Here is a 72,089-nt window from a genome sequence, read left to right on the forward strand (position 1 = left end):
AGAGGTTTTACTGGCCTGGTATGGATACTTTAATCAGTCAGAACGTAGCCTGTTGTCCTAGATGCATTCGGCGCAAGACACATGCAGAGTCAGCTCCATTGGTCAGTATCCAGACATATGCTCCTATGGAAATGGTGTGTTAAGATTTTTTCAGTCTCTAGAGATCTAAAGGTGGATATGAGAATTATCCTCGTTATCACTGACCATTTCAGCAGATATGCCCAAACATTTCCTACCACCAACCAGACAGCTCGTACTACCGCTCGTGTCCGGTTTGAAAATTCTTCGTCCACTACGGAAAGGATACATAGTGATAAAGGAGCCAATTTTATGTCCAGCCTAATTCAAGAGATTTGTTAACTAGCAGGCATAGAGCAATCTTGGACTACTCCTTATCATGCAATGGGCAATGGAATGGTCGATAGGTTTAACCAAACCTTAATAAAAATGTTGGGAACATTAGAAGAAGATAAGAAAAGCAACTGGAAATACTATGTAAGTCCAATGGTCCATGCATATAAGTCTACTATTCACAATAGTACTGGGTACTCACCATACTTCTTGATGTTTGGACGCCACCCAAGGTTAGCAGTGGATGCGCTTCTAGGTCTCAACACAGACGATATTGATGCGAAGTACAAGAATGAGTACGCTCGAAAACTCCGTGAACGGTTAGCTTCTTCATACCACAAAGCTAAAGAGATTGCTAACAGGACTGTGGAAGTGACTAAGCGTCAATATAACATGAAGGCAAGAGCTGCTAAAATTCAACCTGGAGATCTTGTCCTGGTGCGAAATGTTGCCCTAAAGGGTAAGCAGAAAATAGCTGATCGCTGGGAAGATACGCCGTATGTAGTTATAAGACGACCTAATCGGGATGATCCGAGAGCTAAACGCATACGTCGCCTTCATCGCAATCTGTTATTGCCCTTTGGATTGGACCAGTAATGGCGGTGTTCCGCAGTCTAAAGACACGCACCAACAGAGTGAACTGTTAGACATACCACGATATGTCATTCCGCAGCGGAGAGCCGGAAGTACAGTACAGTTTCACTTGACGACGAAAAATCGTGTGTTGACGAAGTTCCCGTTTTACGCCGTTCCACTAGGAAACGAAATCCGCCTAAATGGAGAACATCTTGTGATTTCGTGTATCGAGAACCTTGTGAAATTTAACAAACTGTATTAAAAAAAAGTTGACCGTTAGTGAAATCGGAGAGTGTGTGGGTTATTGTTTAATTGCGTTATAAAATAATAGAATATCGTTATTATGTATCACTTGTGTTTGTGTTTTTCATCTTTAATATGCATGTCTTTAATAATTTGAATATTACTTTAAGCAGCTTATTATATTCAAAATGTGATGAATGTTTAAAATATATAGATGTTTCACTATATATGCGTTTGTTATTTAGTAGTCCTGATAAAGCCGGTTATGACATGCTCTAAGTTTAAAGTTTGAGCATTGTTGCTTCAAATATAAAAACCCTATTTATTTACAAGTTTTTCTAGGGGTTGATATTAATTTAAATGTCGAGACGCCATTTATACACCGGGGGGATACTGTCATAGGGTGATTATATTGTCATAGGGTGATTACATCGATTTTATATTTTAAAAGTTCTCTCTTAGAAATCTTCTAAGTCTTCCAAGCCACTATCTTTAAATCAGTATTGTCAATTGGTATTAGTATTGTAGTTGTAGTATTGGTAGTGTTTAACCACTATTGTTATAGTTCATGCTAACACCGTTTATGCGCTGGGGCACAGGATTTTTAATCCATTGCGCCACTTTTCAAACAAGATAGCGACACTCAGATGGATAGACGCCATTTCTATGTGCTCAGCATTTAGCAGTTATATTTACATATATCTGCAGGTATTTCATATTATTATTATTATTATTATTATTATTATTATTATTATTATTATTATAATAATAATAATAATAATAATAATAATAATAATAACAATAATAATAATAATAATAATTATTATTATTGTTATTGTTATTATTATTAGTTTTAATATATTGTAATAATATTGTGTTGTTAAACATGTCGATGCGGTTGTATTGTTTGCATTGTTATATGTTTGCTATATCGAAGTAATTTATCATCTAATTCTTAACATTAATCCATTTATATTAATATTATAATTTAATGCTATTGTTGTAGATTAATGTATATGTATGTCTGCACGGGGAATTACATATAGAAACATCAACCGTTGTTGGTATTATTCTCCACCCACTACGGCTGGCGAGGCCGGCAACATATTTAAGAGATGCACAGCCCGCTGTCATGCACAATGAAATGTCACCAAAATGCAAGGTTTATCGACCCCGAATGCATAAGTCACAATGATCAATACGTTATTAAACGAGATGCACCCCTCTCACAGTTAACATACAAGTTAGACACTTAGTGATTGAGATACCGGAGCATCACAACTCGCTGACATGTGTGCATGCATATTGGTAAATTAAGGAAAGTTTCCGTCAAGACGTTCTGAGATGTTTAAGCCTGTTTTAAAATACCAGTTTCAATGTTGTTTTATCTGGGAAGATTGCTTAGACACATTTTTATGACGTTCTCAACATGTTGTTATGCAAACTGATTTTCTTCCAAGTTATCATATATCATATTGCTATAAATTAAACCCAACCAGCTTACCTACTACAAAAAAGCAATATCTACTGGAATAATCGTTAACAGACCAGAGAAAATATTTGCGAACAAATAGCATTAAAAGTATTTTAGAGGTAGACAAATAACAACATTCGGATTTAATTTATCGTCGAAGCTCATTTACATAACACAGTCACGTGATCGTGCACCATGGTGACCAGAAGTTATGTGCGTGAACAGCGTCGTGTTTAAAGTTGTAATAATCAGAAAAGTCTGCAATTAATGGCAATATGGTGATAATCAACTCTTTAATCGGGGCGGGGGGAGGGGGGGGGGGTTGCCAGTTGTTTAAAATAAAACATAACATGTTCGAAAATTGTATGTATGTGTCTACAAGCTAATATCGACAATGGTTGTGTACTGGTCCGCAGTCATATGACTATTTGAAGGTACACATGTACTTAAATCCAACGTCACCAACAGGACCGCTTGGTAAGATGAGCAAAAGATATAGACATATGAGGAATATTGTATTGTATGAACGAGTTACTATAATCTTAAATTAAAATAAAGACGAAAGCTAATCCCATTTCATCACACAGAAAAAATCACGAAAAATTGCATGGAAAGCCACCCTTAAAATTTAAAAATTTGTAATAAGACCACATATGGTTTGCAGCTTATGAAAATAATACTTTAGATGGGTTTTGGAATATTGCCCATAACAGTTGTACTACCTTAACGTACCTGTCTGTTTTTTGTCAATGTTTCCCCTTTAAAATGTGTATTAAAGCATTGTGTTTTCAACACTTTCAAAAATCTGAATACGAATTCTAGTTTCAAAATAATATTACAAAATATTTGATGTTAATTTTAACACAACAATCAACAAGTTGATTTATGTGAAGTTTTTGATCGGATCACTGCTTTTTAAGATGGCCAAAAACCAAGATGTGACAGATTTAGGCACTTCCCCATTGGATGGGTTAAGCAGTGGTTTTCTTTGAGAGAGAGAGAGAGAGAGAGAGAGAGAGAGAGAGAGAGAGAGAGAGAAGAGAGAGAGAGAGAGAAGAGAGAGGAGAGAGAGAGAGAGCAGGAGAGAGAGAGAGGGAGACGAGGGAGGAGAGGGAGGGAGAGGGAGGGGAGAGGGAGAGGGAGAGGGGAGCGGGAGGGAGGGAGGGAGTGAGAGGGAGAGAAGAGGAAGAGAGGGAGGGAGGAGGGAGAGAGAGAGAGCAGAGAGAGAGAGCAGAGGAATGAGCGAGGGAGGGAGGGAGGGAGGGAGGGGGTGGGGGGGGAGGAAGAGGGAGAGAGGGAGTGAGGGAGGGAGCGAGGGAGGGAAGGGTTAGGGAGGAAGGGAGGGAGGGCTGGGAGGGAGGGAGCGAGGGGGAGAGAGGGCAGAGAGGGTAGGGAGGGAGGGAGGAGGGCGGGAGGGAGGGAGGGAGGGCGGGAGGGAGGGAGGGGAGGGAGAGAGGGGAGAGAGAGAGAGGGAGGGCGGGAGGGAGGGAGGGAGGGATGGAGGGAGGGAGGGAGGGAGGGAGGGAGGGAGGGAGGGAGGGAGGGAGGGAGGGAGGGAGGGAGGGAGGGAGGGAAGGGAGGGAGGGAGGGAGGGGGGAGGGAGGGAGGGAGGGAGGGAGGAGGGAGGGAGGGAGGGAGGGAGGGAGGGGAGGGAGCGAGTGAGGTAGAGGAGGAGAGAGGGAGGGAGGGAGGGAGAGGGTGAGGGGGGGGGGGTGAGGGAGAGAGGGAGAGAGAGAGATCTTTAAAAATAAGATGTTCATTATATAGCATGATTTTAATTATTTAATGTATTCATTTTATTGCATGTTTATACATTTGATAAATAAATCCATATCAAACTGCCGATGCACTTTTATACACGTATAAATGACCCACATAGTGCAACAATTCGCCTGAGGACATATCCGATTACTGAAACTCCATATAACCCTCTGACTACGTATGTTGTAATAAGGAGCCATTATGTCTGCTTATGAGAACAACAAGTCTTGTCTGACTTTGCAGTGGACAGGTCAGTCATTATGTCTGCTAATGAGAACAGCAAGTCTTGTCTGACTTTGCAGTGGACAGGTCAGTCATCATGTTTGTAGCGATAGGTCAGTCCTTAGGTCCACTAATCAAATGAGAACAAGTTTTGTCTGACTTTGCAGCGGACAGGTTAGTCGTTATGTCCGCTCATGAGAACAATTAGTCTTGGCTGACTTTGTGGCGACAGGTCAGTCCTTTTGTCCGCTTATGTAATGAGATCAATAAGTCTTGCCTGACTTTGCAGCGGACACGTCAGGTCACAGACTGTGTAAATGCGCAAGCTGGTCTGGAGTTACTCTGACCGTAAGCAGCATATACCCATTTTCTCTCTGTGAAAAGGGGTTTAATGCATGTGCGTAAAGTTTCGTCCTAGATTAGCCTGTGCAGTCCGCATTTTGTGTAGATCCGGAGTATTATCCAGAAAATCAAACAAATAAATGTAAAAAATATTCACGAAAGTCGGGGCAAATATTGAGTAAAAGCTTATTTTTTACCGAAATATTTTCAATTAGAGGGGGACGCCGCTGCACTCGGAGGTTACCCACTTGCCCGGTATGGTGACCAACAACCAAGCCCGCACGTGCCGGTAAATGGTAAATTTAATAATAGCTCGTACAGGGTGTCTTTATAAGCTTCATTGTTGAAAAGTGTTTTAATTAAATTATAACACTTCATATTTGAGAAAACAAAATCAATATATTAAGTGTGAATACGCCACTTAAATTTATCAAAATAACATGTTGTTTAAGTAAAATTGATTGAATGTTCACTGGATATACCGGTGACGCATTAATGTCTACATTATATATCAAACTGTGAAACACGATTCAACATCATGTCTCATTAAGTCCGCCTTAAAAGAAACCTCAAATTAAAAAAGAAAGATTGAAATTTGCATTTTGCGTTTTATTTTGTAATAAAGATCGGATTGTATGCGTTCATTTCAATAATCGAGAGATAACCCGAGTCGGCACGACCGATCATGATCATGCCTATTTATAAATAATGTACGGTATGGTTGTAGGACACAGCACACTTGTTTGAACAAGGCTGCATTCTGGACATAAAATGCGAATTAAAGGACTAATACCTGTTGTGTTCAGGGACTGGTTGTAGGACACAGCACACTTGTTTGAACTCATCAGCTTGCCGATTACCTTACCCTCAGATGTGGACGCATAATTAGCCCATTAACTGAACCACGAATTGTGTTTTTAGTTTGTCTTGTGGGACACCCAGTCGGCTGGACAGAATGCTTTTGCATCTACTTGTACTGGGTGGGTACGGCGTGTGTTTTAGGGTTTTGTTAACAGCTCAAGTATACCAGGCACAACCGTCGGATATATGAGTCGCATTCTGAGAAAACTGGGCATAATGCATGTGCGTAAAGTGTCGTCCCAGATTAGCCTGTGCAGTCCGCACAGGCTTATCAGGGATGACACTTTCCGCTTGTATGACATTTTTCGTTAAAATAAAGTCTCGTCTTCGCAAAACTCCAATTTAGGCGGAAAGTGTCGTCCCTGATTAGCCTGTGCGAATTGCAAAGGCTAAACTGTGACGAAACTTAACGCACATGCATTATGCCCAGTTTTCTCAGAAAACGACTTATATAAGCATGAAAGGGTCGAATACCGCACACGTCAGTTTTACACCAATGTGCGCTTTTGATGGCTTGACATACTCTTTTAAAACTACATTTGAAATTATCATTGCACGTAAAGACCAGGACGTCCCATTCATAGTTGCACATCGCCCTATACGTGGTATGGTGGCTGGTTTTGCCACATCGTTCTAATGTGTTGGCGTGTTTAAAGGTCGCCTACGCAAAAACACGCCAGTACCATAAAAGGACGACAAATACCAAACTGGTCTGCTTGGCGCCCCCTTTTTAGTCCCTTAAGTGTTATATTTGTCGATCTTTTGTGTTTGCGTATTTGGGTTCAAAGTTCGCCAATTCGTCAAAAAGCCAGAACGAAAACTATACCCGCTAGAACGACGAAAAAGTGACACATGCCATATCTGTTTGTAGTATTTACGATCTCTATACTATTATGGCGGGTACAATTTTCGCTTTTTGAAGTGGCGTGTGGCGATGTTCTTTAAATAACACGCCAGACCGGTATGACATAAATCAGCTACCGTATGTGGCAGTGCAACGACTGTCACATTTTTGTTTGCTTAAAGTAACAAACTAAGGAAGGTGTATTCAATCATGATAGCAAACACCAAACGAGCCTTAAAGCTGATGTCACTATGCTTCAAACCTTAAAATTTAGTATGCTTACAGAATCTCGGCGTTGTTTAAATCATAATTGTAGCGCAAAGACTAATTGTGCCTTGTTGTGAGAAAACTGGTCTTAATGCATGTACGTAAAGTGTTGTCCCAGATTAGCCTGTGCATTCCGCACAGGCTAATCGGGGACGACACTTTCCGCTTTTATGGTATTTTTAGTTTCAAGGAAATACCTCCTTACCGAAAATCAATTTTAGCCAATAACGTCACCATCTATGTATAGAATGACGGATGAGTCCGGAGATAGCCGATGTAGCACGATTGCAAATCTGGTAGTATTTACTTGTGATGGCAGAATTTGTATTCGAGCAAAGAACGACAACTCTGTGTGGAGACTGATTGTAAGACAGGATTAGGTGAATAACATGGCGATTACTCAAACAATGTGACAGAATTATGTGAGATACATATCTTACTCCTGTTAACACTCGCCTTTTATAGTTGATTATTATGTAAATGCTCTTACCTCTAATCAAACTCTCCTATTATATGGCATGATTATGTGAGGTACATATCTTAATTCTGTTAACACTCGCCATTTATATAGTTGATTATTATGTTAATGCTCTTACCTCTAAAACACTCTCCTATTAAAAGAAAGGATTGTGTTACTTTTCTGACTTAATTATCAGTACTGCCCGATTATATGATATGATTTATTGAATTCTATTTATTCTATTAAACTGTCATATTAAATGACATAATCTTGTGTATTTTCTTTCTTTTATCCGCACTCTGCTATTTTATGACATGATAATGTGCATTATCTAACTACTTTTCAAAATCATCTGTTATATGACATGATAATGTGAAGACCTTTACTTCTGTTCACACTTTCCTATTAGAGTTGCGACTATGATAACAATGTGTCTGACTTTTTTATCGATGCTAATAATATTATATCTCCTTTTTTATGTACAATATTTAATTACATATATGATAACTGTAGATATATTGATGCATGGTCTAAAGGAGTTATTATTCCAATATATAAGAAAGGTGATACAACTGTTCCTGCTAACTATAGAGGTATAACTTTAGTAAATGTTATGGGTAAAATATTTTCGTTAATATTAAGAAATCGCATTAATAGCTGGTGTGAACAAGAACATGTTTTTAACAATAGTCAATATGGTTTTAGAGATAAACGCTCTACATCTGATGCCATTTTCTTATTGCACTCGATCATACAGAAAGTTTTAGCTAAAAAGTCAAAACTATGGTGTGTTTTTATTGACTACCAGAGGGCCTTCGATTCTGTAAATAGGGATGCATTATGGACTAAATTGCTTCAATCTGGAATAAGCTGTAAAATGACAAATATGATAAAATGTATATATTTAGACGTCCAAGCATGTGTAAAAATATCAAGTTCTATGAAAATGTCTGACTTTTTCAATGTAACATTAGGCTTGAAACAAGGAGAGCCGTTATCGCCTCTACTTTTTATTCTGTTCGTGAATGATATTGTTGAAAATTGGAACTTTGATGCATTAACTGAAAAGGATTTTGAACTTTTGTCTATGTATATGATCTTATTTGCGGATGATATTGTTTTGTTTACCACAGATCCAAATAGTCTTCAGTCACAAATAGATGCTGTACATCATTATTCTGTTAAATGGGGTTTAAAAATTAATATTAGTAAAACCAAAATATGTGTTTTTGAAAAAAAGAAGCAAAATGTATATCCTGACTTTTATATAGATAATGAAAAAATCGAAATTGTTGACAATTTTGTTTATCTTGGAATTAAATTTACATATACTGGTAATATGCAAAATGCAGTTAGAGCACTATATGAACAAGCCCTTAGAGCTTATAATAACCTTTTGAATGTCTTTGATAAGGTTAGTTTTGATATTAGTACAAAGTTATCTCTGTTTGACTCTATGATTGTGCCTATATTAACATATGGTTGTGAAGTATGGGGTGTTTATAATTATAAAGAGGTAGACAAATTGCATATACGTTTTTGTAAGTATTTACTGGGTGTTAAGAAGCAAACTCCTACATATGCAGTGTATGGTGAACTTGGTCGAGTACCTCTATCTGTTATTTGTAAAGAAAGAGCTGTTAAATTTTGGTTGAAAATAATGAAAAATAACGAATTACCTATATATCACATCTATAATGATCTATGCGATAATGTCAATACGCCTTGTTGGGCAAGTAGAATAAACTCCATTGTCGATCATCTAGGCTATGCACATATCAGATTATTTTTCGATCATAACGTGTATTATTATAGTTTGTTGAAATCAAGAATAAGAGATCAATTTGTTCAGGAATGGCATGATAGTATTAATGCAATGTCAAAACTTGATAGTTATTGCAAATATAAAACCGAATTTTGTTTTGAAAAATACTTAGATGTTATAACTAATGACAAGTTACGAAAATTATTGACAAGTATACGATTATGTTCCCATAGTCTAGAGATAGAAGTAGGAAGATATTATAACATAGAAAGAGATAATAGATTGTGCAAATTATGTAATCAAAATGCTGTAGAATCAGAATATCATTTCATTTTATGTTGCTCAAAGTATAGATGTATAAGATCAAAATATATTGGAAATTGTTCATGGCCTACTGTTCAAAAATTCATTTTATTAATGTCAACAAATAGTAAAAAATGTATGTATAATCTTGCAAAATATATTAAAGAATCTCTATGTTTAAGACAAAGGCTCTTGAAAACCTAACTATTCTCTGATCGTTATGTAAAACTCTGTTGTGTTCTTTGTTATATGTATATGGAATTAGTTTATATAGAAATTGTATTTGTATATATGTATATGATTGTCTTTGCCATAAGTTTTTATATTTGTAAATGGCCAAAGGCAAATCTTTTGCCGATTGCTAATAAACTGAAACTGAAACTGATTATATAACATGAACACATGAATTATCTTACTTCTGTTCACACTTTCCTATAATATAACATGATAATGTGAATTATCTTAGATCTGTTCACGCTTTCCTATTATATAACATGATAATAAGCATTATCTTAGTTCTGTTCACGCTTTCCTATTATATAACATGATAATGTGAATTATTTAACTTCTATTCACACTATCCTATTACATAATATGAAAATGTGAATTATCTTTCTTTGTTCACATTTTCCTATTAAACAGCATGATAATATGAATTATCTAGCTCTATTAAAGCTCTACTATTATATGACATGATAATGTGAATTATCTTACTCTATTAAAGCTCTCCTATTATATGACATGATAATGTGAATTATCTAGCTCTATTAAAGCTCTCCTATAATATGACATGATAACGTGAATTATCTTACTCTATTAAAGCTCTCCTATTATATGACATGATAATGTTAATTATCTAGCTCTATTAAAGCTCTCCTATAATATGACATGATAATGTGAATTATCTTACTCTATTAAAGCTTTCCTATTATTTGACATGATAATGTGAACTATCTAGCTCTATTAAAGCTCTCCTATTATATAACATGATAATGTGAATTATCTTACTCTATTAAAGCTCTCCTAAAATATGACATGATAACGTGAATTATCTTACTCTATTAAAGCTCTCCTATTATATGACATGATAATGTGAATTATCTTGCTCTATTAAAGCTCTCCTATAATATGAAATGATAATGTGAATTATCTAGCTCTATTAAAGCTCTCCTATAATATGACATGATAACGTGAATTATCTTACTCTATTAAAGCTCTCCTATAATATGACATGATAACGTGAATTATCTTACTCTATTAAAGCTCTCCTATAATATGACATGATAACGTGAATTATCTAGCTCTATTAAAGCTCTCCTATAATATGACATGATAACGTGAATTATCTTACTCTATTAAAGCTCTCCTATTATATGACATGATAATGTGAATTATCTAGCTCTATTAAAGCTCTCCTATAATATGACATGATAATGTGAACTATCTAGCTCTATTAAAGCTCTCCTATTATATGACATGATAACGTGAATTATCTTACTCTATTAAAGCTTTCCTATTATATGACATGATAATGTGAATTATCTTACTCTATTAAAGCTCTCCTATTATATGACATGATAATGTGAATTATCTTACTCTATTAAAGCTCTCCTATAATATGACATATTGCTGCACAACCACGTTTGCGGACGTGATCAGTTCTTTAACCTAATTTCAACCCATATAAAACCTCCTCATTGCACATACTGCATTGCTTTTATAAGTTTATTATACATATAAGTTTTAAACACATTTCTTATATTAAGCGAATATTACTTGGTCCCCGATGAATTATTACTACCTCCAATTGATTTCCTACACTTAAAGACTGATGACTGCGGAAATAAATAAAAATATCACAACCACACGCACGAAGTATCTGATATTTGTCAATTGATAATTTATTTTAAGTATAATATCTTGGTTTAGAACACAATTGTATAGCAAGTAATTTCTAGACTCTGAGAAGTTATAATTGTGAAACTATTAACCCATTTATGCCCAGTGGACTTTCCCATCCTTTTAAATTGGATCAAGTTATTTCCAAAATTAGGGGTGTCAAGTATATTTATTTCTATATTTAGAATATTCCATAAAGAAATTCATTTAAGCAAACAGCACAGACCCAGATGAGACGCCGCATTATGCGGCGTCTCATCTGGGTCTACGCTGTTTGCAATGTCCTTTTTTCAGGACGCTAGGCATAAATGGGTTAATTTAATGATTATTGGTTAATGGTTCTGAGAAAATTGGGCAAAATGCATGTGCGTAAAGTGTCATCCCAGATAAGCCTGCGTGGACTGACACTTTCCGCTTTAATTGTATTTTTAATTTACAGGAAGTCCCTTTTTGCGGACTGCACAGGCTAATCTGGGACGACACTTTACGCACATGCATTATGACCAGTTTACTAAGATCAAGACACATTTAATCAGACATTTTCTTAGGTTTTCGACTCTGGAATGTCAACGCGGCATTTCCTTTGAAAACAAAATAGCAAAACTTATGTTTCTGATTATGGTGGTTTGTTTCCTTAAATTATTGGTCTTAATTTTGCAGAATGGTCTTACGGTTCCTGATTTTCTTTCAGGTTGCATTGACGGCTGGACCCTGTGGAACACGCATTGCTATGGTTTCATATCGGACAGGCGTCTCATATTGGAGGAGGCGGACTCGTATTGCTGGGTGAGCACGTGACCACATGTGCATGAGAGCGCATCAGCAAAAGAATAGCAATAGATGATTGACCACATTCGCATCGCCATCACAATAAATTATTTAAATTTTATCATTCACCGCGTCCAATCACAGCGTATCATTAAGTGGTCAAAACATTCAATCAAACTGAATCATTAAGCGTCATCCGCTTCCAATCACACTGTATCATTCAGCCTTTTTCGCTTCCAGCTACACTGTATCATTCAGCCTTTTCCGCTTCCAATCACACTGTATCATTCAGCCTTTTCCGCTTCCGGCTACATTGTATCATTCAGCCTTTTCCGCGTCCAATCGCACTGTATCATGCAGCCTTTTCCGCTCCCAATCACACTGTATAATTCAGCCTGTTCCGCTTCCAATCCCACTGTATTATTCAGCCTTTTCCGCTTCCAATCACACTGTATCATTCAGCCTTTTCCGCTTCCAGCTACACTGTATCATTCAGCCTTTTCCGCTTCCAATCACACTGTATCATTCAGCCTTTTCCGCTTCCAGCTACACTGTATCATTCAGTCTTTTCCGCTTCAAGCTACACTGTATCATTCAGCCTTTTCCGCTTCCAATCACACTGTATCATTCAGCGTTTTCCGCTTCCAGCTACACTGTATTATTCAGCCTGTTCCGCTTCCGATCATAACACTAAACCAGTCATCGGTCTTCGCTTATCATTACACTCAATCATTTATTGGTCTCCGCTTATCTTTTTTATACCACATTTATATAGCGCGCTTTTCATACTCGAGATGTGCGTTCAAAGGCGCTTTACATTTATTCCCTGATCACTGGGTCATAAGTCGTCCGTTAACATCTTGGTGCAGTATGCAGCCACGGCACATTGGCTTATTTCCCTCACAGGTACCCATTTATACACCTGGGTGGAGAGGAGCAGATGTGGGATAAATTTCTTGCTCAAGAAAATTCCAGTTGTCAGGGCAAGATTCGAACCCGGGACCTCTCGATCCCTAAGCCAGCGTCCTACCATTAGACTACTGCTCCCACGATATCAGAACACTTAACCAGTCATCGGTCTCCGCCAATCATAACGCTCGAATTATTCAACTCACTTTCCTGCTCAGCCACATTCAATCATTCAACTGTCTTTGTGTTATAGTTATTTTATTGTTATACCTGTTTCCAACCCCCGTTTTGCAAGCCATCTGAACGATAGCACCTTGCAATTTCCAGACCCACGGGTCGCGGCTGTTGACCGTTAACAACCTTGCAGAGCATAAGATGGTCGCCTCCTGGCTCAACGACAACGACGTCGTCTTGTAAGTGGAAGACCTACATTCAGCTTATCGTTATTTGCGATGGTTTGTGTGGGGCTATAAGAGGAACTTCGCCTGATATATTCACTGTATGATGTTGGCTGTTGATGTTAATGGGCACTCCAGACCGGTAAGGTATCCGTATATAACATGTAATATACGGATGTTAACAAGCGTACCGGACCTTACACCGGATACGTATCCTGATAGTTAATATAGATGTTAACGTGTATTCCGGACTGAATATCGGCTAGGTATCTGGATACTTAATAGGTATGTTATCGGCATTCCGGACCAAAATGCGGCAAAGTATCCGGATAGTGGCAATCCGGACCGAATAAATTTTTTTATCCGAATTATTACATTTGAACTGATCGATATGACAATACATTTCAATGTTTTTCAGATCCTAGTATATAGCGATTGTTAATAGACGAAAATATGTATTTAATAATATGTTTATCCCAATAACGTCGTTATGATACAGTTTTATTTGGGCTGTTTTTGATATTGATTTTCATGTCCCCCACCACTATAGTGGGGGGGGGCATATTGTTTTTGCCCTGTCTGTTGGTTTGTTCCTTTGTTTGTTTGTTTGTGCAAACTTTAACATCTGCCATAGCTTTTGCAATATTGAAGATAGCAACTTCATATTTGGCATGCATGTGTATCCCATGGGGCTGCACATTTTGAGTGGTGAAAGGTCAAGGTCAAGGTCATCATTCAAGGTCAAATGTCAAATATATGGGTCAAAATCGCTCATTTAATGTACACTTTTGCATTACTGAAGATAGCAACTTGATATTTGGCATGCATGTGTATCTCATGGAGCTGCACATTTTGAGAGGTGAAGGTCAATGTCAAGGTCATCCTTCAAGGTCAAAGGTCAAATATATGGGGACATAGTGTTTCACAAACACATCGCTTGTTTAAAATGGTTTTATAATAGAATGTAACTGACTTATGAGCTATCGAATGTCTAAAACTGAGCAAGTCTTTGCAAAAGTGAGTCATGTGTTCATGTTTTTTGTAGACAATCTACCTGGTTTATCGGTGGTTACTATACCATCGACAACGTGAATTGGGATACCGGTGACGTCATAACTGATGCAATCACGCCTGAGCTCTGGAACATTGCTCCGAACTTGATTTCAGGCCTGTACAGCAGAATTGCGTACGCGTACGGTATGATAAAGGCAATGTTCGTTTAAATGAAGTCTCTTCTTAGCAAAAATCCAATTCAGGCGGAAAGGGTCGTCCCTGATTAGCCTGTGGGGACTGCACAGGCTAATCTGGGAAGATACTGTACGCACATGCATTATGCCAAGTTTTCTCAGAACACGACTCAATTTATAACAACGCCATATATTTTGATTCTCTTTTAATTAATATAAAGCTTCGTACAAGTAATTCATTAAAGGGGCCTTTTCACAGATTTTGGAATGTTTTGAAGTTTGTCATTAAATGCGTTATATTGATAAATGTAAACATTAAAATTTAAAAGCTCCAGTAAAAAAATCAAAAATAAAATTAAAAAAAAGTAAAAAAAGTAGCCCGCAGCAGGGCTCGAACCAGTGACCCCCGGAATCCTGAAGTAAAAACGCATTAGCCAACTGAGCTTTCCTGCCAAGCATACTTAGATTCGTATTTATACGTCATATAAGTAATCTTCGTAGTTTCACAAATTTTAACGACAACAACAGAACTCTCCAAATTATTAAATCGTTTCGCGTTGCAACGCTTTAAATTTTTAGGTTTTTACATCGTCAAAAGATGCATATAATGGCTATATTAGACCATGGCAAATGTTCAGTAATACTGTTTCCTCACAAATATCATAACTAAACCGAAAATTTGCGAATCTGAAACAACTTTTTTCAATTTTGTCAATTTACCAAACCGTGAAAATATCCCTTTAAAATATACCTTAAGTAATTAAAAATTCAATCATTCAAAACAGATGTTGAAAATTTATAAATAATGTCGCCTGCTATTTAAAGGGAATAAGCATACGGCATACGGATGGACGCTAGTTTCCGGAAGTCGACACGCGAATTTCATTTGCGAGATGTCGCAAAATGATGTCCAGTTTACAGACGTCATGAACAGAGATTACGGTATGGAGACCTTGGCTATACCCCCCTCCCCCTAAACAAAAATTACGTGGAGAGTTTGAAATTGGGTTACCTTGGTTACCTTGCTGGAGATTAGGTTGATCTGTAGCATGCCTTGTAGCATGTGGTCGATTAACAATATGTATATGTCGTGCATTAATCATTCTTCAAGACAATCTAAATTATTTTTATTACTTCGGAATTTTCACAGTGTGTGGAACGACAGAATTACATAAAGTTCGTAAAATTGATGAATATAATAATATGATCGCGCTGTAGAATTTTTTTTTTTTTTCAGAAGTCATAGCTGAACTCGTTGTCAAATTATTTTTTTCGACTGGCGGGAATTACTAAGATCGCTAAAACTCTCTATATATAGGAATGTTTATCGCCTATATTCAACATTTTAGTGATAATATAGGCATGTTGCACTGTTGAATTGAGCTGAAAAGAACTAACAGGTCAAACGAGTAAGTTAAAATGTGGTTACTGATCAATTATCTGCAACTCATCTTGCTACCAGTTGTTTATAAAAATATATTTTATATTCGATATTCTTACGTGGCCCACCCAGTCCTGTAAGCCGAAATGATCCGTAAAACAAAATTGTGTCTTTGTGTCGTATGAACGAATATGCACTAAAACTAAAATTAGGTTCAAATCGTACATGTACATATATGATCAGTTGTCAAACGAAAGTACGGTTGATATTCAAATGCATTATTTTTCTCTTTCCGGTATATTGTTTTAGTATGTTGATGCTGCATTAACAAATATAAGTGTATATGAAGTGAAAACACCAAAAATAAACAACGGTTGCGATAGACACCTATCAACTGTTAGATGCCCATACTATCACTTTAAATGTGTTGTATACGTGTAGATCGTACGCGAAAACCTTAGTGCATGCTCGATTTGTTTTTGTTCAGTCGTGGGTTGTTTTTGAGTCGCGTTTATAGAGATCGCGTGAAATCACCTGATACAAGTTTCGTACATAATGCAGTTTGTTTCCGTAAAAAGTTTCAACAAAGTAGCATTTGTGTTGCTGATCAAAAATTTGTAAAAACATGGCAATTATTTAATTCATCATGACTCGATAAGTTCTTATAAAATACAAACATTATTTGATCCTTCATATTTGTTTCTAAGTTACATAAAATCGTTTATTTATTACTATTTTCCATGCTTCACCGTCTGTTGACATTTTGTTGAAAATAATCTCTCTGCAATGTCAGTTTAAAGAGTGCTTATAGCATGCCAATATTAAGATTGCAACAGCCAATCAGAATAGATGAATCAAGAAGGACCGAACATTCAAGATGACGGTCTGCCACTATCAACACAATCAATTAGTTTCGTGTTTACAGACAATAAATATTTGAAAAAAAAGCAACCATCATAAAGACGAAAGGTTAATTATTATTTTTATAATAATTTATGGTCAATTTATTAATGGAAATTTATTTTGTTACATCTCAATGAAAATTAACTTCGACTCAAAAGGGGCATAGCATATTTTAACTGTTCTAACCACAGATTACGGTCACGGCGGGCTGAATAGACAGGAGATACCCAGGGGTCCCTTCATGACGCTGGAGCCTCGTAACGTGGCGATGATCGGAGAGGGCACGGAGACCTCCATCGCACTGGAGTGTTCCGCTAGCGGCAACCCGCCACCCGGATATACCTGGTACCGAGGAAACACTACCATCACAACTGAGCAAAGCAAAAGGCAAGGTCATCATCATCATCATCATCATTATTATCATCATCTTTATTATCATCATCATTATCATCATTATCATCATCATCTTCATCATCATCATCATCATCATCATCATCATCATCATCATCATCATCATCATCATCATCATCATCATCATCATCATCGTCATCGTCATCGTCATCGTCATCATCATCATCATCATCATCATCATCATCATCATCATCATCATCATCATCATCATCATCATCATCATCATCATCATCATCATCATCATCATCACCAGAAGCGGAAACGGAAGCAGCCGCAACGTCATCTTTATCGTTGTCTTTAACGTCGTTATCGCCATCATCGTCATCATCTTAATGGTTCTACATACATTACCACCTTAAGCAAACTCCAAGTACTTGTCTTTAATTTCGTTAAGTTCCTAATTACACTTCAGCCAATGTCCTTGTGAGTGAAGGTTGTATGTTGAACAGGTACACGGTGAGCGGCGGGCGGTTGATCATTCAGGGCCCCCGTGACAGCGAAGACGCCGGCATGTACCATTGCAAGGCCGCCAACTCGCTGGGCACCGTCCTGAGCAGGGCCGCAGTCGTGCAGTTTGGATGTATGTGAGGACCCCGCTATACACAGTACCGATACGATTTTGAGAGATTTTCATCTTCTTTCTTATACCAGTTCATTATTAACTCATTTATGCATAGCGTCTAGAAAAAATGCCTTGGCAAACAGCGTCGACCCAGATGAGACGCCGCATGATGCGGCGTCTCATCTGGGTCTGCGCTGTTTGCATAAAGGAACTTCTGTAAGAAATATTCTAAATATAGAAATAAATATACTAGACATCCATAATTTTGAAAATAAATTGATCCAATTTAGGAGGATGGGAGAGTCCACTAGGCATAAATGGGTTAAACGCTCGGTTTTATACTTTTATATATGGGCTCATTAATTCGTGTGATCTGAATACCAGCTGTCTGGTTTAATGTAAATGGCATACTGTTTACTCTAATGTCAATGCTGTCTTTGTTCCGCAATAGATCTGCACGCGTTCTCGCCAGTGAAACCAGACGACCAGGTGGGCACGGTGTTCGAGGGAGTCCGCATAAGTTGCTTCACACCAGCGTACAATCCAGGTGCGAACAGAAACTGCGTCGGTTGATTCGGTCGAGGAAAAACAACAGCACTATAATCTATAATACATTATGACCTTAACGCTTTCACGAAGTCATTCACTTTGATAGTAAGAATACATTACAGAAATAACTAGTACATTTCCGTTATTAATACTGTTTTGTACCAGCGATGAAATAATGTTAATTCAAAGTTGTACGTGTTTTATTGTAGAGGTGCGGTACGGCTGGTTTAAGAACCACAACACACACAACTACATCTTCCCGAACCACCCTGTCCACTTCATATCGCAATCCGGCTATCTGTACTTCTCCGAGGTGCAGCCCACCGACGACCGCACCTACTACTGCGTCGTGACGCTCGTTGCCCCTCACGACTACGACGCCGATACGACTATGTCGCCCAGCAGAGTCGGTCTGGGGACCAAACTTATACTCAGACCCGGAAGTGAGTGGATAAAAGATGTTATCGACATGTTTAATATATTTGTCGGATGATTGCATCGAAGGCAGGCAAACATTCAAGCTTTTAAGTTTTATTTTCGATGCTTACTTGTCCTATATGTTTTCGTATTAAGGTTTGTTTTACTTTGCTCCTTTGTTTGTCAGAGACGTCAAACAACTATGGCCCCATCATTTATACGCACACGTTCCCGACCCCGGCGTTGAGGGGAAGCCTGGTGCGCCTCGAATGCGTCGCTTATGGATCGTACGTAGCTGCCTTATTCGTAAAATGTTTTGAGTTCAATCAATTTTATTAAAAGTATAACACCGGTAATAAAATTATAGCACTAATTGGTCTTGTATATACCATTAAAACAATTAGCAATTATAGAAGGATTTGTTTGGTGTGTATTTTATATAAAAATCTCATTTATTTCAATACATATGTGTATAATGTTATAATATATAATGTGTGCAATAACCATCACCCCGCTGTCTGCAGCCTTCCGTTGACGTACAGCTGGAGTCGCGCTGATGGTCAGCCGTTCGTCAAGGGGACGCAACTCAGTGACATTAACCGCGTGCTCACGATATCCAACGCGCCGCTCGAGGCGGATGGAGACTACATCTGTAAAGTAGTCCGTCAGGGCAAAGTCAGTAAGACGGCCACCATCTCGCTGCTACTTGAGAGTAAGTACAGCTACCGGGTTACCTTTTGTTATAACATCGTTATCGGACCTTGACGTATTAATCCACCGATTCTTAGACTTCATTCTAAAAATAAGCAATATTCTTTAAACTTTAATGTTCTAAAGGTGATCAACGCGTGAAACTCAGAACTATTTCACATTATATAATACTGTATTTAAATTGTTATGTATTCTCTTGAAATGGTTAAGACTTCAATCGAAAATAAAGATTACCTCATTTGTTCGTATGAATGTGTATTTAATATTTTGAGAATAACAGTGCGAAATGACGTATTTATTCCTTTATGCAGAAATTTAGCTGCAAAGTGAAAAACCAATATAATGGTCAATTGTTTAAAATTGTCGTTGTGGAAAATACGCAAAAACAGATATTAACCAAAAAATGCAAATACCATTAACTGATTATTTGTAAACGCCCTAATGCAAATATGAATCATGTGTTGAATCCTACTATTTACTTTGTGTGTGATCTGTTTCCCAGCGAAGCCCTACTTTTCTGACCCGATCAACAACATGTTTGTGGACGCCGGGCAGACGGTGGTCTGGCGCTGTAAGGCGGTCGCCCGACCTCGAGCGAGTTATTCATGGTACAAGGATGGCGTGCTACTGACACATGTGCCCGGTAAGTGCAGGAGACGTGATACAACTAATTTGTTTACCCCATTACCATTGATAATAGGGGCTATATAGGAATCACTTTGTCGGTCGGTCTGTTGGTCGGTCTGTCTGTCCCGAAAATTTCATCCGATCTTAACCAAACTTGGTCAGAAGTTTTATCTAGATGATGTCTAGGTAAAGTTTGAATATGGGTCATGCCAGGTCAAAAACTAGGTCACGGTGTCATTAAGTGTTTTAAACCGAAATGTTGTCCGGACCATAACTATGTCATTGATCGTTAGATTTTAAAATGACTTGGTATATGTGTTTAACATCATGTGACGGTGTGTCAAGCGCAAGAAGTACGTCGATATCTTCAAGGTCAAGGTCACACTTGGAGCTTAGGTCATTGCCATAAATGAGCTTGTCCGGGCAATAACTATGTCGTTCATTGTGAGATTTTAAAATCATTCGGCACATTTGTTCCACATCATTGGACGGTGTGTCATGCGGATGAATTACGTCGATATCTGCAACGTCAAGGTCACACTTTGAGTTCAAAGGTCAAAAATGGCCATATATGATCTTGTTCCGGCCATAACTATGTCATTCATTGTGATATTTTAAAATAACGCGGTACATTTGTTCACAATCATTGGACAGTGTGCCATGCGAAAGAATTACGTCGAATTCTCCAAGGTCAAGGTTCACTTGGAGTTCAAAAGTAAAATATTTCAATAAACGAGCTTGTCCGGGCCATAACTATGTTATTCATTGTGAGATTTTAAAATGTACATTAATTTTGTTCACAGTCATTGGACGGCGTGTCATCCGAAAGAATTCAAGAGTTCAAAGGTCAAAATGGCCATAAATGATAATGGCATAACTAAAAATAGCCATACATCAGCTTCTCTTGTTTTGTGAAGACCGCATGATAAATATTCTGTGTCAATGCAGCATGTGGGGTATACGTCACGTCTGTAATAAAGCTCTAGTTTAAGTCTGAAATCAAACAGATTTATAGGTTATTGAAAGCAAAACAGATTATCTATGACATGCATCTTCTTAATGAGATAATAATTATTATCACAACACTGATCTTGGGATTTGCCGATAGGTCTTCTGACGACGTCAATTATATAACGGACTGTTTGTGTACGTTTTTGTACACAAATGGTGTTTACAATTAAATGAACTTAAGTTAACTCTCCCCCACTCGGAAGCAAAGATAACATGATTTTGTTCTGACCAGTATCTAAGGGTTGGCAATGAAGCCTTTAAAACTTGAATCCAGTAAGAAAAGTGCTTAATTAAATGTAACTTTCTAAGAGACTTCAAATGGTCATAATACGTATCTAAGTGGTAGAAGGTTCAAAGGTGTTAAATTTAACTTTGTATTTGAATGTCCGTACAGGTAAGCTGGAGGTTAGCGGGAACCAGCTGACTATCAGCAATGTGGCGGCAGGTGACAGCGGCATGTATCAGTGCGCCGCCACCAACAGACACGGCACGTCCTTCAGCTCCGGCGAACTTCGGATTCTAGGTGCGGGTCTTAACTGTTGTCCAGTGGGTCCGCCGTCGTGTGACGTACATGTATTTAAATGTCACCTGTGCCATCGCACAGTTATTATCGCGAGCTTAGCTTAGAAAGTGTCGTTCCTGATTAGCCTGTGCGGACTGCACAGGCTAATATGGGAAGACACAATACGCACATGTATTAAACCCCCGTTTCACAGAGGGCGGCTCATTAAATTTTTCTTTGATTCAGTTGCTATCGTGTCACGTAAAACTGATCCACTGGATGTTCTTTGATGCAGTTGCTATCGTGTCACGTAAAACGGATCCACTGGATGTTCTTTGATGCAGTTGCTATCGTGACACGTAAAACTGATCCACTGGATGTTCTTTGATGCAGTTGCTATCGTTTCACGTAAAACTGATCCACTAGATGTTCTTTGATGCAGTTGTTATCGTGTCACGTAAAACTGATCCACTGGATGTTCTTTGACAGCATTTGGGCCTAACTTCGAGCAGTTCCCTATGAAGCACTCCCAGATGGCGTCCCTAGGAGGGAAAACATCAATTCCGTGCAGAGTGCAAGGGGCACCACTACCAACCGTACGTTTAGAAGCGAACTGATTTTTTCAGATGTATGTGAAAACAACAACAACTTCGGTTTCATTGTAAAACTGTTTTGAAATAACACAATGAAATCATGTTGTAACATAGTGATGCGATTACTATGTCGAGATGCCACAGAAATGTACGCTACACAATGCTTTTATGTTCAATTGCAGGTAGAGTGGATGAAGGACGACCGACTCCTGGGCCTCAAGCCGGGAGACGTTGGCGGGCGACTCAAGATGACGCTGACGTTTGAGCTTATCATCACCGAACTCTCCGCCGCAGACGCCGGTTTGTACATCTGCATGGCTAGGAACGAATATGGCGAGGCACACAACTCCACCTTCATCACTGTCGTGGGTATATAAACAATATTCGCATTTGTTTTATTTGTAAAATACGAAAAACTAGTATTGTCCTGATTTTATTTACGAACACACGCATATTAATGCAAACCGCGATTATGACATCAACCCAGCAAGCATAATATTAAAGAACCAATATCGGTCCAATATCTGCTCCTTTATAAGCGGGGCACCCAGAAATGATATCTATCGATATTAGTCTGCTGTATTTTTACGATATCTATAAAATATGGGCCGCGCTCTGTGAAAAGCGGGTTAAATGCATGTGCATAAGTAGCCGTCCCAGATTAGCTTGTGTATTTCAAAACAAACTAATGATAAAAAGCTTACAGTAAACTTTACCAACACATTAACAAGTATGTTATGTCAGGCACCTCCACAGTTTTTGTAAAGTCCGCACAGGCTAATCAGGAACGACACTTTCCGCTTTAACTTGCTTTATTTAATGCTTTCCGGTGGTTTATAGAGAAATATCAGTGAATTAAAACTGATAATTTCACTGTTTCAAACAGTGAAAATTATCAGTGAGAATTATCGATAATTTTCATTGTTTACTGTGAAATGACGTCATTTTTTGGACGAAATGATGTCATTATCCCAGCAAAATTATTTAGTTCAGTTTAACTCTTGAACAATGTATATAAACTGTGAAAATGCATTAAATAAACAGAAAATTTGTTGGATTCGGTGGATTATTGATTTTAATTCCCTCGTGATCATAAAAAATATATATTATTCGTGAAAATATTATTTTCTATAATCACTCGTGAATTAAAATCAATAATCCACCGGATCCAACAAATATCATCTATTTAAACGAAAAATATCATCAACGCGGAAAGTGTCGTTCCTGATTAGCCTGTACGGACTTTACAAAAACTGTGGAGATGCCTGACATCATAAACTTGTTAATATGTTGGTAAAGTTTAAGCTTTTTATCATCAATTTGTTTTGAGGTACACTTGACAGAAACTTGCAAGTTCACAGCCGGTTAATATGTCTTTAGACACAGCGATTGTAGTTTTTGATTTACGCGCCATGCCAGTCAAATAATGTATGTTTTTGTTCTTAACGGGGCCGTTACTGCGGTTGTGTCGTAAACATGCAAACACAACTATAACCCATTTATGCCTAGCGTCCAGAAAAAAGGCATTGGCAAACAGCGTAGACCCAGATGAGACGCCGCATGATGCGGCGTCTCGTCAGGGTCTGCGCTGTTTGCTTATAAGAATTTCTGTAAGAAATATTCTAAATATAGAAACAAATATACTAGACATTCCTAGATTTGGAAATAAATTGCTCCAATTTAGAAGGATGGGAGAGTCCACTAGGAAAATGGCTTAAAGGTGCGCAGTATTACATTTTGGTGCATACGTTTTTACATGTATAGATGCAAGTAATTTCTAAACGCGTGTCATGTATGAGAATTTTCCAGATTTATGACACTTTCATATAATTTCATATGCAGAAATACGTCCGATATCAAGACGATAAATTGAAATACGCCGAAATTCAGATACATGTACATGTGTTGTTTATGGCAAATATATCGGCCCTTTATGCTAAATTCTATATCGGACTTCGTCATCAGCTCGGGGTTGGCATGATATTTAAAACCTATACGAGTCGTGTTCTGAGAAAACTGGGCATAATGCATGTGCGTAAAGTGTCGTCCCAGATTAGCCTATGCAGTCCGCACAGGCTAATCAGGGACGACGCTTTCCGCTTTTATGACATTTTTTTGTTGAAATGAAGTCTATTTTTAGCGGAAATCCAATTTAAGCGGAGAGTGTCGTCCCTGATTAGCCTTTGCGAACTGCACAGGCTTATCTGAGACGACACTTTTACGCACATGCATTATGCCCGGTTTTCTCAGAACACGACTCATATGGAATCCTTGCTGGCTGGGAAACGCATTTATTCATAAAAGTAAAGGGGTCAATAGGATTATGAACGATGATCGATATACTCACTTGAAATTAATATATTTCGTACCCACTTCTGTAGTCAATTTAATCAAAAAGATTTAAAGTGACCTTTTCACAGAATTTAGTTTGTTTTAAAGTTTGTGATTAAATGCTTTACATTAATAAATGTAAACATCGAAACTAAATAATTCTAGTATCAAAAAATAAAGAAAGAAAAAAAAGTAATCCACTCCCAGGCGTGAACCACTGACCCTTGGAATAAAAGTCTTGCGCTTCAGCCACTCTGCCATCCGTGCTGGCATAGTAACGGACGTACACTATACTTTATATAAGCAATCCTCGTAATGTTACAAAATATAACGATGACAACAGAACTTTCCAAATTATGCAATCAGTTCGCGTTTTTAACGCTTTATAATTTTTATGTATTTTAACTCGTCAAAAGATGCATATAATGGATATTTTAGAGCATGGTAAATGTTCAGTATAATTGTTTCTTGCCAAAAAAACTACATCGAAAATTGCAAATCTGATACTTTTTTTCAATTTTGTCAATTTATAGAATAAATGTAAACGGACAGTTTTGACGCATTGTTTTTTTCGTGAGTATTGAATACATGTTTTCCTAGTTCGAAATATATTGCTGTTATTTCTTACAAAACAGAGCCTTTGTATACTTACGTAGTTAATAAGGTATGACAATCAGGTCCATTACGTAGTTAATAAGGTATGACAATCAGGTCCATTACGTAGTAAATAAGGTATGATATTCAGGTCCATTACGTAGTTAATAAGGTATGACAATCAGGTCCATTACGTAGTTAATAAGGTATGACAGTCAGGTCCATTACGTAGTTAATAAGGTATGACAATCAGGTCCATTACGTAGTTAATAAGGTATGACAATCAGGTCCATTACGTAATTAATAAGGTATGACAATCAGGTCCATTACGTAGTTAATAAGGTATGACAATCAGGTCCATTACGTAGTTAATAAGGTATGACAATCAGGTCTATTACGTAGTTAATAAGGTATTACATTCAGGTCTATTACGTAGTTAATAAGGTATGCCAATCAGGTCTATTATGTAGTTAATAAGGTATGACAATCAGGTCTATTACGTAGTTAATAAGGTATGACAATCAGGTCTATTACGTAGTTAATAAGGTATGACAATCAGGTCCATTACGTAGTTAATAAGGTATGATATTCAGGTCCAATACGTAGTTAATAAGGTATGTTAATCAGGTCCATTACGTAGTTAATAAGGTATGACAATCAGGTCCATTACGTAGTTAATAAGGTATGACAATCAGGACCATTCACGTTATACTTACGTAATTAATAAGGTATGACAATCATACGTAGTTAATAAGGTATGACAATCAGGTCCATTACGTAGTTAATAAGGTATGACAATCAGGTCTATTACGTAGTTAATAAAGTATGACAATCAGGTCCATTACGTAGTTAATAAGGTATGGCAATCAGGTCCATTACATGGTTAATAAGGTATGACAATCAGGTCCATTGCGCAGTTAATAAGGTGTGACAATCAAGTCCATTGCATAGTTAATAAGGTATGTCAATCAGGTCCATTACGTAGTTAATAAGGTATGACAATCAGGTCTATTACGTATTAAATAAGGTATGACAATCAGATGTATTACGTAGTTACTAAGGTATGACAATCAGGTCCAATAATAAGATATGACAACCAGGTCCATTACGTTGTTACAAAAGTATGACAATCAGGTCCATTACGTAGTTAATAAGGTTTGACAATCAGGTCTATTACGTAGTTAATAAGGTATGACAACCAGGTCTATTACGTAGTTAATAAGGTATGACAATCAGGTTCATTACGTAGTTAATAAGGTATGACAATCAGGTCTATTACGTAGTTAATAAGGTATGACAATCAGGTCCATTACGTTGTTAATAAGGTATGATAATCAGGTCTTTTACGTAGTTAAAAAGGTATTACAATCAGGTCTATTACGTAGTTAATAAGGTATGACAATCAGGTCCATTACGTAGTGAGTTAATAAGGTATGACAATCGGGTCCATTACGTAGTTAATAAGGTATGACAGTCAGGTCCATTACGTAGTTAATAAGGTATGACAATCAGGTCCATTACGTAGTAAATAAGGTATGACAATCAGGTCCAATACGTAGTTAATAAGGTATGACTATCAGGTCCTTTACGTCGTTAATAAGGTATGACAATCAGGTCCATTACGTAGTAAATAAGGTATGACAATCAGGTTCAATACGTAGTTAATAAGGTATGACTATCAGGTCCATTACGTAGTTAATAAGGTATGACAATCAGGTCCATTACGTAGTTAATAAGGTATGACAATCAGGTCCATTACGTAGTAAATAAGGTATGACAATCAGGTCCAATACGTAGTTAATAAGGTATGACTATCAGGTCCATTACGTAGTTAATAAGGTATGACAATCAGGTCCATTACGTAGTTAATAAGGTATGACAATCAGGTCCATTACGTAGTAAATAAGGTATGACAATCAGGTCCAATACGTAGTTAATAAGGTATGACAATCAGGTCCATTACGTAGTTAATAAGGTATGACAATCAGGTCCATTACGTAGTAAATAAGGTATGACAATCAGGTCCATTACGTAGTTAATAAGGTATGACAATCAGGTCCATTAATTAGTTAATAAGGTATGACAATCAGGTCCATTAATTAGTTAATAAGGTATGACAATCAGGTCCATTCACGTAACACTTAAATTGTAAATGTAATAGAAGGCTGTATTTGGGAAGCATATGGCCATGTGCGTGGTTCAACTATGAGTTGCCAGTCACATTGTTTTTCAATGTAATTGTAATAAAAAGCAAAATCTTGTCAGCTCCGCTTTATGATTTCTTCTGTTGATCTTGCACATTAATGATTCCCTTCCATGAAACATCACATTCAGATTCGGAAGACTGCTTAAGATTGCTGTAACAAACATGCAGGCGCGAGTGGATATTTTTGTAATAAACCTTTTCATGTGGAAACATTTTGCAAATTCCTTATAACTGTTTTCAATCAAGTGTGAGATGTCTTATTTTTTTATGTATCAATGAAGCAGTATTTCAGGTTCAATTTTAAAAAACTAAAATCAAAAGCCTTCGAACAACAATTTAAAGATAAATAATAATAAGTGTTTTTTTCCAAAACTTACGCATTCGGTTCATTTCATTATACTGTACACATCTTAAAATGCCCAATTCGTATTTCCTCAGACGGCGTGGTGATAGAGCGCGGTCCCGAGCCGACGGAAGTAGCCGTCAACGAGACGCAGTTCCTCTCGTGCTACGTCGATGTCGCAAGGAGCGATATTGACGTCAAGTACCGGTGGAAGTTCAATGGACATTACATCGACTTTAAACGGCACCATCATTTTATATCGGTACGTTAAACATCAACTGGCACAATCCTGAATTAGATTCATATTTATAAGGTTATTTAGTTGGTAATATATACGTATCATCAAATATATGCTTTAACAAGTCCCTTTCGGTTCAACCGGAGAGGACTAAATTACCTTCGTGTGTCCTACGCCCGCGTCTCCGTCTGTCCGATTTGCTGTTGCTTTACTAAAAACATACTTCAGATAAGTTGACGAAACTTGGTATGTGCATGAAGGATCATATTGGAAAAAATGCGCGTTATTTTTAGTTTCTTAATCAGACAAAAAAGTGTATCGCATGGTTAATACGGAAATAATGCAAAATAAAAATGTACTCAAGCTATGACAATCAAACTTGGTATGTGGATCAAGGGCTAAATGGGGAATACGTACATAACATCAGTGTTCTCGTCAGACTAAAAGTGTGGTTGCTACATTTACAGATGCTATGATTACAGACAAAATTGAAAACTGAAATCTGGATCCTGCGATAACTCAAAAATATTGGATGCTAAGTTGCTGAAACTTCGATTTTCGTAAAAGGGCTACATATTATTTCAGTGTTTTTGTTAGACGATAAATGCGGTTGTTCTGTGGTGACATGTTTTATTGGTCCATATATAATTGACAACTAAATTCTGGATATCGATAACTTACCAAGTATGTAAGCCTGGTTGACAAAACTCGGTGTGTGGATAAAGGTCCATACGTTTAATATGCATATTACATCATGTGTGTAGGTCTGTGGATAAAGGACCATTTGAGGGAATATGCTCGTTTTTCAAATCTTGGCCAGAAACAAAATGTTGCTATGGGCAAAATGAATCCGGACGTCAGGACAACTCAGCAAGTTCTAATGATAGGTTGATGAAACTCTATGGGTGGATAGAAGGCAAACTATTTCAGTTTATTTGTGTCATACCAAAAAAAATTGTTTGCCGTGTTTTTTACAGAAAGAATTGAAGACTAAAGTCTGCCTTCTGCCATAACTACAGAGTATTAAAGTAGATTTATGAGACTTATGAAGATCGTGTTCTTACTCGGACAACATAGACCCGATAGGGGACTGCTGCTTTGTCACTAAAAGCCTTGTTTAATCAATGGTATTTCGTATTTGTGTGCTTGTATAGTGACATGCATGTTCATTACGGAGTTATGTAGATACAAAGACTTGCAAATTTGAAGTTCAATAAAATGTTGGCAATCGTTCTACTGCGTCTACTGTAAAAACATGTGTAATAAAAGTTATTAACTTATCCAAACCAAATATTTACCAATCACTGATCGAGTTACATGCTGTTCCACAGGGTATGAAGGAAGGCGCCTCCGGCCTCTACATCCGGGAGGCCCAGTACGCTCATGAAGGCGAGTACACGTGCGAGGCACAGACGCCCCTCCAAGTGGACACTCGCACAGCCAAGGTCACCGTAAGAGGTCAGTTGTCAACACAACATGTAGGTCAGTGTCCACACAACATTTAGGTCAGTGTCCACACAACATGTAGCGAGTTGCGATGTATGAAAAGAGAAATTTTCAAATTAGAATCCTGTGAAATCGAGTTTTTGATATACATACGATTAGCTGCGAAAGTTTGTTCAACACATATTCTGTACGAACATATACTGTTTTTACTTAAAAAGTCTTAATTGTACCGAACTTTGTCTGCATAATATTATAAGCGAGAAAATATTGTTTGAAGACATTTCAAACTTTCGGAAACGATCTAACGGTAATTTGTATCAACGTCTGTGTCACATACTAGTATACAGATGTATCAACACAGGTCCGCCGGGCGCTCCAGCAGGTGTGTACGTTGACGGCGAAACGGCGACGTCATTCAGTGCGCGCGTCATCTGGACTATGACATCATCAATGGAACACGGTGCTCCCATCCTGTCTTATGATATCGAGGCAGAAACTTCTTACGATCCTGGAAACTGGACAATAGTTGCAAGAGGTGACCATACTTTGATGTAAACATAAAGAAAATCATTAAAAAGCCGATGATTGGTTAAGTCTTACTTAAATTAATCCATTGATACATTGAATTGATTTTTTTTTAATATTATGGTTTATGTTTTCCGTAGGTTTAGAGAGAAATATCAGTTAATTGAAACCGATAATTCACTGTTTCAAAAAAGATGAAAATTAACAGTGAACATTATCGATAATTTTCACTGTTTTACTGAGAAATTACGTTGTTTTTTATGTCATGGCGTCATTATTTTTGCGTAATTCTCCAGGTCAAATACAACAATAATCATTTGTGAGCATAAACTTAAAAGAACATTCATTGGGTTCGTTAGAATATTGACTTTAATTCACCCGTGGTCATCGAAAAAAAAAAGAACCCATGTATTTTGATCACTCGTGAATTAAAATTATTCCACCAAATCCAACAAATATCCTGAATGCATTAGAAGATGTTTAATAAACGCTTGTATAATTTCTCCAATTCTATCATTTATATGAAAGTGCTACATTAACTCGCAGCTTCTTAAACAAAAAGAGAAGATCTACATTAATTTTTTCATTCCCCAAAATATGTACCTGTATGCTTCGCAGACGTTTCGGAGAGCACTGCAGTCGCGACGGCTAAAAACAACGGAAATCGCAGCGATCAGCGATCTACCTACGTCACGGGGTTGGTTCCGAACACGAACTACCGGTTCAAGGTGCGCGCCGTGAACGCCTATGGTCGTGGATCAGAGAGTAGCAGACCTTCCGGTTCGTTATTCATACAATATACTGTGAATAAAAGATGTTATTATATTCAAGACAAAATAACATGACTTGAATGTTTCTTAAACAATTTGAGCTATTAGTAAATTAATAGCCATATTTGTAAATAAAACATACAGATGTCTGCAAACAATTTGGTTAAGAGATATTTTTGTGTATAACTTTAAATTTAAATAAGGTGATTAATATTAATAAACTTTTTTTATTGTGTTTAACGACAAACAAAACAACAACAACAAAAAAAAAAGGTTTAGCAAGTTTTCGCATCAATCCTTGGCTTAGAGCGGTTAAAAAATCCAGTGTTATACATTAGCATTAAGTTGATACATACTTCTAACATATAACTTATGCATACAGATACTGAACTACTTTCTTGTACGTACATGTTCTCCTCCTATTTCAGCGTACATCCATACGCCTTCAGCGCCCCCGTACCGCGCCCCGCACAGCGTGGGAGGAGGGGACGGCAAAGTGGGGACACTCAACATGTCATGGACGGTAAGTAGGCACACTCAACATGTCATGGACGGTAAGTAGGCACACTCAACATGACATGGACGGTAATTGGTTACACTCAACATTTCATGGACGGTAAGTAGGCACACTAAACATGTCATGGACGGTAAGTGGGCACACTCAACATGTCATGGACGGTAAGTAGGCACACTCAATATGTCATGGACGGTAAGTAGGCATACTCAACATGTCATGGACGGTACGTGGGCACACTCAACATGTCATGGACGGTAAGAAGGCGCACTCAACATGTCATGGACGGTAAGTGGGCACACTCAACATTTCATGGACGGTAAGTAGGCACACTCAACATGTCATGGAGCGTAAGTGGGCACACTCAACATGTCATGGACGGTAAGTAGACACACTCAACATATCATGGACGGTCAGTAGGCACAATCAACATGTCATGGACATTAAGTAGGCACACTCAACATGTCATGGACTGAAAGAGCTCACACTCAACACGTCATGGACGGTAAGTAGGCACACTCAACATGTCATGGACGGTAAGTGGGCACACTCAACATTTCATGGACGGTAAGTAGGCACACTCAACATGTCATGGACGGTAAGTGGGCACACTCAACATGTCATGGACGGTAAGTAGGCACACTCAACATGTCATGGACGGTAAGTGCGGACACTGAACTTGTCATGGACGGTAAGTAGTCACACTCAACATATCATGGACGGAAATTGGGCACACTCAACATGTCATGGACGGTAAGTAGGCACACTAAAAATGTCATGGACGGCGGAAAGAGGGCACAGTCAACATGTCATGGACGGTAAGTTGTCACACTCAACATGTCATGGACGGAAATTGGGCACACTCAACATGTCATGGACGGTAAGTAGGCACACTCAACATGTCATGGACGGAAATTGGGCACACTCAACATGTCATGGACGGTAAGGAGTCACACTCAACATGTCATGGACGGTAAGTGGGCACACTCAACATGTCATAGACGGTAAGTGGGGACACTGAACATGTCATGGACGGTAAGTGGGAACACTCAACATGTCATGGACTGTAAGTAGGCGCACTCAACACGTCATGGACGGTAAGTGGGCATACTGAACATGTCATGGACGGTAAGTAGGCACACTCAACATGTCATGGACGGTAAGTGGGGACACTGAACATGTCATGGACGGTAAGTGGGCACATTCAACATGTCATGGACGGAAAGAGGGTACACTCAACATGTCATGGACGGTAAGTGGGCACACTCAACATGTCCTGGACGGAAAGAGGGCACACTCGACATGTCATGGACGGTAAGTGGGCACACTCAACATGTCATGGACTGTAAGTGGGCACACTTTACATGTCATGGACGGTAAGTAGGCACATTCAACATGTCATGGACGGTAATTAGGCACACTCAACATGTCATGGACGGTAAGTAGGCATACTCAACGTGTCATGGACGGCAAGTAGTCACACTCAACATGTCATGGACGGTAAGTGGGCACACTCAACATGTCATTTGACGGTAAGTAGGCATCCTCAAGATCTCATGGACTGTAAGTAGGCACACTCAACATCTCATGGACGGTAAGTAGGCACACTAATCATGTCATGGACGGTAAGTGGGCACACTCAACATGTCATGGACGGTAAGTGGGCACACTCAACATGTCATGGACGGTAAGTAGGCACACTCAACATGTCATGGACGGTAAGTGGGCACACTCAACATGTCATGGACGGTTAGTGGGCACACTCAACATGTCATGGACGGTAAGCAGGCACACTCAACATGTCATGGACGGTAAGCAGGCACACTCAACATATCATGGACGGTAAGTAGGGACATTGAACATGTCATGGACGGTTAGTAGGCACACTCAACATATCATGGACGGTAAGTAGGCACACTCAACATGTCATGGACGGTAAGTAGGCACACTCAACATGTCATGGATGGTAAGCAGGGACACTCAACATGTCATGGACGGTAAGTAGACACACTCAACATATCATGGACGGTAAGTAGGCACACTCAACATGTCATGGACGGTAAGTAGGCACACTCAACATGTCATGGACGGTAAGTAGGCACACTCAACATGTCATGGTCGGAAAGAGGGCACACTCAACATGTCATGGACGGTAAGTGGGCACACTCAACATGTCATGGACGGTAAGTGGGCACACTTAACATGTCATGGACGTACGTGGGCACACTCAACATGTCATGGACGGTAAGTGGGCACACTCAACATGTCATGGACGGTAAGTGCGGACACTGAACATGTCATGGACGGTAACTGGAAACACTCAACATGTCATGGACGGTAAGTGGGCACACTCAACATGTCATTTGACGGTAAGTAGGCATCCTCAAGATCTCATGGACTGTAAGTAGGCACACTCAACATCTCATGGACGGTAAGTAGGCACACTAATCATGTCATGGACGGTAAGTGGGCACACTCAACATGTCATGGACGGTAAGTGGGCACACTCAACATGTCATGGACGGTAAGTAGGCACACTCAACATGTCATGGACGGTAAGTGGGCACACTCAACATGTCATGGACGGTAAGTGGGCACACTCAACATGTCATGGACGGTAAGCAGGCACACTCAACATGTCATGGACGGTAAGCAGGCACACTCAACATATCATGGACGGTAAGTAGGGACATTGAACATGTCATGGACGGTTAGTAGGCACACTCAACATATCATGGACGGTAAGAAGGCACACTCAACATGTCATGGACGGTAAGTAGGCACACTCAACATGTCATGGACGGTAAGCAGGGACTCTCAACATGTCATGGACGGTAAGTAGACACACTCAACATATCATGGACGGTAAGTAGGCACACTCAACATGTCATGGACGGTAAGTAGGCACACTCAACATGTCATGGACGGTAAGTAGGCACACTCAACATGTCATGGTCGGAAAGAGGGCACACTCAACATGTCATGGACGGTAAGTGGGCACACTCAACATGTCATGGACGGTAAGTGGGCACACTTAACATGTCATGGACGTACGTGGGCACACTCAACATGTCATGGACGGTAAGTGGGCACACTCAACATGTCATGGACGGTAAGTGCGGACACTGAACATGTCATGGACGGTAACTGGAAACACTCAACATGTCATGGACGGTAAGTGGGCACACTCAACATGTCATGGACGGTAATAAGGCACACTCAACATGTCATGGACGGTAAGTAAGTACACTCAATATGTCATGGACGGTAATTAGGCACACTAAACATGTCATGGACGGTAAGTGGGCACACTCAACATGTCATGGACGGTAAGTAGGCACACTCAAGATCTCATGGACGGTAAGTAGGCCCACTCAACATCTCATGGACGGTAAGTAGGCACTCTCAACATGTCATGGACGGCAAAGTGGGGACACTCAACATGTCATGGACGGCAAAGTGGGGATACTCAACATGTCATGGACGGTAAGAAGGCAGTAGTGGGAATTAGATTATGTTTGTTAATGCTTTTGCTTTATATTTTGATTTAAGTAAAGACCATACAGATTTAACTTCAATACATCTGGAATCGATTTAATATACTGATCTTCATGCGTACATGTGTATATGTGTACATTATTTATGTATTATAGGTTTATTTTAATGGCATATATTAATCTGGCGATACATAACACAACTCGAGTGCTTATTCATTTTGTATTACATATATGCAAGTTTTACGATTTGTCTTGTATAGTTTACATAATGTCGCATGCTGTATTTCAGCCAATCCCCGAGTCGGAACATTGTGGCCCAGGGCTGGGTTACACACTGTACTGGAAACGCCAGAGCACGCGAGAACGATATAACTGGAACAAGGTAGGCAGGCGACACTCCAACACCCATAACTTGATGATAGTTAAGACGTCGTTAAGGTTTAAAGATCGCCTTAACAGACTTTAGAATGCTCTTTCCATTTCTGTTTGCGATTGAGCAATAAAATGAATGAAGGTATCTGACGATCTTGAAGCTTTCGGATTGGCTAAACGCATTGGTTAAATCATTGTGACTATCCCCATTTTTCATTTAATCTACATGTAAGATGGATTATCAAAATGCACGAATATTAATGTCGTCTCTATAATATATGAGAAGAAATGATGCGTCAAGCCTACCACTGATAGCGTGATACCTGGCATTGAATGCATTGTTCATTGGCATGACGGGCATGTCCTTAAGGCGATAGATCCATTGTATATTTCTGTATGCAACACGGTTGACTCGCTACTTAAGGAATATTCATGTGCGTCTAGAAACCATCTTCATATATCATATACATTATTTAAAAGACACACATATTTGACTTAACTTAATTGGATAATTGGCTTTTTATGACGTAAATCCTCCAATTTAACTGCGGTAGCAAAAACAAAACCAATGCTTTCCGCCATTGCTGTTAATTTTAGTAACATTACACTAAATCAGTGTGTACCCCTCCGTGGTTCATTCGAAAGAAGTGCCTATTTCTAAAGAGTTCATTTTCTCTTCTTAAATAAAAGACATTTCACCATGTGAGGCATGTCTTTTGTGGTTATTTCTAATAACATGTATGTGTCTGGAGTACTTTGATGTCTTGGAATGGAAGCTTACTTGAAATATAAACGTTTGGGGTGTGTTTTCTATTGTATGGGGCTTTTGTCAAAATAAGGCTTTCGAAAGACTGTTTTCTACGGTGGGTGCATTCGACAGCGATTTACTTTCTTAGAAGTTGCGAGACGGTATGTTTTTGATTGCAAGTATTGGAAAAAAACGGATCCATCTGTAAAATTATACCAGATTCGGAAAAATTGATACGTCGGAAAGGCATGAAAAATGCTTTGAAAATTGTCAGTTTTATAATGGGACCCTGTGGGAATCGGAATTAGTGTAATATAATCTTTTGTCGGCAAGTGGTCCGCGTTAAATAGGCTATACAACACTAATATTAGAAGGTTAAGGTCATCGCTGGAGGGATGTGTAGATAATTTTGCTCTCCAAAATTTACATTAAAATACATGTTTATAGTGATAAAAAAGTGAGAATTTATAGTACAACATGTTCATAATTGTGCTTTGAATGTTGTGACAAAGTGACATCCAGGAATTGTAATGTGATAAAAAGCAATTTGGAAATGTTTATAACAAAGAATTCAACAAAGGATTTTGCATATGTGTGTGTGATAGGTGTTTGACTTGTAAAACACATGCATTTGAGAAAACCCCTGTGCATGGACTCTCAATGGGCATTATAAGGATTATAAGGATTATAACTGTGTCAGCTCTGAGTATTTACTATTAGATGTGTCGTCTGAAAAACACTGGAGAAGATAACTGTAATTGTTCATAAGCACAATGAGCAATTATACAACCAAAAAACAGCTTAAGCTTAACTTCACAGGAGAAAAACCTCAAACAAAACCGGCTGTCAAGAAATATAGGCCAGATACTAGTGACAATAGAAATTCAAGCATGGATGAACTCAATTCCATACATATGCAACTTCAAGCAATGACTGATGGCATATCAAGCTTGAGGGAAGATCTCAAGAGTATGCTTCGTAAAGATGAAGTTGAACAACTTATCACCAACACAGTCACTAGCGTAATGCATAAAATTGAACAAAATATGAACAAAAAGATCGATCAACTAGTTAATGAAAAATACAAAGAAATGCAAGCAACAATAGATTCATTAGACTTTGAGAATAAAAGTCTGAAAGATACATTGCAAAAATTGGAAAACAATAACAAAACAAATCTGAAGTCACTTCAGGAACAAATAGACAAGACAGACGAAATCAGCAGAATGGCAAGTAAAAAGGCTAACTATAATGAACAATATTCCAGAAAGAATAACATAAAAATATATAATATACCAGAGAACAGGGATGAAAATGATGAATCACTTGCCAAAACGGTAATCGGGATCCTGAAAACTCATACCGAGGTTGACGTGCAGCCAATCGATACAGTAGCCATGCATCGTATCCCAACAAAGAAGGGACAGACCCGCCCAGTGCTCATCAAACTGAGAAATAACTCAGTAAAATCTGCCATAATGAGGAAACGGGCACCAATGAAGAATGGCGGATACAAACTTGTCGATGATGTCACCAAGCCCAATCAAGGGCTCATCAACAGGCTCCACCTTCATCCAGACATCGAAAGTGCCTGGTATTTCAATGGGGCGGTGTACGGGCAAACTGTCGCGGGTGAACGCATTAAATTCGACATCTATGACAATGTGAGTGGTGTCATAGAAGATTTCAGACAGTACAGACGTAATGGCACGCAAAGTCGCTAGAAGATATTTAAACATTACAAACAGACATGGTATGTTGTTTACTATGGAGAAATAACTGATATCTATTGACTATTTACATATTACTTTAACATTCATAACTAGTCTTATGCTGTTGTTTACGTAGTTTTATATAATCCAATTTATTATAAAAGTCTGCTTTTCAGAATATGTGAGAACGTATGACCTTTAAAAATCACTATCAATGAAAGGAACTACATGACATCATCATATGTATACATGTACATACATTTAGGAAACAGACTATACAATTTAAAATTGGCCTACTTATAACCGTGGTTATAGCCGGTAAAAATATTTGAATGGCTACCCCAAATATAAACAAGTATATAGTCTTTATCAATGTATATTTAAACACACGGGGATTAAAAAAGCAACACACACACAAACAATATTGAAATTTTATACAAACGCATACGGAACAATGATGTCTCACAATACATTTCAATCACTTTTGTAGTTAATGCTATTCTACACCTTTTTTTCTCGCATTTGCTTGTTTACATTATTTGTTACTGGCTGTTAAGAAGTTTACCGGTACTTGCATGATGACGTTTACATGCATGATTTTTCCATGGACAATGTAGGATAATGTTCATTGGAGTGTTTCTTCAAATAGAGGGCTGTTTACAAAATACACACCTATTCGAGTAAATTTTTGTATAGAATTAATTGGCATCCCACTTTGAAAAAACTTAACCGTAAATAACAGTTTTAAGAAGTAATGTAATTACAAATGAACATTATGTGTTTAAAAAATCGCAAACGCGATGTAGTACACATTTCAAGTATAACATAACACACAGCATGTTTTTATAGACAGCCCTCATCTTGTGTATAGGACAATTGACATGAATGTGAGAAATGCAGTTTTTCACTGAAAAGCATGGGCATTATTAACAAGAATGTAGGTCACCGTTACGAAATACAAGTAAACACATTCAATGTTTATGAATCTTGTAACTTGGAAAATCGATGATATTAAGGTATATTCGTACCCAAAACCAGTTATTTCTTAACTGTAAAACATATATCCAAAACCAGTTATTTCTTAACTGTAAAACATATACACATTTTACATAGTTCTTTCAAAATTTTACAATTGTTTTTTAAATGTTGCATGATATGCTTAATGAACAAGACATATATTTTTCAATAATACAAATAATCAACTAAATTGTACAATATAACTTGGCATTCCCATTGATGTAAATCTATAATTATTTGACTATAAATACATTGTATGATTTTGATGCCTAAGTAAAGGATTTTTTTCTATTCTGTATTTAAAGAGGCATCATTTAGTATTATTACGGCAACAATACATGCATTCTTGTATTTATTATAGGACAAAAATCATTTATGTTTCACTTACGATGTCGGTGTCTGTCTATAAGTATTATGTATGCATTAAAACATGTATAATATACTTATTTTTGTTATTATATATTTGTCAAATTTTTCGTTTTTGCATGGCACTGATTTTTGAGGTGTGTTTTTGTTTGCTTTTTCTGTTGTCTTTTGTTACTTTGCTTATACCCTTACCAGAATACATACTATATTATCTGAAATAATTGAATTAGATAACTTAATACTGACTAATTTTATTTACATTTTAACAATGTGAACAAATCTTTCTGCGAATACATTATTTGTAATGTATGTATGTGTTTGAATTTTGAATTTTCATCAAGATAGTATGCAGTTAGGAATTTTAAATTATTATCTTAAACAACTGATTTAGATAACTTAATACTGACTAATTTTATTTACATATTAACAATGTGAACAAATCTTTCTAAAATACATTATTACACATTATTATAATTTATGTTCAAATTTTTGTAGAATTTTTATCAAGATAGTATGCAGTTAGGTAGGGAATTTAAAATATCACCTAACCTCTAATATAAATCAATATATACATAATTGCGGCTTACTAGATGGTTTTCTTTATTTTAAAGACCATTAAGAGGAAATGTCTGTCTATAAGTATTATATACGCGTTTAAATATGTATAATATGCTTATTGAAAAACTTATATGTTATTATGATGTATTTGTCAAATCTGCGTTTTGCATGACACTGATTTGTGGTGTTGTTTTGCTTGCTTGTTTTTTCTGTTGTCGTTTGTTAGTTTATTTATACTCTTACCAGAATGCATTCTATATTATCTGAAATAATTGATTTATATAACTTAATACTGACTAATTTTATTTACATATTGACCATGTGAAGAAATCTTTCTGCGAATAACTCATTTGTACTGTCTGTATGTGTTTAATTTTTTTTAAATAATACTTCATCAAGAGAGTATGCAGTTAGGTAGAGAATTTAAACTATCATCTAACCTGTAATATAAATCAATATATACGTAATTGTGTCTTACACGATGATGTTTTATTTTTATCTTAAAGACCATTAAGATGAAAATGTTAATTTTTCTTTTAAGGTCACTTTTCTTTTGTTGTAAAATTCATGTATTATTAATGTAAATATATCACTCAGTGGGTGCTTGTAAACCACATCAACTCGGATCAACAGACCTTGAACCTTCTTTTGTACATTGTTTCATTTTGATAATCTTTATTTTTTTTCTTTCTTTAAATTATTTTTTTCTCATTTTTGTGATTCTTTTTTTTCTACGTATTCATTGCCATGGAACACTCATCTTTTTATATCCCTAATTTTTGTTCTCTTTTTGTTTTGTTTGTTTGTATGGACATCTTAGGTATTATAATAGAAACCAACTGGACATCTTTTAAAATAGGACCTACACCCTACACCTCTTTAAATGATTAAATTATGTACTTTGAATGTAAAGGGGCTAAACAATAAAGATAAACGCATAAAAATCTTCAAATGGTTAGACAAACAAAAATATAGTATATGCCTATTACAAGAAAGTCACTTGACACCTACTTTAGCACAAACATTGAAAGATGAATGGGACGGAGATATCTATCTTAGTGGACAAAATACTAATAAACAAGGCATTGCCTTTCTGATAAAAAATAATATAGGGATCACAGTTGATAATTTTAACGAAATAATAATTGGCAGACAAGCAAGTATAGATATCAAAATACATGAAACACAATTAACATTTATCAACGTTTACGGCCCTAACATAGATGATTCCACATTTTACGAAACATTACAATCCTTTATAAATAATAACCAAGATAAAAACATAATTGTCGGTGGTGATTTCAATACTGTTCTTAACCCATTATTAGATAAAAAGAAGGGAAACCTTTATACTCATCCTAAAAATAGAAACATTTTAAATAACATAATTGAAAACTACAATATGATAGACATCTGGCGTACAATATTTCCAAACGAAAGCAAATTCACCTGGCACTCAAACACAAAACCAACAATATTTTGTAGATTAGACTATTTTTTAATATCTGAGTCGCTTTGCAACATTATTGACACATGTAACATAAAACCAGGATTTATGACTGACCACTCTCTAGTTGAACTTAAACTGCACAATATACAACCTGAAAGAGGCCCAGGATACTTTAAAATTAACAACAGCATCTTATTAGATACATAATATCAAACACAAATAAAACAGGAAATATTAAATACAGTTCAAAATAATAAAGATGCAAACCCAAACACCTTATGGGAAGTAATTAAAGGAAATATACGTAACACAACAATTAGATACACATCATTTAAACAAAAAGAAACACACAAACTTGAAACTGAAACCATCAAAACCATTGAAACCCTTGAAAAACAATTACATCAAACAAACACAAATGATACCACCGACATTGAAAACGAAATAACATTAAAAAAAACAAATATTAGATGGAATTTATCATACACATCTCAATGGAATAATACTAAGAGCGCGTGCACAGCATGTTGAACACAATGAAAAAAAATACAAAATACTTCGCAAACATTGAAAAACGTAGAAGTGAACAAAAAACTGTACACAAATTAGTAGTCAATGGCAAAGATATAACAAACAGAACACAAATACTAGAAGAACAACGTTTATTTTTTGAAACCCTCTATAAACGAAAAAATGTTGAAAATAACACCCTTTTTAAAAATACACACCACGCTTTAAATCAAGAAGAAAAACTATTGTGTGACGGATTACTAAATGAATATGAATGTGGATTAGCACTAAAAGAAATGCAAAATAACAAAAGTCCAGGATCTGATGGCATCACCATTGAGTTTTATAAAATATTTTGGAATGATATCAAAACACATTGAATTAAATCACTTAACTATTCATATAATAATGGAAACATAACTACGCTTCAAAAACAAGGTATAATATCACTCATTCCAAAACCCGGAAAAAACTTAGAATCCTTATCGAACTGGCGCCCAATTAGTTTACTAAACAATGATTATAAAATTGCAACTAAAAGTATAGCAAACAGAATTAAAAAAATATTACCATCAATAATTTTACAATCTCAATCTGGTTTCATAAAAGGACGTTACATTGGTGAAAACGTTCGTCTTATCCAAGAATGCATAAACTATTTCAACAATTCAAATAATCCTGGTCTAATATTCTTTGCAGACTTCGAAAAGGCATTCGATTCGCTTGATCATTCATTTATGTTCTCTTGCTTAGAAAATATGAATTTTGGTGAAAGTCTCATTCAATGGGTCAAACTATTCTATACAGATATTAACAGTTTAATCATTAACAATGGCTTCTTTTCAAACAGTTTTAACATCGAACGAGGGGTTCGACAAGGATGTCCACTCTCATCATCGCTATTTATTATTTGCATCGAGTATCTATCACATCACATCCAATCAAATAAACACATAAAAGGCATATCACTAGAACCTGACGAAGAAATCAAACAGTCCCTATTTGCTGACGATGCAACTTATTTTTTAAACGACAATTACGATTCTTTCCATAACCTAATAGAATCGCTAACCCTTTACGGAATGACATCGGGTCTTAAACTAAACAAAAGTAAATGTACTGTGCTACGAGTAGGTAAATTAAAACAAAGTAATGTCCAATATAAAAAAGAAATGACATTTCATTGGACATCCGATGAAGCCACAACGTTAGGAATTACTTTCACAAATAATGAAAAGGATACAGTTCTTAAAAACATACTACCTAAATTACAGAATTTTAAAAACTGCTTAAAATCATGGCATCACCGTAAACTTACACTAATCGGAAAAAAACACAGTATTGAAAACGTTTGCACTCCCGAAATTAATTTATGTATTAACAGTCCTCCCAAATCCACCAAATGATGTTATTAACGATATAAAATCAGCAATATTTAATTTCATATGGGGCGGTAAACCTGACAGAATAAAACGAACTCAGTTAATTCAATCTGTAGAAAATGGAGGTATCCAATTAACGAACATTGACGCATTCTCGAATGCAATCAAATGCAGCTGGGTTAAAAGATACCTAGATAATACCAATACGAGTAAATGGAAATTATTCTACCAGAAAATCCTAAAAAAATATGGTGACTCTTTACTCTTTGAATGTAACATCAACAATACTTTCCTACATGAAATTGCAAACGAAAACATATTTTTGTCTGATGTTCTATCAGCATGGAGTGATGTCACTCATAACCTAGAAACCCAAACCAGAAGCAAAACTATTTTATGGAACAATAAAGACATAACTTCAAACAATAAGACGTTTTTCTATAAAGATTGGTTTGAACGAAGCATTAAATATGTCGACCAATAATATGACTACAGAATTAAGGATTTCTACTCTTTTGATGATATATGCTACATATACGGAATACCTTCAAATAATTTTCTGAAGTACTACACACTAATCAAAAGCATACCCATACATATTAAATCTGAAATCAATACAAATAATACACCATGTACTCAAACAACATTCGTAGGGAACATACTTGGAAGAAAAAACAAAACGAACAAAATATTTTACACATTACAAATTAGAAACCCTACAGAAAACTCCAAAACCCAAAATAAATGGCAAGTTCTTTTCGAAGAACATGAACTTAATTGGAAACACATATTTACCATGCCATATAAAGCAACTATTGAAAGCACACTGAGAAATTTTCAATATAAATACATACATAGAATTATAGCTACAAATAAATATCTCTTTAAATGCAAATTATCTAACTCAAATCTGTGTGACTTCTGCAGTGAAAACATCGAAACTATAGAACATCTTTTTTGGTAGTGCAAACACATCCAGCCTATTTGGAATCAACTAGTATCTTTTCTTGAACTACAGCAACTAAATGTTAAACTAAATTTCTTAAATGTAAGCTTCGGAATTTACTCATTGAAATCAATAGACTGTAATAATATTGTGAATTTTATTCTTATAATGATGAAATATTTTATCTATAACATGAAGTACAAAAAACAAGTACCACATTTTAATTGTTTTATTTATAGTCTTAAACTAAAAATCCAGATTGAGAAAGAAATAGCCCTCAGTAATGACACATTACAAAGCTTTGAACAAAAATGGAATCAGATTAAATTCTCATAATGTTTGTCCACTTATATACATTTCACTCTAATGTTAGTTTATCTTTATAAAATATTTTTGTATATTTTTTTCAATCTTATAAGATCATTGTGAATCTACAACAAAACACACAAATCCAGTATGCTTTCTTCCGACTTTATACAACTCATCATTTTTCATAACTATTCATCTGTAGTTCTTTTCTTTTCTCATAAAAAAAGATATATTAGCATATCTTGTATAACATGTCTGAACTTTATTGCTTAGTACAATCACTATGTTGTATGATCATATACATGTATACATTGTATGTATTATATTGAATAAAAAAAACACTAATATTAACTAAACCTGAATAAACAAGGCTCCGCCATACCATTCAAAGTAACAATCAAAAAAGTATATGACCATTTAAATATATGCAATTAAGACATCAAATAAAATAAATACACGTATATCAGTTATTTTCAATTTGTGTCTAATTTTCATTCTCAATATTCATATAATGTAACATTTTCATGTTTTCTTCGGCACAATGGGGACACCTAAAGAAGCTATTCCGCCTAAAAATGTGCATCAGTGCAGTAAACTAGATGTACCAAATCCGTGCACACACTACATTCATCCCATTAAAAAAAACGAAACATCCTTCCAGAATTCAGGTGGACTGTTTTTCTTGCACACACAGAAAATGTTATCACTATCTGTGTCACTTTCAAGAGTTGACTCTTGCCCTGAATCAAGTGGAAGTAATGGTGCTGGCACTGAACAGGCCAGATTTCTCAAGGCTTATGACATGTTTTCTGTGCAGAATGCCTCAGTGAAGGGCTTAGCAGTGAACCTAGCAATATCTCTTGTAGAAATGGACACTCCTGGGTTGGAATGCATAAAGGCCCGACATTCCCTATTGTAGAACGCCTTCATAGGTCCAAACACCCTAATGTACAAGGGCTGTGTGAGGCGGCTGGAGTGTGGAGGAATAACAAACAAAATAATATTTCTTTCCGATGCCCATGTGGTCAGTGTAAGGGAGAGATGACTCTTGTGCTTATCATAGAGTATATAATGTGATTGGGTTGTCATCCATGTTTGCATTCAAGGCTGCATACCGGGCTAAATGGCTCGTCACGTACTCTTTGAGCCGCTCTCTGATATTTTCCCACGGACCCTGCAGCCACACCTTCTATGAAGCTGCCACCTCTTTCCTGTGAAAATATAAAAGGGTGGGGCATGGTTGCCTAGAGCATGTATACCCCCGATCATAGTATCTGTATTAGATCGTGGAGAGGTCACTGCTTGGGCCTTTGCATCTTTAGCACACTATTTTTGGAGGTGAATTCTCTGTCGAGAAATCGGTCTCGTCAACAATCCATATCCGCTACGGAGCATTAAACTCCAACGCTACAGTACAAATACACATGCCGTTATATCGTTAACATTAAAAAACACGTTCTTGATGATAGTAAATCATATAACATGTACATTTCTTTAACAACGTCAAACCGTTTAAGCTACTTATATCAGTACGTGTCGGTAATGACGTCAAACCGCATATGCTACCTCATATTAAATGTTCGGTAATGACGTTATTCTTAATACGATACTTCACATTTATATTTCTTAAATGACGTCATATCCGATACATGACACATTACGTTCTTAATTGACGCCATTCCGCATACTCTACATTACATTTTCAAAAATTACTTAAAACCGCGTACGCATCATCAAGTTAAGGTTACGTAAATCTAATCATACTGCATAAGTTGCGTTATATACAATGGTATATTTCATCAACCACTCACCCTTTATCCCCGTACATGGTGTTCTATGACATTCGCTGGATCAGACAATAATTATGTTGTGAGTGAATTTCATCATCTCTTCGTCATGTCTTCGCGCTGTTTATAAACAATAATTTGATACGTACATACTATTTATAAAATATAATGATTGTATCTATACTACATGATACGAAACACCACGTGCACATGTTATTTATGACGTAATACCGACTACACTACATCCAATGCACACCTTTTTAATGAAATGATACACTACATATATGACGTACTTGTTTATTCGTGACGTCATAACGTTGTCATTTCGTCTTACATCTTGCTGCAGGTCGTGCTCCTTGGTAACGTGGGCATGTACTCGGCGCTGGTCGGGGTGGAGAACTACTACCTCGGGTATGACGTCATGGTGGGCGTCTTCAACAACCTTGGCGCCGGACCTAACTCCAGCGTCGTCACCGTCTTCTCCGCTATGGGCAGTAAGAGAACTAACATGAAAACCTTGTTACCTTTAATTACATATTTATATTTTATACCACCAAGATTAATGAAGGGGCTGTAAAGGTCCGTTTTTCTCGCGTTTTATTGGGTATATGCGATTGAATGAAGGCATATGTCAAAAATGCTTTATACGTGACTTAGCCCCATATTCAGGGGTTTGTGTGATATGGGTCTATTGGTTGCTAAAAAACGTCGAGAGTCAATCGAATTCAATGGTACGTTTTGATTTTTGTGACCGCTCAGCCTTATAGTTGTGGAGGTTTATTGTAACATATATAATAAAAATGTATAAAGGAGAAACATAACTCTCTATTACTTATTATACAATGCATTTTATTGTTTCACATTAACGTATATATTCAAATTAGTTGTTGTTGCTCAGTGCCGGATATCGTGCCTAAGATTAAAAGCGTAAGCGGAGTGAACCTGTCGAGCGTTCTAGTCACGTGGGACCCTATTCCGGACGAGAGGGAGCACATCAAGGGCCGCATTGGCGGCTACACGGTCAGTACAGTGCTATGAAGTATGTCGCTTAATTCATCCTCTACCTGTGGGGGTTTGGTTCGGGCACTCCGGCCACCCCGTTCTCACAGTAAAATATCACACCAATATCGAAAATCTTTCAGTATGAGATGAAAAGGTGGAAATTGTACCCAGGATCCTAAAAAAAGTCCTAAGGTCTTTAAATTTAGTATAAGTTAATAAGAAAAAAGTGATGTTTCATCCGAGTCCGTATATTATGTAGTCATAGGCGCGGAAGGATCTCATAAATTTCAAAATACACACGCACTGCATATTTAACTGAAACATAAGTTTGCTACATTTGTTTTTCTAGTGCTCACATTTAGTTGTACAATTTACGTTAATTCTCCATAACTGCTTATCAAAGATAAGGATCACCCTATCAAAATTTCAGAAAACACAATATTTGATTCACTTCTATGTCTTGAGGAACAAACAACGCGCGACGTGTAGGAACGTATTTGATATTATAGCTCGCCAACTTAAACACGGACCTTTTTTTTCAATTGACCTACTCAAAGACAAAATGACAACTTTCAAGAAATGGCAAATTTTGAGTGTTACTCGTCTGTTTGGCGGATATTTCTTGATAACTGTCGGTTTTCATTATGGCTAACACATGTAATTAAATTTGCGAAACACCAGCCTCAACTAAAGCGAGTCGATCATAGAAAACAATTAAAGCGCATTGGTTATTCTCCATAGAGTACATGATTATCAGGTTAATTGTGGAAAGTCTTAACAACACTGGGAACACCATTAAAAAATATGAATTTTTCTGTACTTCGGACATAAGTGCAGTGGGATTTCTAGTTATCACTTTTCAGAGATCCCATCACTGTTCACTACCTTTTTATAAAAGCATATATGTATTAAAAAAAGAAATTTCACAAAATTATATTCAACTTACATACATGTACTTTAATAGAAAGACAAACATCGATACCAATGCCATTTGAACTTTTTGTAAAACCATAGTAGTGTATGTTCAACAATTATGGCTTTGTTGTTGAAGACAAATGTTTCTTAAAACCGAAATACGTTAAGTTCCTCATTGTGACGGATACCATGGCCTCACTGATGCGTGTTGTCCTCTCAAGATTCAGTACTACTGGAACAACCTAGGGTGCAGCCCGTTGAAGGGATGTGCGGTCAGCAACCTGCGCAATCGGAACATCTATGGCCAGGCGAGCGAGGTGCTACTGATTGACTTGGAAATTAACTCCGAGTTCTTCTTCCGCATGCAAGTGTTTAATTCCGCCGGAAGGGGTCCAAAAGGGGAATGGCGACGAGGGGAAACAGCCAACAACGGTATGAGTGTTCATATCTCGTTGGACAGTAGTTATCCTTTTGTGTATTTAAGTACAAATTACAGTACATTTTTTCGATAAGCAATTGTTCAGCATGTTTCCATGTTATGAGCTATATGAAACAATTTGTAAGCTATAAAAATGTGCTTTTACAAGAAAATTTAGACCAGTTAAGTGTTTTTGAAATTACACATAAAATACCTACCTGTATAAATCAACCCTCGCGGTATTACAGATATTCACTGATATACACACTTTGCGAAACATTAACATATTACACGTATTTTAATGGACAGTATTTTAATAATAGATAGTTGCCTCTAGTTATTATTTTATAATTATGGTGTTTGTGTCTAGCGCCCCTGAACTACCCTCGGTTTGTCACGGTGACGTCACATGGTCCAAATAGCGTCCTGGTCACGTGGCAGGGGATCATGACGACAAAGAATGAGGAAATTATTACGGGATACAAGGTACAAGAAGGATTATGCAGTACACATATTAGCACAAGTCTTGTTGTGGTTTTTGATCTTATGAAATTCCCAACATCAGAACTTGGTGCATTTCAACTTATATACATGTATCTTTTTTATCAATGGAAGTATAAAAACAGTAAAACAAATCATTTGACAATCCATAAGGCTCCTTCTATCCACAATAGAGTTCAAGGTCTCTGGGAATTACCACTACTGTGAGTCAGATAACTTAGCCTTACTGAAGTGTTAAATCTTTATAGGTTACTCTATTTAAAACTTGTGTGTACACTGTTTTACCTTCATACAGTATAGCACACGTACAGAAACAAAATGATGCTAAAGGCGTTTATTAAAAAAAAATGAATACAAAAATAAAATAAAAAATAATGCAGTCCTATTTAAAGTCTCAATTAATTCATAAAGTTCAGTGATCATGGTAAGTGTTATCTGCTTGTTTGTCGATGTTGCTAATTTTATAACTCCTTGCTAATGGCGCTGATACTGTATCTTCCTGTGGCACCTCTCGCTAGGTAAAATGGTGGCTTGTGCAGTCGGATATCCGGCACGCCAACGAGACGACGACGGAACTGCTGGATACCTCGGCGGTGCTACATCGCCTCCAGCAGGAGAGCGTCTACCAGCTCAGGGTTCAGGGAGTCAGCGCCGGCGGAGACGGGGCCATGAGCTACTCGGTGTTCTTCACTTTAAAAGGTAAATCTTATTAATGCCGTGTCAAGTATTAAATAATCGATGAATACTCACGATTAACAATTAATTGTTTAAGTATGATGTGACGTTTAAGTTAATAGGTGTTTACTCACTAGTTTTGTTTGAGGGGGCATGATCCAGATCGACCCGGTCACAACCAAGATTTGCTACGAAGGCGTTTCCTGTGGAGCAGTGCCACTTCGCCTAGGGGCGGACATACGGACAGTGATACTGATAACAATCCTCGTGATGCGGCGACTGGTCACGCCCTAAAGGATGGCACAAACAATGCGGCTCATAGAGTTAACGTGTGCATCGAGAAATGTGGCAAAGGCAGTTACAATTCTTACCTAGATAGAAAACTTAGACATGCATACAATTTACAACTAGTCTGATATGGAGTTGACAACGATTTCTGACGTAGCTGGTTTATCGTCAGTTCTGTATTGTTTATTGCATTATAATTATACCCTATGCATGTACTTTAATGCATCTATGTCTTAAATTGTCCATACTAATCTGATTTGTTTTTCTAAACGATCTTCATATTTCTGACATGTTTGAAGCCTGGAAAATCTTCGTCTATATTTTGAATTTTGTACAATTTATTAACAAAGTAATTTTAAAATGCACATACTAATCGTTTTATGATTATCTTATTATCATCAGTTTACTTGCCTGATGTTACAGGAAACCTCATAACTTCGACAATGCTATATACTTGACATCATCTTTATTTTTTCTGGATTTCTATGGACAGCCGTTGTCGAAAATCACATTGCCGATTATCACGTTGTCGATTATCACGTTGAAGCTAGTGATATTGTGTATCGAAAGAAAACATATAACGTTTACGAGATATTGTTGTTAAAAGTGTGCTGTATATACTTTGTCATGATAGGATATGTTCTTTATAATTTGCCATGACACGGTAATTATTCCAAGAATAAGTATTGTTTTAAATATTCTTTTACAATACACCAAACCGTTGTATATTGATGTCATATTGATTGAAAGTCCTGTGTAAATGTCATTTACTTATGACACGATACTTTATTTATAGTAAGATGCATTGAAGATAATGTACTTATGTATAAGTCTTAATAAACTGTCTGTTCTGTTCTTTTTTTCTCGGACGATATATGCTTTTATTTTTGGGATGTTTTTCATTCATGGTTTCAACCTCCGCGCAGAGATATGACTGGAACCAGCATTATACGTGAGAGCATGGAGACAACTCTGATTCTAAAGGGTTCTTTGCTAATATTTAATATTTAAACAAGTTTCTATTAACACCAAAATAAAGTGATACTTGATACATTTATTTAATAATGAAGAGAATTACAAAATAACTGATAAGTCGACTGTTTATTTAAAAATAAAGAGCAATACATCAAATCATTAACTAAAATAAAAAAAATAAAAAGACTTTGAAAAAATATTGAAACTTGACATGTTAAATGGTTCACTATTGACGTTACGAAATAATTACAACAAAGCAGTACAATCCACTCAGTTCAACGTCGTAGCAACTTTCACAAGGATATGTCAAATGTCGTCTGTTTTAATACAAGACAGCTTAATCTTTGATTAACAATGTATGTGCGCTGAAAGGGGGGTAGTGTTGCGCATGCGCACTTCATTTGATGTCCTCAGAGAACGGTCGCATGTGTTAATTTCGTTTTTTGAAGACCAATAAAACTGTATTAATAATGAAAGTAGAGGGGAAACTAGGCTTCTGGGACAGAACCGTTTCCCTTCCGTTTTCCTTCCGTGTCCCAGGAAATTCTATATATAAATGTATACGTAAATAATATCTTTTTCAAGATATTATATATCCTTCCGTGTCCCGGGAAATTCTATATATAAATGTATAGGTGAATTATATCTTTTTCGAGATATTATATATTTCAGAAAGGTCAAGCTCGGGTAGCATCCCATTCGCGAACGCGGCCGCTCGAGGACTTTTGACCACTACCATTATTCGTGCATTTTACAAAAATAAAAATAAAATGAAAATGACTTAAGTATTTTTTTTACTTTATAAAATGGATGAAAAAACGGTACAAGAATTGATTCAACGGCGTATTCAGCAAATTGAAAATCCACCACCAAAGGAGCATCTAAATAAATTTTTAAATTTTTTTTGTTTTGAATTTGAAATAAACGCTTTCTGGCAAATAAGCATCGTCTTAATTTTAATACAAATAATGAACATTTGACTTACAAAATGTCCAATAACATACCGGCAATAACATTATATATATGTTAATTTCTTTGCATGTTTATACCGAAATTTTAGCCGACATCGGCAGTTAGAGAAATTTTGTGACACACTTTAACACATCAAACATGCATGATAGTTCTTTTTTCATATGATATTCCCCTGGTTGCTTACCGGTGTATTGATGCAGTTGATAACCCCGCCGGGACTACAGTAGGGTGCTAATACACACGTGTATCGTGTTCAATACAATCGTCTTAATTTTAATACAAATAATGAACATTTGACATACAAAATGTCCAATAACATACCGGCAATAACATTATATATATGTTAATTTTTTTGCATGTTTATACCGAAATTATAGCCGACATCGGCAGTTAGGGAAATTTTGTGACACACTTTAACACATCAAACATGCATTATGGTTCTTTTTTCATATGATATTCCCCTGGTTGCTTACCGGTGTATTGGTGCAATTGATGACCCCGCCGGGACTACAGTAGGGTGCTAATACACACGTGTATCGTGTTCAATACCCGATCCATGCTACAACGTGTAAGAACGGGAATTTCGGTAATTCTACCTTTTTTAGCTTGCGCACCTCTAATGGGCACATATCCAAATATAATTTAATTAATTATTTTCCTAACCAGCATCATTTCACTAAACTAAATGCAAATTTGTAGGTAGGCTTTCCATGCTTTAAAAAAAATAAACCGATTTTTTCAAAACCACCCTCACGCTCGGCTTTTTTCCAGTTTATTTTCACCCCTGGGGTATATAAAAGTTCCATAATTCATTCAAATTTCCAAATATGGGCATGCAGTTGGTGTGTACAGATGCAGTAAAGGTGTTTAAAGTTTAAACAAGATGAAATAAGTATTATTTTACAGACATTTATTTTTTTACAAATTTTAATCTATGGAATAGCGCCATGAAATGTAAGTGATTTCAGCCAAGTAAAAATTGGGTCGGTTAAAAACAAAGTGTCATACAATTCAAAATAGTATCATTAAAGTTATATTTTAAACTTAGTTTTTATAGAAACACTATATACAGCAAAAATACAGCAAAAATACCAAAAAATAGACAGATTTACCGTTTACTTTTTGAAATAAAAATAAAAATGCAACATGCATCATTCGTATTTTCAGCAGTAAATTAATCAATTTAGCCATAACGTTGTTTTAATTTTAAAATTGAAGGATGTGCATACAATTTTCAACATATTTAACAATAAACATAGCTTATGTGCTATATTAAATCAAATTACGGTAAAAAAGAAATAAAACGCGTCGCAAAAAGTATGCGATGTCGGCAGAAATCGAACCTGCGCGGGAAAATCCCAAAAGATTTCAGATTCATCGCCTTACCCACTCGGCCACGACAACTTCACATCTGTGTAACCTTAAATTAGATATATATATAAGTAAACAGGTAAAAAGGCTCGCTCGATCTTTGAAGAAATCGCGAAATCAGATGATAATTGGATCAAAGTCTATATTTATAGTGAAAATAATGTATTCTAAATGAATAAGTTAAACATATATCAAAATTCGAAGTTTGAAATAAAATAAAATGCATCTCTCGGAAATAAGCGATCATTGAAGATCGGCAATGGCTTATGTATGAAGTGAAAGGACAGTTGTAAGTTTCCATTGTGCACGTTAATGATTCTGATAATATGGTGACAAAGGCAGCAGTCCTATGTAGTATTGTGTTTGACCGGAGAGTAGCGTGATCTGTGTCGGTGTTGGACGCTCTGAGGGCGCAATCCGGCTACATAGGTACATAGGAACCTCTTGTGGCTATAGTCCATGGATCGGGTTCGGCAGACAGGGAACATGTAAATTTTTATATGTATGTTTTATATCTTAATTATCTAAACGTATATTTATCCTGGTTACTTATTTACTGAGGTTTGAGTTAGTCGCAATGAGTGTAGATCGTTGTTCTATATTTAGTAAGTATTTGGAGGACGAGTGGCACGGGCACGCGCTTTATTATCACTTATGCAAGGAACGCGTTTTGTTTATATACGTATTTTTGATATTACGATAGGCTTAAGGGAGGTAACTTATTCCAGTAAAACGCGATATTTTTTGCGATGCCTTTTTATAACTCTTGTTTAATTAATTACATACGAATATACAGCTAAATTTAAGATGATTTTTATCAGAAAAAAATTTCGGAGAAAGATATATTGAGATTTTGATATTCCATAGAATGCGAGTCTCCATATATATTTTCTATTGCAGGGGAGGTAATTTAAAATGTTAAAGTCTCCGAATTGGTCTTTGTTGTATCTATTTACGTTTATTTTCAAGCTAATGGCGTTTAAAAAATTAATTATTATTAGTATGTGCTCACATGGATATTGGTACGGATATATCGTGTTCATATAATTGTTACTACATCCATTTCATTCATCATTCAGGTCGGGCTACACAAATCTCGTGAAGAGGCCAGTAGGACCTGTAAACAAACTCTGATACACACACTCTTCACTCATCGTGGCGCTCTCGCATGTCTGATGCGATATATAAGACCGATGTCATATATAATACTGTATACGTTGGTATTTTCGGTTAATATGTTAGATTGCTTAGGACGCAATGAATATAGTGTATTTATATTTAATCGAAGTGAGCTCATTGTTGTTTCTGGCGGTATTCAATTTCTGGTAATAGTTTCGCGATTAAAGACGGCGGTTCTCGGTTAGGTGTGGAATGTTCTTATTTGTTAATGTGCCAAGTGCTTAAAGCCGGTTTATCGCACTTTATTAGTCGGCGTTTCAAGAGAATCCGTAATAAATGCAAATCAGTAGGTGCTTAGAAGACTTAAGTACGGCAAGAACCACATCTCACTCTGCTAGGAACGATTACCACTGCCTGTCTGCAGCAGACGACAAATGATTCAGCTCTAGCAGTGAATGTATATAACAGCTTGTAAACGCCATTGGCCAGTCTAGTGTTTATCATTAAAATATGCACATATTGGCTGCTTTCATGGAAAACGAGGCTAAATGCACGTCAAATAAGATTAGCCTGTGCACAATGATAAGCATATGCAATGCGAACAAGCTAATCAAGGACGACAACAGCGAACAACTTCAGTGCCTTCAGCGCTTTGATTTATAATATACATTATGTCCTATGTTATATGGCGTATAGCTACTAATATATGTGTGTATAAAATATGTTAACCGTCTTTATTTTTTAAATAAATGAAATCATACTGAAACTCTACGAATTGAGGATTTACATGTTTTTATGAGCTGTCAAAGATTATTACAAACAACAATTATTATCTTTTTTAATGCAGACACTTTAAAAGACTGTGGGTGCGGACCCAGGATCCTGCGATAAATCAAACGGAAAGGTACTTTAGGTACTTAAGCTACGTTGATGAAACTCGGACATTGTTGACGCCCTGTCTTCAATAAATACTGTTTTTGAGTGAGGTAAAACTTACAAATGTATTTGTTAGCCAATTGACGTGTATCGTGGTATTTTGAAATTATTTTTAAAATAACTGGGCTAAGCATTGGTTTCGGTAGAAAAGTACTGCAACAATTTCGCTAGATTTGAACACATTTTAACACTCCGCATTATGATATTTTGATTCAATTTTTCATATTTATACCAAGTGAGTTTTCATTTGACCGCCTTGCGGATACAGATCCATTAGCATGTGCTTGTGTATTATAATAACAATTAATGAGTTAATTTACTACTTACAGTATCGTTATTTTCATCAACATCATCGTTTTCATCGTTATCATCATCATCATCAACATCATCATCATCTCATCATCATCATCATCATCATCATCATCATCATCATCATCATCATCATCATCATCATCATCATCATCATCATCATCATCATCATCATCATCATCATCATCATCATCATCATCATCATCATCATCACCATCATCATCATCATCATCATCATCATCATCATCATCATCATCATCATCATCATCATCATCGTCGTCATCACCGTCATCACCATCGTCATCATCATCATCATCATCGTCGTCGTCGTCGTCGCCCTCGTCCTCGTCCTGCTCCTCCGCCTCTATCGCATCATCAGCAGCAGCATCGTCATCAGCAACAGCAGCAGCATTATCGTCACTATCACCAACAACATCGTTATGGTCGTCATCGTCGTGATCATCATCATCAATGTCATCATCATCATCATTATCGTCATTGTTATCGTCGTTGTTCTCCTCCTTGTCGTCGTCATCGTCATCATCGTCGTCATCGTCATTCTCATCATGAACAATTTCAACAACCGTAAAACCTATCGCTCAGCTCATTTTTGCAGTGAATTCGGATGTTATATCAAATCTTTTTGATTAATAGAGTTTGCTGCTTAATGTATTAATAACTAAATAATAATGTTGATAATATTTAAAATAAATGGTTTCAATTTTATTTATCCGTTTAATATGCAGTATTTGACCAAGTCAATTTGTCGCTAAAAGTATTCATTACACATTCAATCCAAAAAGCGTTACGAGTTGCTATTGAAACTATAATCGCATTCCGATAAAAATGGTGTCTGTATTAGGGCCTGTTTAATTTCTACGCTTTATTGCAATTCATAAAAATATTTTTAAGGTTACCGGTATATCTAGACACACTCTGTTATCCAACCAATCCTTGTGATCATAAACAAAAAAAACAATGAAATATAAATAAAATTAGATGATAAAAAATGGTATCTTCCTTTGTGCTGTTGCTAGTTATCAACAGAGTAGCAAAACTTTTAAATATAAATAATATTCAATTCATAGCACGCTTAAAGATTTGAAGTTTATCTAAATCTATAAGCACAAACATATTTATGTTTGTTAATACAAAGCTGTAGCAGTTTTCTGATTGCGCTTGAAAAGATGTGATTGTTGTTGTTGCATTAATAGTATCAAAAGTTTGTATTTCCAAATTAGGTATGCCACCATACATTTTGTTTTTAATCAGATGTCTTGTAATTGGCATTGCAATATTTCAATAACGAGTAATCAACACAATTGACTTTATGTATTTTTAATTGTTTATCCATATTATCATTAACACTTGAGGGAAAAATAAGCTGTGTCATTTTTTATTTTTTATTTTACTTATGGTTCAGACAACTCTGCTTTTACTATATGCCGTAATAATTATAAGTTTCCGGTCACTTAAAGATATTGTTTTTCGTGTTGGAAAATTTAAATACGAAAAATATTTAGAGACAAGTGTGTTATGTTTGTTTGTCAATTATTTAATTGAAGTAGAAATAATACATCAATGTACATATTTTTATTGTGTTGTTCCCTTCGTTCTTTACTTTAAAAATACAACTTAACAGCTTTGCAATCAACTGAAATAATATATAAAAAGTAAAAACAATAAACGTTTGGCTTTCTTAATACGATATCATTTCAAACGCTGTTGGAAGGAACCATTGCTTATTAGAGGTTTACAAGGTAATTTACCCAAGTACGCAAATGTAATGGTCGATTGCCCTTAGGCAAGATTCTGTTTTATTACTTTAATCCGGTTGTAAAAATGCATGATCGAAGGGTCATCAGATAAGCAAAAACAGGGCCAAAATCTGATAAAATAGCGCTGTTAAACTGACTGTACGAAAATCCGTATGTCCGAAAATTTACAATCATGAAAACATAAATATTTTGGCTTAAAAAGGAAATGTAAGAAAATTTAGAATGTAAGAGAAAATACGGTGGTTTTATGGTGTTTAAATCGATTAGAAATAGCAAAACCTAAAGACATTATCTCAAGTGTGATTTTCAAAAGATTTTATATGAATGTACACACACGGTAAAACTAGTCTATTAAAATGCAATACCTTCATTGGTTCTCATGTTTTTAATATTTATTAAACATAGGTATTTGTGAACACTTGTTGTTATATAATATTGAAATGTACACGCATACTGAACATAAAATCATCAGCATAACGGCTAAGTTGGTTTTTACTAAGATTGCAATAGTGTTTATTTTATTATTATGAATCTTATGAGGATAATTTTGATAGTATGACACAGAGTATCTGAAGAAGATAATAATAATCACATATGTTGTTGTTGTTGTGGTTATTGTTTCAATATTTTTATGAGTATCATACATTCAATGACGAATAGCTATTAATTTGTCATACAAACACCATAATTATTATTGGATTGCGGAGATTAAACAAATCGATTCCCTAGTAACTGATATAACTGATACATTTTTTAAGCGACAATTTGAAACTAAATCTAGTATTATTTAAATTTGATTATTTTAATTGCAGACTTTTTTTAATAACCCCAATTAATGTGTACGCAACGTTTCTTTTATTTAAATCGCTGAGTACGAAGCATCAAGCTATTTTTTAATTAATTGACAGTGATCTATAATGTATGTCAACATATAAATTGAAATCAATCTTAATTAAAGCTTGAGTGGTTGGTGTGCAATAAGTTTTGTAAATGTTGCTGTAGGATTAGTATGCACAATAAATACTAACGCTCTGGCATATTGTGATGGTGATATGATTATATATTGCACAATGAATATGTGATGATGTTCTTGTGATAATATTGAGGCTATAATTATTTTTTGAATTAAGCTAGCTAATTTCAAATAAGATACAAACACATCCCAATCCTAAAATTATCAGTAAGTTATAGTATTGTTTGCCTCTAGGCGCATAATAAATTGAAGGCCTAGTTTATCTGTTAATCCTCGCCCCATGTGGTGTCCCAGTGCGTACACTGATATTAATACACGATGTATTGGTCCACAATTAAATCTCTTATAAAACATGTCTCTCAGGTGACTGAAAAATGACTGTGTAGATACAACAAATACTACTACAACGGAGACTAAGATAACACATGTTACAATTAATTTGTCTTCCTTGCGTTCTTCTTATACGACAAACACTTCTAAAACAAAAAATCAAAAAGCCGCTACTGCTACTGCTTCGGCTACTCTTACTGCTACTTCTGCCGCTGCCGCTGCCACTGCCGCTGCCACTGCCGCTGCCATTGCCGCTGCCACTGCCGCTGCCACTGCCACTGCCGCTGCCACTGCCGCTGCCACTGCCACTGCCGCTGCCAGTGCTGCTGCTGCTGCTACTGATAGTGCTACTGCCACTGCCACTGCTACTGCCACTGCCACTGCCGCTGCCACTGCCGCTGCTGCTGCTACTGATAGTGCTACTGCTACTGCTGCTGCTGCTGCTTCTGCTGCTGTTGCTACTGCTACTGCTACTGTTACTGCTACTGCTACTGATACGGCTACTGATACGGCTACTGATACTGCTACTGCTACTGCTACTTCTACTGCTACTTCTACTTCTACTGCTACTGCTAGTGCTACTGCTACTGCTACTGCTACTGATTCTGCTACTGCTGCTGCTGCTGCTACTACTGCTACTGCTGCTGCTGCTGCTGCTACTGCTACTAATTATAATAATTCTCCTTCTACTTCTCTTTCTTCTATTGTTAGCGATGCTTCATAATTTATTTTTAAATGTATCATTTTGTTAAAACAGGAAAGAACTGTTATATATATTTTCTTAAAGGTGTAAAGAATCTAAACTTTTCTGCGATTAAAGTTTTATTTAACTGGATTAGTATAGGCCACATAACAGACGCTATAGTACTGATTTGTACTAAACAACATTTTGTCATAATCAACAGTTTTAACATGCCGCAGTTTCCTTGGAAGTTAACCTTTGATTGGACTTATGTATAAAACATTAGCAAGGTAATTGTTGACAGTTTGTCCTGTCACAATTGTATATTAGTTGAGCCAAACGTGTGATAAAGATCCCTTTTGGGGTGGCGATAAATACTATTTATATTGTTCAACAGTGGGAGACTGAGAAAACATATGTTACAATTAATTTGTCTACTTTGCCTGCTTCTTCTTTATATATTTTTCATGCTAATCGTTTAAGTTTAGTTTTAGTTAAGTAGGTATATCAATTTACATTTTTTGATAGATATTTATTTGGATAGTAATAGTATGTTTCATTTGACTTGACATCATTAAACCGGTTTATTCATTGATAAGATCGGGATCTCCACAGGTGTTTAATCTCGATTGTTAGGTGGGGAGAAGGGTCCGAATGATAATGTTGTCGTCGGCTTACGAATCACATTTCACAAGTTTTAGACAAATATGCATACGTTATAAACCTTATTTAAGTATTTCATAGATAATAACTTATCTTTATTTTGATGAACTACGTTTAAGGTATAAAACTATAATTATCTATTTGTTGTGTGCCGCATACATACCATCTTGCTTTTTTAAATTTGATCACAACGGTCCGAAGTCATAAACATTCATTATGCATGGTTGCTAAAGCACAGTGTATACTAACTAACCTATGTTTATTGTTGTTTGCTAGGGTTATTATTATTATTGTTTATATTTTTTTATTTGGGGGGGGGGAGGGCTTTTATAGAAGATTTCAACTAGTCCTTCAATTAACGAAAAAAAATATTGGTATAGGAAATATAAAAGAGTAATAAACAGCTTAATTCATGCTGTTCTATTATGGTGTTTTAACGCATATAATTATGTATGGTTGATGAAGCACATTGTAAGCTACCGATGTTTATTGTTGTTTGATGATGATGTTAAGTTGGTGTTGCTGTTGTTGTTAATGATGATGATGATGAGGAGGAGGAGGAAGAAGAAGAAGAAGAAGAAGAAGAAGAAGAAGAAGAAGAAGAAGAAGAAGAAGAAGAAGAAGAAGAAGAAGAAGAAGAAGAAGAAGATGATGATGATGATGGTGGTGGTGGTAGTAGTGACGACGACAACGATGATGATGATTTTGATTATAATAATGAGATTTGAATTAAATTAATGCGCAAAGATTTTTCTTTTTAGCGGCCAAGTGCAGATATCTGCGCTCGGCCGCTGTAAGGGTTATGTTATATTTGCAATCTACATAGGAGTCAATAGCAGATACCAAGCACCATATGCTTATGAGAAACAAAAGCAAATTATTGGCAATCGCTGAAATCTCGAATATGACTTAATCATTTTATTAAATGAAAACCGGTAACTATTTTAAACTGTTATTATATTGCAACAACATAGCGTTGTTTATCCAAAAGACCATTGTTATATTTACAGGGACGTCAATAGGCCAAACTATTCAGGAAATATGATTTGAGTCGTCAAAGATAGATTTTGAGATCAATGTACGTCCGATGAGATTTTAAGGGAGTTGGAGGCGTAGGGACAGATTCGTTCGAGTACGCGATCATTTGAGAACAAATAATGTTGAAGCTTTATCGGAATTCCGGAAATTTGCGATTGGTACCGATTTTTCCTGGTTCTTTTTTATTGATTGATTCTGATAAGTTAGCGGCCGGCACGGACATGAATATTAACTGACGAAAACCTCTTCGCTACCTTCCGAAAATCTTCGACATGTTGCAAATATCCGTTATATTCCGCATTGTACTCACTAGAGGACGGGCCACCTGTACCCTAGGTCCCCCCCTAGTGGGATTTTATGACACCTATATCATTGTAAAGCTTAATGTATCCCCCATTGAATGCCACTTGTTGGATGACAAACGGACGCTGGATAAGCCTACATCATGCGATTGATTATCTCCCCCCTGATGTGAAAATATCACGCTTTATTTTCATTTGTACACAAGAGATTATCGAGTCCAAATGAAAAATTTCTCAACATATATTGCTTAATCTAATTATATTGTGAGTTGATGTGTATATTTGAAAAGGAAAAAATAACTCTGAGCTAAACATTACAAGAATTAAGTCCCTTTAATTGTAGAAATACTTCAAAATTGGCCTTTAAAAATAAATAAAATTTTCACTGTTTTCATGCATTTGAATTTTGATTTTTTTTCACAGAAAGTACTGGAAATAACTATGTAGATAGTACCAGAATCCAAAAACACTTAAAGGTATCTTTCTTTGATTTCTAGTTACTTTCAATATGAGTGTTATATGTGACTGCTTTCATTCACTATTTGAATTTACTGCACTATTGCTGATGATTGGAGATGGCGATTGAAATAAACACAAATAATTGATTTATTTTGGGTAAACTTTCTGTCTTTGGAAAATGTTAGCAAATAGTTGTCGGTAATGGAACTCCATACCTCACATTTTAGAGTGATTTTCACGACAGATATTTTTTGCAACCGTTCACAGTTTCCGTTTCCAGTGTCAACAACGTGTCGTCTGCTGGAGATAATCATGTTATTCTTAGAAATAAACATTACAGTCGATGTAAGTAGCTTTTATTCGTTTAGTAGTCTTTTTAGTTACATAGTCATCTAAATTCCGCTACTTCGAGCGGTCCAGATCGCTATATTTGATCTAAAATTGACAACAAACTTTCTTGACGGATAAAAAATATTGTTTTGCGTAGGAATGAGGATATTGTTGGATATAAATGTTAGAGTAGTTTGAATGACTCAGTTAAATTTACATAGGATATAATTCATGTAAGTGTATAAAAAATTATCACAATCTGTTAATATGAAGCTAAGTATTCATTATAAAAAAAACTATGGAAACACATTTGGGTCATATTTCAGAAGACATATTATGGTATACTGCCAAAACCCAACAAAATGTATATGATTTCAATTGTTGTAGATTATGTGATGTTAAAAGATTATAATTGATTAACCTGTGTTCTTTCTTTACCAGATTATGAGTGTACACGTTATTGTTTGTTTTCAGGCTACAAGAACCAGATACCATGGGCAAGGAACGTCCAGTTAGAATTAAAAGATCAAGCAAGAGAAAATCAGGATCAGCTAAAAATGTTGGCGAAAAGATATGCATTATACACTTTAGACAAAACAAATCTGACACCACTATTAAACCTTTGACTGACAAAACATTTGAAAAGATTAAGAGTGTTGTGACTGAAAGACAGGCTTCAGATGATGAACTCATTCGCCTAGATGACATTTGTTCTTTAGTTCCTGAAAAGGTTAATCAAGATATTCATGGCGTACATAGATGGTGTTACCAAAGCTTTACAAATTCATCTAGCTATCTCAAGAGGAAATCCTGCGATGAATCCAAAATTCAGTATCCTAGTGCATCAAAACGGTCTAGAGTATCCAAAAAATCAACACTCTTTCCATACGAGTGTATATTTTGTGGAAAAGTACGCAAGTCGATCAAAGGAAAGGAAGAACAGCTTACTAAATGTCTCACTGCTACAGCTGAAAATAGTATAAAGGATGCTGCTGATCGAAAGCGTGATGAGAATTTATTATGTAAAATCAGAAATGTAGATCTCATCGCAAAAGAGGTATGCTACCATTCGACTTGCAGGAAAGCGTACACCAGAGCACGGGAAAGCTTAGAGGAAAGTGCTATTGACGACGGTCTCACCAAAGCTCATGCTAATGCTTTTACGTACATATGTGATTACGTAAAGCAATCTATTGTTAAAGGCGGAAATGTAATGCGTATGACGATGTTACGCGAAAAGTACTTGCAGTTCATGATGGATAACAGCCCGGAGTTCTATAACCCATCATACAAAACTGATAAACTAAAGAATAAACTGCTACGAGAATTTCAAGGTCAAATTCAGTTTTGGCAACCAAATTATAGGAGTGAGCTTGTCTACTCTAGCAACATCTTAAAAGGTCAGGCTGTAGAGACAGCATTCGAATTGGCAGCATCCGATGAACGTGTTGTTGAAGATTGCGCCATGATGCTTAGACGCAATATATTGGACTTTAAGGAGGGACAATCATTCAGTGAATGGCCACCAAGGGCATCAAACTTATTGTCAATGTCAAAAAACATGCCTTGTTTATTGGAACATTTTCTTACGGTGCTTTTGTGTGGTAAAAATGACTCGACTGTGTCGAATAAGACCCAGAGACTTGTTAATTCGTTTGGACAAGACCTTTGTCACGCAGTCACCAATGGAAGACTCAAATTGCCAAAACATCTTTTGCTTGGAATGACTTTGCGGCATATGACGGGTAGTGCTGAGATTCTAACTCTCATGAATCATTTTGGACATTGTCAATCCTACTCCCAAATACTAGAATTAGAAACGGCCATGTGCAACAGCACTGTTGGAAGGGAGAATAGTATCCCAGCACCGATATCACCAACTAACAATATTATTACCCATTTATGCTGGGATAACTTCGACCTGAATGAGGAGACTCCATCCGGATCTGGAACTACTCACACTGCACATGGGATTGTCATTCAAGAGAAAGCAGACGACGAAGTTGCAGATGATCCAAGTGAATCCTTAACGCAACCTGCCAATATAACACGAACTAGATCAGTGGATTATCAACCAGAAAATATCCCAGAATGTTTTCTGTCCAACAAGGCTGAACCAGTTATCAACACATCAAGTATTGCAGTTGGTGAATGCGAGACAGTCGAACTAGCATCAGCGTCAGACTTTGCTTGGTTCATGTGTAGGAAAATTTTACTTCATGACAAACAGTTAGTGCCTAGCTGGTCTGGATGGGTGTCATTAACCACAGGAACAGAACATTTGAGACAGTCCGTTGTTGAATACCTGCCTCCCGTGAATGCTCCTATGACAGAAAATGCTACAGTGCAGAAAGTGCTCCAGGAATCACAAAAAGTATCCGAGGTCGTTGGTCAGAAGTATACATTTGTGACATTTGATTTAGCTGTGGCCAAGAAAGCATACTCTATCACATGGCAGAACCCTGCAATGTATAAAGAGACAATTATTCACCTGGGTGCTTTTCACACACTTGCTTCATATCTTGGGGCTCTTGGGAAACGTTTACGAGGCAGTGGATTCTCAGAAATAGTTATTGAATCGGGTATCTGTGCTAGTGGTTCTTTGGAACAAGTTTTGAATGGGAAACACTACAACAGAGCAATGAGAGTCCATAAGTTGACCTTAGAGGCTTTGGAAAGGCTCCTGTTTGTGGAATTTGTTGCACGTTCTTTCGTTGATGGTGATTATCAGCTTTACGAGACAGCGATAGCGAGTATGCAACAATTAGCCGAATGTCCAGATCATGACAAACTCGCTGAAATGCTCACATATGTCGATGTTGTACAATTCTACCAGAAATATCTGGAATTCAAAGATAATGTGAGACAAGGTCATCTAGGCAAAACAGCCCAGTTCTGGATCGACTACATTGACAAAGTATGGCTCATCCTCACCTTCCTGCGTGCAACAAAGGAGAATGATCTCGACCTTTACGTTACATGTATCCAAAAGATGTGCCCACTGTTCTTTGCGTATGATCACCAGAATTATGCGAAGTACCTGTCAGTGTACCATTTGACATTGATAAATTTAGAGTCAACGCATCCAGGGGCAAGAGACCTTCTCAAACAGAATGGATTCAGTGTCAGCAGGTCAGACATCCCGGGTACAAGGAACGCCGTGGACATCACAATCGAACAGACTATAAACCGACATGCCAAATCAAGAGGAGGAATCATAGGATTTAGCAGAAACTTTGCAGCATACCACAGATGGTGCATGACGAGACATCTTCGTGCTAGCTATGTAGAGGCGACATATGAACTTGCCGAGATGTCAACCACAGATGTCGACAGACACAAGGATAATAGGCAAGCAAACAAAACTGCATCTGAGAGAGACGTACAAAAGGTTTTGACATCGATTGAAAACTTTGTTAATCCCTTCTGTGTTGACAATAAAGATGCACTGTATTGTATATCATCAGGTTAACCGCTGGAAAAAGAATCTGAACAGGATATACTGGAGGCTAACAAGATTGGTCAGCAAGCACATACGAAGTTTGTGAATGAGCGCTTGGTAGAAAAAACAATCAGTTTCTATACACCACTGCGTAAACAGAAATTGAAAACCTTTGATGACAAAAAGAAACGGAAGAAACTGACGACGTCTCAGAAGAAAGTAGTTGAGATCAAAGCAGAGCGGAATCTCTTCGGACAGCTAGTAATGCTCTCGGAACAACATGACATTAGCTTAGACAAAACCCTCAGTTATCCCCTTGGACCGGTTCCCTGGGCACTAGCCACGGCAGATGGTTGTCCTGTGAAAACAGATAAAGCGAAATTGATGCATCGCTTAGAAGCTGGGGTTGACCATCCGGAACGACCAGCTTCCAATCAAGTGATCTACATCTTCGACGGGAATGCCATGCTTCAAGCAATGACAGGGTTGCCAGGAACATTTGAGGAATTAGCAAAGAAAGTCTTCGAGAGCCTTCCAAAATGTGAACGGGTTGATTTTGTAACTGACACATATAAAGAAGATTCAATCAAGTCAACAGAGAGAACACGAAGAGGGGCTTCAGACACATTCCTGATAAAAGGAAGTAAAACAAAATTACCCCGAGATTGGAAAGGATTCATGTGCAACAGTGAAAACAAAACTCAGTTGATTGAACTGCTCCTTACAGAAGGAAGTAAAGACAAGTACGCACCAACACTCCAAAGACGAAGAATTTTCTTTGTAAGTGGTGAAAAGTGTATATGCTTATCCAGTGAAGACGGTGTGAAGACAAATGCTGTCCAAGTCCATGAGCTGTACTCGTCACAGGAGGAGGCTGATACCAGGATTATGCTTCACCTGAAACATGCCGCTGAGGAATACAGTAATAAAACAATCATAGTGCGATCCCCAGACACAGATGTTTTAGTTCTGTTGCTCACATATGTCCAGCAATTAGATGCCATTCAAGTCATGTTTGATACTGGAGTAGGGAACAAAAGACGCCTAATTCGAGTCAATGACATCATACAAAACTGTGGGGCAGAACAGTCTAAGGCACTTCTAGGCCTGCATGCGTTTACAGGTTGCGACACAACCAGCGCTTTCGTTCGCCAAGGTAAGATTAAGCCCATGAAGCTCTTAGAACAGAGTGAAAACTTCCTACCAGTGTTTTGTAGAATGGGAGCTGAGGTAGACATGAAAGAGACTGATGTCAATCTTCTAGAACAATTTGTATGTAAATTGTACCATCCAAACAAACCTGATTATGACGACATCAACAAGCTTCGCGTTGATTGTTTTCGACAAAAGTTCCAGCCGAAGTCGTCAAATGTGTTGACCAACACAGATGGAATCGATCTAAGTCTTTTACCACCATGCCGCTCGTCATTGAAAATGCACATTGTTCGTGCCAATTATCAGTCGTTGATATGGAAAGCGGCCCTTGTACCATATGCTACTACACCAGGTCCCATCGGCAATGGCTGGACAAAAGACGAAAACGAAAACCTGACGTTTCATTGGACGGAGGGTAAAATTCAGCCACCAGAATTGTTAGACATTCTGTCTGCGATCCCAGATGATGAAGACAGTCAGAATTCGGATGATGAAGACAAAGGCTCAGACATTGATGACGATGTTGAGTTTGACAACTACATAGATATGATCTTTGATGATGACAGTGATTGATAAACGTTCGATACACAACCCCTGCAATTTATGATTGAATACTGACCAATTCAATGCCATACCTACTATGCTTATGCTCTTATTTGCAAAACCAAGGATAACAAACATTAACATTTACTTAAAGTGTGTAGTTCGAGCTATTCATATTGAAACGTGTGTGTTATGTGCATGTATTGACAATTGTATGTCTGTCTTAGAGACCTTAATTGCAATGCAACGCCATATTACATGATATTAGATTATTGATAATTCATAACATATCGTTTTTATGTGTTGGGTTCAACCACACCCACATTTTTTGTTGTAGTTAAGCAATATTTTGCATCTTTTAAGTGGTATCTTGATAAATAAATAGTTTACAAACATCAAATTGTTAGTTCAACGATTTCAACATAAAAAAGGACAACAAAAAGGGTTTTTATATGCTATATAATGGCATATTTCTGCATTTTAACCCTATTTTTGTATAATCTAATTAATATTCATGAATATGCAAATGAGATAATCAAATTTATTTTTTACCTTATAAATAATAAATACATTGATAATATTTCAGACCTGTTTTTGAGGTGCTATAACCAAAATAATCAATGGTTTTAAATCTTAAACACAACTATGCTAAACATTAAAAATATCGGTGGTTACCATGGAAACACCCCCGCCATTTCCTTATCCAGCGCTACTTTATCATCCAACAACCGGAATGTGTTAACATATACCCTAAGCTTCAAGAAAATATAGGTGTGCCAAAATCCCGCTAGGGGGGGAGGGTTTCGATATTGGGCCCTTGGCCTACACCAGAAATTGCAACTAGAAAGACTACAATAAATCAATTAGCTACGGCTCGAGCGGGGATTTACCTTGTATCCCTGTAAGGGACCTAATGCCCCAGACTACCGGCAATTTTTTCCGGAATTCGAACTTGATACACTAGATATCCCTGAATTACATATTTATATCCGCAATTTTGATCTCTAGAGTGCTGACTGTTAGTATTGTATTTGACTGGAATGACTGTCGATTATGTGTTTTTAAGATTAAAACAAGCTTACGAAGAACTTTGTGTTTGCTTTTTTGTACGCTTTCTTTTTAAAAATGTATTGTCCGTCACGGACGCAACAATTGACCAAATGTACCAGATTGTGGTCTCTTTAAAGTGCTATGTTTTTACTGCCGTGATATCTTTAACGAACTACACATTATTGATCGTGGACGTTTTATACTCTTATTGAATCTGTTTCCCCAAAATATGCTCTTCTATTAGTAGATGTTTAGGTGACGATGTTCTAATTATATATCTTACACGGCCAAGAAACACTAGATAGGTCTTTGCAAAGAGAGCTGTTGGATATCGTGAATGCGTTCAATGTGGCCTGTTTATTTCAGAAAGCTATGTGCAATGTTTTATGGGGATTTCTATCAAATTGCCAATTGCAAAATTTGATTTAATTCATTCGGACCTACAAGCGGGAAACTTCTTCATTAAAATTCAATGGGCTTTTAAGAAGTTCGTTGAAAGGCCAAATTTGACGTTAAACAGCAACGCCGAAAAAATTGCTACTCAGTCTTATTTATCACTTTTTTTGTAAGATTTACCAGTAGACGTTCTTCAGTGAAATTAGGCAAACACACAGTGCCGACAAGTATGGAAGGGTATTTAGGTAAAAATTACATCCTTCTTTGTGACTGTGTCATGATTCTTGATGGTACTTTCAATTAGTATGTAGACACCTTTACATGCTTGATGACACTTACATCTTGCCTGATGTCCAATGTCTATTTACATTCTGATTAATGGTATCATGCATGTGTACAGATGCAACATTCTTGTTCGTTAATTGCATGCTGCATATGTGTATGTTGGTTTGTGCAGAGAGACTTGTACAATAGGCGCAGTGCATACTGGAATCAAATATTAATGCGTTTAATAAATTAACGCGATGGCAAGATGTGAGTTTCACCCAAGCACAAAGCAACATACTATCATGCATGATACAATGATGTCAATTGACAGTCATTCCGAAATGCTACGGAGGACTACGGAAATTTACGGCGTATTACGGAAATTTTATGTTATAGGAGAAGTTGCGCACCTTTGTAAGATATTTGCTACTGAACCGAAATTAACCGCGTGTTTGTAGACTTAACTTTTTTTTGGTTAATGACTAACCATAATTTTTGTACAGTAATTTACCTTCAACAACCAAAGAAAGTCTATGGATATATTTCAATATATGCTACTAATGCATGTATGCAGAGCTCCAGATAAGACGATTAAAGTCGTAAAAAATTGAATTAAATTTAGTAGAAAAGTAGACTTAAATTCTGTGCGTACGGTTACACATTGGAAAAATAAAATAAGAATTCAAAATGTGTGATCATGCGTTAAACTCAATATCAATGCATATAATGTAAACATTTTATCAATGAGTTCCCACTCGTCTAGGCCCTCATTACAATTATGAAATCAACAGCACTTTAACGTTATTATGAATAACAGACCATCTTTACAACAGTCGAAAAGCCGAACGTTTTCCATTATCTGGTCCTTTTATCGCAAATAGTCTGCTGTAACCCGGCAATTGTCATGAGCTCTTCTTAGACTATAAACCTAAATGCGGATGTGCCAAATATTATATTTACCTGAAAAAAAAAAGAATTAATAATATACTTTAAGGCTGGATTATTATAGAGTGTTAACCAAGATTTTGCTGAAAAAGTTATCTGGAACTTTGCATGTATGTTGAGAGGAAATCGATTACATAATTTCAAATTTACTAGAGTACTTTTATATTGCACCACATAAAATGCTATAAAACTATAATATTAGAGTGCACATATAAACTTTATTATAGAAGGGTAGGTATTTCGTGTCAATCTCTTTCACATATGAAAGAGCTGTTGGTCATGCTGCTTTAAGTACATATATATATGCATGACACAATTTAGATTAAGCAAAATAAAACACTAGGTATTTGCCAAGAGTAAAATATATACGAGCAGTAAGAGCGTAATCGTGCACAGCGAGACTTACTCATGTAGAATTGAAACGCTTATTGCTTTCTTTCGAAATAATTTCATGTGTCCGATCTAATATGCAATATGCCCGGTGTTTTTTTTGCGGATTAATGTTCCGTTTTAGATCCATAATTAACGAATGCCTCAATATTTTCAAAAATTAACACCGGAATAATGTTCATCGACATTTTTTCATACAGATTGGATATAAATATTATAGAGCTTAACAAAAAAATACATTAAGCCCTGTTCTCCCGGCACACGTGCTGGACACACAGGTGTTTAGCGTGTGGCTATGATAATAATTAGTGAAAACATCTTTTTGAATGATAAATAATCATATTAAAACGAAAAATCAAATTTTCTAAAAAAAACAATTCACTATCGTTTTATATATAACAAGGTATCCAACTCGAAATCATCCGAAAACGGGGCGCATCGTTTTGCAGCGATTTTCATGACCCGGTCTTATTCAACGCAGAAATGAATTTCCTTTTAGGAAATGTATATATCTTGTTATATTTCTACACATGCTGGGTCAAATTTGAAGAAATAAAGCTATACATAATTCGCTTGACCCAGTTGTGATCGATCAGACCGTATTTATGAATGAAATCTCCAGTTGTAAAGACACAACTCCGCATTGGAGCAATGAAATCACTCTTGTGTTTAAATGTCAGTTGGTTGAAAAGTATGTAAACAAAGGTTTCAAAATGCGCTGGACAGTTAGTTTTGATGCATAATGCAACGGCAAGCACGGTAAGAATGTTTTTTTCATACGTTTTATTGAATTATGGTATCGAGGTTCGAGAACTTTGCAGGGAAAATGCCCTTTTCCCCGTGAAGATTTCAGTCATGAATACTGTCTGATCGATCACAGCTGGGTCACGCGAGTTGTGTATCGTGTTATTTCTTAAAAGTTGACCCAGTATTTGTAAAAATATTGCAAGACATATACAGAAAGGAAATTTATTTCTGCGTTGAATAAGACCAAGATCGTGAAAATCGCTGCAAAATTGATGAAGTAATGGCTGTTTAAAACGATGCATCCCGTTTTCGGATGATTTCGAGTTGGATACCTTGTTGAATATATATTTAACTTATTTTTTTAAAGAAAAGTTGATTTTTCGTTATAATATGATTACTTATCATTCCAAAATATGTTTTCACTAATTAGTATTATAGCCACACGCTAACCACCTGTGGCTGGACATACACCTTTAAAAAACACTATACAAATTCAAGTACTTATGCACTTAATTGATTGTAAACAATGACGGTTGAAATCCGTGCGTGGGAATTTTTCTGGTAACCAAGAGCGACGTCAACGTTCATGACAAACCTGTTTATATGACATTTATTTATTGATTTTTTCCAACTTGATTGAAAATTATGTTTTATGATATTTTAATACATGTAGATGAAGTAGTTGTTTTCTCAACGAGGAGTACAATAGTTGTACAGTACTAGACACGAGTACTTGTAAATTTCAGGTTTCTCTTTATACCACAGACATTATATAGTCATAAAATGATAAATATGTGTTTATAGAAATTGTAATTATAGCATGGTAAACAAACTAGAATAATCTGAAAGTTTCACGCACAGGTCTGTGGCAATGGGGGTTTGGGCTACTTTATAAATATGAGGTCGATATGCAATGCACATCGGTAGATTACGTCTACTGTAATTATTTGGACTATGGAAGGGCCACAATTCCAACACATCAGCCCCGTTATGTCCTGAAAAAATACATGTATAATTTCTTGAGTGTCGATTGCATCTTACAAATATCAAAAACATTCACGGCAGTCAATTCATTGTGTAAACCTACTGGTCTTCATGGCAATAATGAACGTATTTAGTTTAATGGAGATTATATAACGAAGGGAACTAATTCAGCTTATTCAGTTTACTAGTCAAAATGATTCGGATGTTTTCGCTTTT

At 36.6% G+C, this 72,089-nt stretch overlaps 1 protein-coding gene across 1 annotated transcript; it reads left to right on the top strand.

The window, feature by feature from the left end:
• The first annotated feature begins 5,823 nt into the window (after positions 1–5,823).
• LOC127857236 (contactin-3-like) lies at positions 5,824–50,572 on the top strand. The gene is made up of 27 exons (XM_052393652.1): positions 5,824–5,949; positions 12,060–12,154; positions 13,373–13,458; positions 14,489–14,640; positions 15,456–15,572; positions 17,106–17,301; positions 17,775–17,905; positions 18,339–18,434; positions 18,646–18,879; positions 19,041–19,140; positions 19,378–19,565; positions 20,067–20,207; positions 21,597–21,725; positions 22,194–22,300; positions 22,480–22,666; positions 27,867–28,033; positions 29,341–29,467; positions 29,817–29,990; positions 30,599–30,760; positions 31,179–31,273; positions 35,051–35,143; positions 46,265–46,412; positions 46,817–46,938; positions 48,057–48,267; positions 48,624–48,739; positions 49,273–49,453; positions 49,578–50,572. Exons 1-27 carry the CDS (start codon positions 5,925–5,927, stop codon positions 49,721–49,723), a joined length of 3,726 nt encoding a protein of 1,241 aa, XP_052249612.1. The 5' UTR covers positions 5,824–5,924; the 3' UTR covers positions 49,724–50,572.
• Positions 50,573–72,089: the final 21,517 nt, after the last annotated feature.

The sequence above is a fragment of the Dreissena polymorpha genome, chromosome 14 (genome assembly GCF_020536995.1).
Source record: "Dreissena polymorpha isolate Duluth1 chromosome 14, UMN_Dpol_1.0, whole genome shotgun sequence".
Lineage (NCBI taxonomy): Eukaryota > Metazoa > Mollusca > Bivalvia > Myida > Dreissenidae > Dreissena > Dreissena polymorpha.

Coding starts and splice junctions, on each gene's coding strand:
- LOC127857236 (XM_052393652.1), top strand. CDS start 5,925: ATGCTTTTGCATCTACTTGTACTGG. Junction 19,141..19,377: donor GAATGCGTCGCTTATGGATC/GTACGTAGCTGC, acceptor CGCTGTCTGCAG/CCTTCCGTTGACGTACAGCT. Junction 29,991..30,598: donor CTGGACAATAGTTGCAAGAG/GTGACCATACTT, acceptor TATGCTTCGCAG/ACGTTTCGGAGAGCACTGCA.